At 37.4% G+C, this 72,089-nt stretch overlaps 1 protein-coding gene and 2 long non-coding RNA genes across 3 annotated transcripts; 2 read left to right on the forward strand and 1 right to left on the reverse strand.

The window, feature by feature from the left end:
• The first annotated feature begins 7,369 nt into the window (after positions 1-7,369).
• LOC138878636 (uncharacterized) lies at positions 7,370-9,189 on the forward strand. The gene is made up of 2 exons (XR_011402536.1): positions 7,370-8,120; positions 8,981-9,189. It is a non-coding gene; the product is annotated as an uncharacterized lncRNA (long non-coding RNA).
• A 5,033-nt stretch (positions 9,190-14,222) lies between these two features.
• LOC138889735 (uncharacterized) lies at positions 14,223-54,443 on the reverse strand. Its single transcript, XM_070173071.1, has 12 exons — positions 54,016-54,443; positions 52,135-52,437; positions 51,306-51,537; positions 17,366-17,959; positions 17,222-17,238; positions 16,862-16,921; positions 16,655-16,740; positions 16,414-16,562; positions 15,337-15,899; positions 14,993-15,291; positions 14,764-14,894; positions 14,223-14,699 (listed from the first exon to the last, which is right to left on the reverse strand). The coding sequence occupies exons 1-12, from the start codon at positions 54,441-54,443 to the stop codon at positions 14,223-14,225; spliced, it is 3,339 nt and encodes a 1,112-aa protein (XP_070029172.1).
• Positions 54,444-64,629: 10,186 nt separating this feature from the next.
• Positions 64,630-67,883, forward strand: LOC104234596 (uncharacterized). Its single transcript, XR_712991.2, has 3 exons — positions 64,630-65,135; positions 65,801-65,879; positions 67,699-67,883. It is a non-coding gene; the product is annotated as an uncharacterized lncRNA (long non-coding RNA).
• The last annotated feature ends 4,206 nt before the right edge of the window (positions 67,884-72,089 follow it).

The following is a 72,089-nucleotide window of genomic DNA, read 5'->3' on the forward strand; positions in this document are numbered from 1 at the left end:
TATAGAAAAATTATTATCAATCAAAATAGTACATTTAATATACCATTTGTGTGCAGTAATAATTTGCATCATACCTAAAAATAAATCAGATTTTTCATCAGAAATTTCTTTTCCTTTATCATTAGAAAAATCAGAAAATCCTTTAGTCGAAGATTCAGGTAGAGAATTATTTTTCTCAATTTGAGTAATACGGTGATCGCAAATTTTGGCACATCTTCCTTAGTTTTTTTTCCTTCTAATGGTGGTATTAGTACCTTGTTGTGCTCATTCCATTGGGGGAAGGATGACTAAGAAAGATATGCCATTTTTTGGTAATAAAATTTATTGCTTCTACCCATGAGCTTCTTTTCGCAATATTTCTTTGTCTATACTTAGAATTATTTATAAGCTACAATATATACATAATATACAATATATATACTACAAGAAAATATATAAGAGAATATATATACATAAGATACAATATAATATACTACAAGAAAATATATTATGCGAAAATATATACATAATATACAATATATATATACTACAAGACAATATATTATGCGAATATATATACATAATATACAATATATATACTAAAAGAAAATATATAAGAGAAAATATATACATAATATACAATATATATACTACAAGACAATATATTATGCGAATATATATACATAATATACAATATATATACTAAAAGAAAATATATAAGAGAAAATATATACATAATATACAATATATATACTACAAGACAATATATTATGCGAATATATATACATAATATACAATATATATACTAAAAGAAAATATATTGTGCGAATATATATACATAAGATACAATATATATACTACAAGAAAATATATAAGAGAATATATATACATAATATACAATATATATACTAAAAGAAAATATATAAGAGAAAATATATACATAATATACAATATATATACTACAAGAAAATATATTATGCTACAATATATACATAATATACAATATATATACTACAAGAAAATATATTTATAAGCTACAATATATACATAAGATACAATATATATACTACAAGAAAATATATAAGAGAATATATATACATAAGATACAATATAATATACTACAAGAAAATATATTATGCTACAATATATACATAATATACAATATATATACTACAAGAAAATATATTTATAAGCTACAATATATACATAAGATACAATATATATACTACAAGAAAATATATAAGAGAATATATATACATAAGATACAATATAATATACTACAAGAAAATATATTATGCTACAATATATACATAATATACAATATATATACTACAAGAAAATATATTTATAAGCTACAATATATACATAAGATACAATATATATACTACAAGAAAATATATAAGAGAATATATATACATAAGATACAATATAATATACTACAAGAAAATATATTATGCTACAATATATACATAATATACAATATATATACTACAAGAAAATATATTATGCGAATATATATACATAAGATACAATATATATACTACAAGAAAATATATAAGAGAATATATATACATAAGATACAATATAATATACTACAAGAAAATATATTATGCATGACAATTTAGTGTTTTACTATTGTTTTGTTATTTTCTTTTTCGTCAAGCACTTTAATAATTAGATATACATATATACTACATATATATTTTTAATATAGCCATGATACTACAAGAAATTGTCTTAAAAAAAAAAAAAAAGCCCGCTAGGCCCGCGAAGCCCACGAGCCCGGCACGTTAAGCACAGGACCATGTGGGCTTAGGCCCGTCACGGGCCGGTTCCACCCATTGAGCCCACGAAGACCGGGGACCGCCAGGCCCGGGACCACCAGAGCCTGGGACCACGAAGCCCGGGACCGCGAGGCCCGGCCCGTTAGGCCCACTAAGGCCCAGGCCCGGGACAAAATACAGCATTATTCAGGACAACTTGTTCTGAACAAGGGAGAAAAATGACAAAAAGAAAGCCTTCACAAAAGACTTACTTTGAAGTCACGCTCGGTATGGTTGGCTGAGTTGGTCGGATGACTGATTTGTCATATGGGGGACTTGAGATCGATTTCCCTCACCAGCAAATTCTTCAGTCATTAGAGTTCGTCTCATCGGACGTGTCTAACGCAATTTATATCTCTTGTGTGATTTGCGAGCTATTGTACAATAAAAAAATTACATAGTGCGCACCCAAAGAATTCCAACTGCGATTTCCTAGGAATTTTCCAAGAAAAACAAAAACAATGTCGTCACATGGCCACTTGACAAATAGTATCAACATGGATTGGGGCGAATTATTATTTTATCGGGAAACAATGGGCCAAAGTAGATAATTAATTGGTGGCCGAGTGACGCCAACTCTTGCCCAAGACCATATAACAACCTATCCCTCAACAAATATAGGACACTTCAACGGAAACGAAGCTATGATTTAAAATTTATAGATTCTCAATTTATCATGATCCCATGTTTATTTTAGTTAATTAGTTCATAATTAAATATTTATATATTTTTATGTATTTTCTAATATAAATACAAAGTTTAAACTGAATTCGTTCAAACCCACGACACCAAGCTTGGACGAAGAAATGAATTTTAAACTTAATTCAGCTCTAAACAATAGCTGGTCTTGAAATATGAATTAGCTCGAGAGTCTATGACTATTGTCGCGACCCAAAATCCACTAAGGGTCGTGATGACGCCGTACACCGTTGTTACGCAAGCCAACCATCAATACTTAATTAAATTCTCGTTTCGAAAATTTTGAATCATGATTTTTCTTGAATTTAAGAGTAAAAGATGGACTTTACAGAATAAATAATAATGTTTTTAACAATTTCAATACTGAATAACCCATAATCATCCCAAAACCTGGTGTCACAAGTGCATGAGCAGTTTCTAAGAAATAATATAAAATAATGACTATCCGGAGTACAAATTGGACAGAGAAGAAAATACAATGCAATACTCAGAAGGAGACTCTGCTAGCTGTGGGTCGTCTCGAGAGGTGCAACTCACCTAAATCTCTGTATAAACCATGCCGCTACGCCCAACTAGGCCACTAGACATACATGTACCTTTGCAACAAAAATGCACAGCAAGTTTAGTATGAGTACAAAAATAATGCGTACCCAATAAGTATCCCATCTAACCTCGAAGAAGTAGTGACGAGAGGTCGACTTCGACACTTACTAGTGGTCCAATAATAATGTATTAATAATGTGTAAAATCATGGATTTATTAGAAACGACAGTAAACTCAAGTAAATCAAGAAAACAAGTAAACAATCCTTTTTATATTAGGAAGTCTCCAAATTCATATTCCATTGTTTATCAATTTATCTCGGACCAAGGAGGCAATATCAATTTTTGTAAATCTCAAGCAAGAATTACAAGCATGCGCAAATCATGCCGAGGTCGTACGGCCATATCCAACATAAATATAAAATGTGCACTGCCGAGGGTCGAACGGCGCGAACCATAGATGCATCTATTACCCCGCTCGCGAATCATACGTGTGACGCGGTCAAATATAAATAATAGAGTTACCCCGCTCGCGAATCATACATGCGACGTAGTACTTATAGATACACACTTTCAAACAGTCAATTAATTAAGAATTCATCAGGAAATATTTATCCAAGCAAAAGCCAATTCTCTTTTAACGATTTAAGAAAATGAAGTTTAATCTTTTTTAAGAAATTCTTTTACTAATTCTATATGATTTAAGCAATTTAAGTTGTCCATAAGATTACAAATAGTTCAGGTATAACATGCTTTTGGGTCCTAGACTACCCGAACTTAAGCACAATAGTAGCTACACACGGACTCTCGTCACCTCGTGCGTACGTAGCCCCCACAAATAGAAGCACATAACCTATTATTTCACCTACGGGGACAATTCCTTCTTACAAGGTTAGAAAGGAGACTTACCTCGCTTCGAAGTTCCATAGCCGGCTCCCAAGCCTTTCAAACAACTCGACCGATGCCCAACGCTCCAAAACTCAATTTGCTTTATTAACATTCACAAGCTTTTAATCCTCCTCCGACATCCTAACATTGAGTAAAATGCTCATACGCCACCAACAAATTGATATCTACAATTACAATCCCAATTACAATCAAAATATGACTCAAAAATATTTATCAATATCCATCTATGGCTCACAAGTTGGCTACAAGCCTCCGGCTCAAATCGTCTAATAGGTTCACTCACTAGCACATTCAACTCTACTCTTATCATTTAATACTCATTTAAAGTCATCAATGATACTACATTAATTCTCCAACACCGCCAAATTACTATTTATCGTTTTCCTTAACCAACATTTTCAAAACATTCAATTTGGTGATTACTTAGTTGAACACTTCCAACTAAGCTAGAAAATGTTCCATAGGTTCATTGCATCCTTTAATTTCATTTCTAAGAACACTATTTATCTTTCCCTCATTTTCTCAAGAACATTATTCATGCTATGAACTAGGGATTATGAAATCAATTATCCGACCATAACAACTTGAAACAAATATTAGAATTACTCTCACCGACTCATAAGAAATGAGCTTGAGGCATTAGAATTACCTTCTTGAAGCTTTTCCTTAGAAATCCAATGTTTGAAAATTTTGGTGTTCTTGAACAACTGAGAAGATTTCTAGAGATTTCAAAGATTGAATGATGTTAATACTAGTGTTAATAGGATGTTATTAACTTAAAATATCCAAAAAAAAAAAACTCACCTTGTATTCTTAAGTAGGCCCCAAGGTCGAATTCACCATGAAAGAACCAATTCCTAGCTCAAGAAAGCCCCAAAAAATGGATGTTGCCCGACTGCCTTATATAGGCATAGGTGCTTCAGCGAGTTGTACCTTGCGCTGTGCAGGTTGTACCTCATATTACAAGTTTTTCCGGGCTGGACACCTTTTACTAAAACGCCATAACGCCTTGTAGAAATATACAAATGATGTATAGTTTAAAGAATTAGAAACTAGACTCGAAGAGCTTTCATTTGATAGGTTGTCCACTATATAACTCCTTATAGGTTTTGAGATATAAGCTTCCAAAGTTGGCTCCACGCATCAGAAATTTCTGACGAAACTGCTTTACTAGCCTTTGTTCAATCGATTATAACTTTCTGTACAAATATATAAATGGTGAATAGTTTATCTTTCTGGAAACTAGAATGCAAGGGATACAACTTTTATGTTTTATAAATTTTTAGATTCTTTATATATTGCAAGATATAAGCTCCCAAAGTCAGCTCTGCAATTGCACCAATGCTGTCCAAAAACAGCTTCTGCAGCAGCTCCTATTATCCGAAATCCATTCCGTTAACCTTCCGAAATCCACCCGAGGCCCTCGGGACCTTAACCAATTATACCAACATGTCCCAAAATATAATACGAACTTAATCGAGGCTTCAAACCACGTCAATCAACGTCAAAACTATGAATCGTGCATCAAATCGAATTATGAGTTTTTAAATCTTCCAACTTTTATATTTTGCGCCGAAACATATCAAATCAGTTCGGAATGACTTCAAATTTTGCACACAAGTCACATTCGACGTTACGGACCTACTCCAACTTCCAAAATTGGAATCCGACTCTGATATCAAAAAGTCCACTCTCAGACAAACTTCTCAAAAACCTTCAAATTTCTAATTTTCGCAAATAACTCCAAAATGACCTACGAACCTCTAAATCCACTTCTGATCGTGCTTCCAATACCAGAATCACCACACAGGGCTATTCCCAGACTCCGAATCCCCAATAGACATCGATAGGTTTGAAATGCACTTCAACCCAAATTTATGAAATTCTTCTAAAATGCTAACTTCCACAATAAGCGCTGAAACACTCCCGGTTCATTCAAAACCCGATCCGAACATACGCCCAAGTCCAAATTCATCATACGAACCTGCTAGAACCTTCAAATCCCGATTCCAAGGTCGTTTACTCAAAAATTCAATCTTAGTCAATTCTTTCAACTTAAAGCTTCCGAAATGAGAACTCACTTTCCAAATCAACTCCGAACTTCCCGGAATTCGATTCCGACTATGCGTAAAGTCATAGTACTTGAAGTGAAGCTTCTCATGGCCTCAAACTGCCGAACGATGCGCTAGAACTCAAAACGACCGGTAGACTCTTTACAACTATATAAGGAGACAAACAACCATAATTCCGCCAATATGAGATTAATGCTATTACTAATTAACTTCCATTGATGAAAAGATAAGATGGATCGTGAAAGAAACGTGTTTCCGATAATATTTCTTGAGTCAAGTTTAATTTTTTCAACTTTATTTATTTATTTATTGCATATCATTACTTCCTTAATTATTTTTTGGTGAAGCCCAAAAATTACTGATAATAAGGTACACTTACAATGTAAAGATGTCGTATCACATGTGGTATTTAGGAATAATATATCTTTTATAGAGTAAGTGTTTGCATGAAGATAAGTATGAAATTCACTTATGAAAATGCATGATAAAATATAAGTAGAAATGAATATATAGCTAGCGTTTGAACATATATTTCATTAAAATATGAAAAAAGAGTTTTTGAAGTTGCGTTTAAAAATAATATTTGAAAGTTGAAGTTGTGTATGAACATGCATTTTATTTGAAAAAAATGTTACAATTTTGGGAGTGAAAGAAAAAATTTCACCCAAAAACTATCATAAATCAATTTTTGGAATTTGAAAAAAAAAATCAACTTAAAAATAGTAGCGAAAATCTATGGCCAAACGGGAGGCATAAATAACTCCCTAAATTTGATACCAACTTTTGACATTTCAACTAATAGGCTTGCTCTTATTGGACACTTTAATATTACTTAATTTGTTCTTATTAAACAAATTGAAAGTACATACAGTACCACAAATGTTAATAGACTACAAGACAAGATATGTTGACCTAGACTTTATTACAAGTTGCAGCAGCAAGGAGCAAAACACAAACTAAAAATGTAACTAGTGGAAAGTGAATAGAGACTAGTTTTTTTTAAAGGGTTTTCACTCGATATTTAGTATTGATATTGAAATTCGACTAAATCCGGATTGGAACCTTTGGGAGGATTCATAGCAGATAATATGTACATATGCATAGATTGGAGCACACTGTTGATTAGAGTCATTCTGCTCCATAGGAAAGCATCTTACCCTGCCAACCACTCAATCTTTAAACAATTTTGGCAATCATTCCATCAAAGTAGCAAAAAAAGTTGGCCCATGAAATAAAGGACAACCGAGATAATTAAAGGGGAAGTCCGTATTCATAAAGCCTAATATTGTTTTCCTCATCCGGTTGATTCTAGTAGCAACAATATTAGGAGCTGTGATGAAGAAACTTTTATCATTATTCACTTTTTGGCCAGAAGCCTTTTCATATCCTCTCAACTGTTTCATAATAAGCTTGATGGATTTGTTGTTTCCCTCTGTGAAAATTAAAATGTCATCTGCATATGCAAGATGATCGCTACAACAAAATTGGCCTAAGGCAACACTTATTATAGGCAACGCTTCAAAAAAGTTACCAAAAGTAGCAATAGGAACGCTTTTGTAAGGGTAGCCTTTGATAAGAGCTTTTGGCAACGGAGTTTGGGCTACACCGGTAAAGCGTGCTCTTTATGTGCAAAGACTACACATTGCAAGTGTTGCCTAATGTTAAAATTTTTGAGAACCCTTATTCTGATATTAAGCAACACTTTACAAGCGTTATCCTTGTCCTTGGTACATTAAAAGTAATGCGGTGCAGACATGGTCTGAATAAAAAAATTAGCACAAAAATTTCCCACTTAAACTATTCCCTCTAAAATTTCCCACTTCCCCTCTAAAAATTTTCACTAAAAGTCTAAGTGATTCCAGTTGCCCCTATACTCTAGGGTTTGAAACCCACAACCTTCTTCACTTGATTTAAATTAAAAAAAAAACTGTCCATTGCACCCAATCTTCGTCAAAAAAGGGAAAGAAGAAAATAATTTCACCCAACTGGTGACGCTCTTCAGAAGCAGGAGATCTAATTTACTTTATTTGATTTCACCTAAGATATGAGTTACATAAGTCAGTTTCTCAAGACAACAAGAAAGGTTCCGCATTCAGGTTTTTTCTATTTCTTTTGAGACCATATACAAAATATTCTACTTTCATTCAATTTCTGGGTTTAATCGAAAAATTGTAGTATTTAGATTTGCTTCTGAATACAGAATAAATGAATTTCTCGGGGAATTTATGATATTGTCCCTTTTTATGAATTTGGAAAAAACCTGAGTTAAACGATTTGTAGATCTTTCAATGTCTCAGTTTTTGGATAGATCATTTGTGGGTAGTTTGTTTTGCTTGTTCTGAGAAATGAAGGAAGAGTAGGGGATTGCCAAGGGTATTTGAACTTTCAACTTAAATGATAAAGAGTTACAAAACTCATGGATTTAGCTATATCAAAGTTCTTTGATGAAACTCAATTTGATTGACTTGAATAAAACTAAAAGCTTTTGTTTTTATTGGAGAATTCAAATATTTTGAGACTACACAAATTGTTTAATTGGATCGGTGGCATTTAGCTAAATAATTACATGCTTGGATTTAATACAGTGAATCAATAGAAGTGTTATAAGAAATTATACAATTTTAGTTAGAGGAAGAACAATTTGAACAAAGTAGCAACAGATAAAATATCTTGACTTGTATGTAAAATGGGCATATACTATTATCGTATCAGAGTGACAAAAAAAGTCTAGGTAGTTTCATGGTCCTATATTACCACGAATGCAACATTTTGCCAAGTGCGCCTGGTGTGTGAATTGAATTTAAGTAACATGTTGTTCCTTTGTTGTATCGAATATGAGTTCTGATGATAATCTCCATTATTATTCATAATGTATGAAAATTACATGTGAAATCTTCTCCCTTAGTTTGCACTCTATTGGTTTCTCTTTAATATTTGATTTTTTTTCAATGTGTAGAAAAATTCTTGCGATGCAATTAAAAGTGGTGGCCAAAGTCGGTTTGATCCATTTGAAGTTAATGATGAAGACTTTTGGACGATGAAGACTTTTGAACAATACGAACAATACATTTGATTTTGTAAAGTTCATATTTAACACGCTACTTGAAGCAATTTGCTTTATTGGTTGTTTGTAGTATATGAAATGTATTCCTTTTTCGAAGTAAATTGCATGTATGTGTTTAAAACAATCTCTTTTTTTATTGATTAATGAAGTACTTGAGATCTTTATACTTAATAATAACCTCAAATATATGATAAAATATGTATTTATTAATAAATACAATTATAGGATATATACAAAAAATATAATTTTTTTTAAAAGCATAGTAACAAAGACCACGCTTTAGAAGTGCAGCTTTAGGAGCCACACTTGAGAAGCGTAGCCTATGAGGTAATGAAGACCCCGCTTTAAAAGTGTAGCCTTAGGAGATGAAAAGTGTGGCCATAGGCAAGTGTAGCCTTTGACTTATGAAAAGCGTAGCCTTAGGGCAAAGGTTACCTTGTTTAGGCCACCCTTGAAAAGTGTTGCCGTAGGTCGAAACGCGTGGTCTATGATCAAAAGCCACACTTTCTGTTAGTTTAGACCACACTTTTCGGGTGTGGTTAAAAGCCTAATTTGTTGTAGTGGATTAATAATAGTACCAGGGGTGTTCATACTGAAGGGGATGAATTTGTCATTATCATTAGGGGCGGCTCAATGATATTTGTAGCCTAAAGCCAAACTTCAATGAGGGGCCCTAAATTTTTGTTATAGAAGAAAACTCATAATGTTATTTGAAATTTATTTTTCTAGCTTTTTAAAATGTGAAATTTATTCTTCTAATAAGTGCAACAAGCGCCGCCACGTTGGACATGGCGGAAGCAATCGCAACTCCTGCTACACCAAGTTGAAGCGAGGAGACAATCAAATAATTAAGGGGCCAATGCCAAAAGGAATGAAATGACCAAACAACAAAAAAGAAGGAAAGCAACAGACCTTTGTAAAGTTAAAGACAAAAGCTTAGGATGTTGAGCACCAAAAGCTTGAGAACAAAGAGGTTCCATACCTAAAGCAAGACCAAAGAGTACTGAATAACCAGTAATATTAGCAAATGCAATAGCTAAAGAACCATTGATAAGAAGTCTGGAGAGTACTTTCGCGCTCGAGAGAAGGAGACAAATGATCTCCTTGTTTGAGGTCCTGACTGGATGTGAAAAATCCCTTCCCAGAACCATTGATAATTATATAATACCATACATTTGAGACCAACCTCCATATAATATCAATCCAGTTTTCAGAAAATCCAAACTTCCTCATTACGGCCATAAGAAATATCCAGGACATTCTATCATGGGCCTTTGACATATCGAGCTTAATAATCATATTCCCTCCTCTGTTGCCTTGGGCAAGTTCGTGAGCCAATAAGACATTCTCAGTTATTAGTTTTCCTTAGAGGTGTGTGCCTACTGCCACAATTTTGTTAGTAACTGTGTTTAATTAGGTCTAAGATTGTTGGTTTCCAGTAATAAATTACTAATTATTATTTTTATTTTTTTCTAAATGGTGTCGGCCTATGCATTGTATATACACATATTGTTATGTGGAACAACATTATTTACACGCACATATGGTGTCGGCTTTGTGAAAATCTTGTGTTTTTTTCTTAAAGGGGAGATTTTTGAAAAGAAGAGAATAGGACTATTTGGCTTTTATATTGTTGTGTCAAGACAGCCAATTTTATTTTTTTTGGTGGACCGTTTGGTTTAGGATTTTAGCGGTGATAACAAAGCTGGGGCCAAACTTGATTGATTTTGGGATTTTGAAAATTTCTTGGATATTACTTGAGATTTGAGAGGATTTAATTTTTAGTTAACATTTAATGTGATTAGTTAAGAAGGAGAGTAGCTCTATGACGTTTCACACATGTCTAATTGTATATCCGAGGATATTCTTTGCTGGTAATTAACACCTACCCTACTATATTAATTAATGAAAACTACTATTGGGCGTGGGTATGAAGATAAGTTAACTTTTTGTGTCTAATTAATTCTTAGAAAAAAAATTATCTTAATAAGCTTTGATTGAGATAAGTCTCAATCAACGATGGAAGATTTTGAACAAAGGTTTATGTAGAGCATCATAACATTAGCCCGTGGCTAAGGCAAGATTTTTACCAAGAAAATTCAAAAATTCAAAAAAAGTAAATACCTTAAAAACGTTATATATAGAGAGAGAATTTTCCACACCTAGTATTTGCAAATGTAATAAAATAATTTTAAACCCCTTTACCACTATACTAAAATCTTCTGTCCCCCTCTACCACTATACTAAAATCTTCTCTCATGCCACAAGGATTTTTTTTTTAAATTGCCTCCTAATTTAGGAGGATTTATAGTGTTTTCACACATCCCTTTAACGTGACTCGAACTCAGGACTTAATAATCGTGGGTAGAGGTAGGGGTGGACATAAAATCCGAAAAACCGAATTCCGAACCGGACCGAATTAATTCGGTATTTCGATTTCGGTTTTTTCGATATTTCGGTCTAATTCGGTATTGCATTTTTGGTATTTCGGTATTTCGAACGTTCCTCGGTATTAGAATTTTAAAATTTCGGTATACCGAATTTTTAAAGACATTTTTTAAAGTTGGACCTATATCTCACTGCCCAGCCCAGCACCCAAGCCCAAACGTTTTTAATTTAATTCCCAGCGCCTAAACCCATCGCCCCAGCCCAACTGCCCAAGCCTAACAACAGCATATTTCGTTGTCTTTGTTTCCAGGCTAGCACGCTATTTTAATATTTTTAGTGCCATCAACGTTCAGATGTCGTGGAATCAATTGGGTGTGAGGATGTCACTACAGTTTCCACGTTGAATCAATTGGGTTGTTGAATCTTTTTTACTGAAAATGAGAAGCTAAGATATCAGCTTCTTTAGCTCGTAAGACGGCGCGAAGAATTGAATAACCGCCAAACTCGAATAGGGATCAGCTCGGAAAATTACAGTTTACAGATAATATACAGTTAAGCAGCTTTTGTATGCAGCTGGTTTGAACGCTGGGGAAGCTAGTACGATGATATTATTAGAAGGCGCTTTATATTTTTTATGTATTTGTTGTAGTTTTAGTTGATTTTCAATTTGTAATGCAAGTTGTATAAAAATCAAAAGTTTCTGTTTTGAAGTTCTTTCTTCTCCTCTGTTTGATTCATAATTGATCAATAGTACTTTGTTCATATACTACTAATACGAGTGTGTGTGAACTAATCAACTAATAGAGAAAAGTTGCATCAACCCAGGAAGGTAGAAGCCATAGTATTAAATCGAAACCGTACCGAACCAAAGTAATAAATACCGAACCGTACTGAAATATTTTGGTACGGTATTTGGTATACACAATTGATAAATCGAATACCGAAATACCGAACCGAAATTCTTAAATACCGAACCGAAATACTGAACGTCCACCCCTAGGCAGATGTGCTTTACCAACTGAGCAAGCCTCACTTGTGTGTCACAAGGATTCAATAGTATATAACCAAAAAAATTAATTTTTTCCCTATTTGCACAACACAATTATTCGACGAAGGGGATTCCGTCGCATCCCTTTAGCTCCGCCATTAGTATTCATTATAGGTTAATCTAAATTATAGGAGGAAATTTGTCTGTCGATATTTTTCAGAGAAGGAAAAAAAAGTATAATACAAAATTCTTTTACTTTAAATAGCTTTTCGAGAAATGTTGAAGTAAAAATAAGAGAAAATGCATAAGTACCCCTAAATTGAAATGGAATGAATAGGGGTGTTAGTCGGTCGGTATGGTACAATATTTAAATATTTTGTTCAGTATTTTTCGGTATTCGGTTTCTTAAAATACTATACCAATACGGTACCTAATTATATTAGGTATGGTTCGGCTTTTCTTCTTTGGGTTTTTGTTTATCCGGTACGATAACTTTGGTTTGTTCAGTTTCAATATTAACTGGTGCATAAAGTCATAAACTATAATATTCTTAATTAAAATACTCAATATCAATATAAAACATTCTAAGCGCACATGACTATCGACGAAATCTTTGTCCAAAACCAGCAAGTATCAACCCGAGAAAAAAGGTATATAAGCGAATAAATTTAATTATTGAAAATGTCTTGTTACTTGGTTTGAGTTAATTTCTGAAGTTAGAGAATACAACAAGGACTAATCCAACAGATTCAATTCAATCCATAAGAAGAAACACCCTAAAACCGTAAAAGTATTACGTTAAGATGCTTGGCATCCCAGAGAATAAAAGTCAAATCTGCAGCTTACCTTGTTCCTCCCTTTTTCTAAAGAAATACATGGAATTTACTGCAAGTCACAACATGCATACTAAAGAAAAGTAGTATGTAACTTAATATGTTATAATCAATAATATGTGTATTGTGTAACTTGTTATATCTTTCAGTACGGTATCAATATTTCGGTATTATTTTTGTAAATACTAAATACGATTTTTTTTTAAAAAAAAACTTAAACCAAATAACAAAATATTGAATACCAAATATCAAAAGCTTCGATACAGTACGGTAATTCAGTATTTGTCAAGTTATGCACGACACTAGGAAGGTGTTGATGGTGGAATTACGGAAGCTAAGAGAGAATTTCCATGGTCGAAATACCCTAATCTTCAGAGAAAGAGAGAGAAAAATTGAGAGAAAATATCTGACCCTTTATTGAAATGTATAATCCGCCTCTTTTTAGAACAGTCCTAAGTATTTATATGCTTACATGAAATGGCTATACAATGAAATGTAAAAGAGGCTATCTTACTAAGACAAAAATTGTAGTCTAGTGTTACAAGGCTAAATGTACTAAAAGTATCAGCCATTAGGAAGGGCCCGTTGCAGAGACGGTTTGGGCTGTGTACATCTGTGTATGTCAACACCTCCCCCCGAAAGCTTGGGGGTGATAACACACCAAGCTTGCCAAGTAAAGAGTGATGAATAGGCCCAGGAATAGGTTTGGTCATAATATCAGCAAGTTGGGCAGAACTGGAAACAAAATGCAGAGATATTAGCCCAGAATTGAGACTCTCACGCACATAGTGACAATCAATTTCGATATGCTTGGTCCGTTCATGTCATACTGGATTCTTTGCAATGTGTAAAACATCTAGACTGTAACAATACATGGGAACAGGGGCAGAAACAAGTAAACCAAGATCATCAGTACCCTATCCAATCATGAAACCTCTGCAACCACCATTCTAAAAGCCATGTATTCAGCTTCAGCAAAAGACAATGAAATCGTGGGTTGCTTCTTGCTTTTCCAGTAGATTGGGGAATGTCCAAGTGTAATATAAAAGCCAGAAACAGACCTTTTTGACTTAGCACATGCAGCCCATTCGGAATCAGAGTACGCTATGATAGAGAAATTAGAAGAGGGAGACAGAAGGATCAATAAATCAGGTGCATTGTATAGATACCTTAACACATGAAGGGAAGCAAACACATGTGGAACTTGAGGAGCCTGAAGAAATTGACTTAGATGTTGGATGCCAAAAGATATATCTAGCCTTGTATGTTGGAGAAAGTTGAGTTTGCCAATAATTCTCCCATATGTGCTGGGATCAGTCAATAGGGTACCCATGTCAACATACAACTTGACAGAAGCACCAAGAAGAGTCATAACAAGGGAAACAATTCTGACACCGGAACTCTGCCAACAAGTCATTTGTGAATTTTTGTTGACTGATGATAAAGCCTTGAGGGCATTTAGTGACTTCCATACCAAGAAAATAATGGATTGTCCCCAAATCCTTAATCTTGAATTGTTGATCAAGGAATAGCTTAACACTGTCTAATTCAACATCATCCCCAGCTTGTAAAATATCATCAACATACACTGCTAGGACTGTAAGAGAAGTAGAGGTAGATTTGGTAAAAAGTGAATAGTCTTTCATGCTAGAAATATAACCCCTTGTAGACAAAGCCTCAGACAATTTAGAAAACCATTGTTTGGTTGCTTGAGGCCATATAGAGAATTTTTGAGCTTGCAAACCAAAGGAAATGAAGAAGAATCAGTAGGAGAAACGTGCAGCCCATTGGGAACCTTCATGTAGACTTCCTCATGGAGATCACCATGGAGTAAGACATTATTTACATCAAGTTGATAGACAGTCCAATTTCTCTTGACAGCAAGAGATATGCGATATTTGATATTAGTAAACTTGACAACTGGGGAGAATGTCTCATTGTAATTAATTACCTCCTTTTGAGTGTGACCTCTAATGACCAACCTTGCCTCGTACCTTTCGACAGAACCATCAGACTTCTATTAGATCTTGTATACCCACTTGCAAGGGATAGACTTTTTGTTAGGGGGAAGATGGACAATATCCCAGGTGTTATTAGCCTCTAATGCTTGAAATTCCTTTAGCATAGCCTCTTGCCAAGCAAGATGAGAAGCAACCTGTTGATAGTACTGAGGCTCATGCAAGTGCAAATCTGTGGTGGACATTTTAGAAGTAGTAGAGACAGGGGAAAAATAGACATAGTCTTCCAAGTGAGCAGGTGGATAGGACACTCTAAGGGACTTTCTAAGAGGAGGAATAGGTGGAGAATGAGAAGAAGCAGATGGGGTAGAAAATGATGGTAATGTAGATGGAACAATATTAGGAGAGAAAGGAGAAGAAGAAATGGGAGATGGAACAGCAGGAGGAGAGGAAATAAGAGGAGATGCAGAATAAGGAGAAACAGCAGGTGGTGGACTAGGTGCAGGAACATCAACAAAAATGGAAGGGGAAGAAAAAGAGGCATTAGAAGAATTATTGGAGTAGGGAAAGACATGCTCATGAAAAATAACATCTCTAAAGTAGAAGATAGACTGAGAGGACAGATTGAGCAATTTGTCCCCTTTCTTCCCACAAAGGTAGCCAAGAAAATGGAAGAAATTGCTCTAGACTAAAATTTGTCTCTACTATGCTTAGGAGAGGTAGCAAAACAAAGGCATCCAAAGGATCTAAGATGATCATAAGTAGGTGAATGTCCATTTAACTTCTCATAAAAGGATATGTTGTTAAGAACAGTAGAGGGAAACCTATTGATGAGGTAAGTGGCTGTAAGGACACAATCACCCCAAAATCTAGTAGGCAAGTTGGATTGAAATAATAAAGATGTGGAGGTTTCTAAAAGATGTTTGTGTTTCCTTTCCACAACACTATTTTGTTGTGGTGTGTGAAGAATAGTAGTTTGATGTAGGATTCTTTGGGAAGAAAACAAATACTGGGATTCTAGATTGGAACCTAGTTCAAAGGCATTATCAGACTTGAAGGTTGAACTGAAGTGTGGAAATGAGTTTGTGCCATAGAAGTGAAAGCCTTAAGAATAAACAAGGCATTGCTTTTGCTAGAAAGTAGGTGAGTCCAGGTTACCCTAGTATAGTCATCCACTAAAGTGAGGAAGTATCTAAAATCATTATAAGTAGCATTGTTATAAGGTCCCCAGATAACAATGTGGACCAACTGAAAAGGAGCAGTAGATTGAGTAGTACTATCAGAAAATGGCAGCCTTTGTTGTCCAGCTATAGGACAGATAAGGCATAAAAAGGATTGTTTAGGGGAAATTTGTGAGGAAATAAAAGGACAGATTTCATTATATTGAAAGGCATGTGACCCATTCTTTGATGCCAAAACAAATCTGTCTTATTAATATCAAGAGATGGATTGCATGAGGGACTAATGGGAAAGGGATTGACAGAACTGAAAACAGGAGAAACAATAGGAACAGAAGTTGAAACATTACATGAAACATAAAATGGAAAAGAAGAAACTAAAGGACAATCATCAAGATGAAGAAAGTACAATCAATTGTCAGCCTTACCAATTCCCAGTGTCATCTTCAGAGAAGAACCGTGTAAGAAGCAATGTGAAGTAGTGAGAACTGCAATACAATGAAGTTGTAAAAGAAGTTGATAGATTGAAATTAAGTTGAACTGAAAAGATGGAACAAGTAGAACATTGTGTAACACAATTTCAGACCTAATCTATAAAGAGCTAGTAGATACGACTTTCACTTTATAGCCATTTGGTAAAGTAATTATGTAAGGTCTATTTAGTGGTTGAAGATTGTGGAGAAGGTATTTGTGAGGTGTCATGTGGTTAGTAGCCCCTAAGTCTAGAATCCAAGTATCAATATTTAATTGTGAAGATACACAGGTATGAAATACACAGACTTAACTACAGAACTGCAAAACAAACCTGCAAAATGGGCGTATGCATGATTGTGCCCAGAATGAGAATCATTTGAGAATCCAGAAGAGATGTGTGATTATTTTAGGAGGGTAAGTGGGTGTTGATATTGTTCTGTAGTGAATCCATGATTCACATGTGAAAAATATTCCATAGATGAAGCTAATGGGGCAGAAGTAGGAACCTCAGCTTGAACACATGAGGCTGATCTCTTGTTCTTGGTGAACTTGAAATCAGCAAGAAATCCATGCATATTATAGCATTTTTCAATGGTATGACCTGGCTTTTTACAGTATGTGCATAACATGGATTGTCTAGATTTTTTTGATTCAAACTGTTTCTTCTGAATGAATGATCTCCGCCCATTAGAAGTTGGTGAATAGGTTGAAGGAGTAGAGGAGGTAGAGAAAGAAACAAAATCATTAGAAAAACTTAGAGCTGGAGAGGTTTTCTGTTGTCTCTCATCATGTTGTAGCATGGAATGAGCTTTACTAACTAATGAAAGTGGTGAAATCATAAGGATGTTGCTCTTGACAGTATTATATGACTCATTCAGTCCAGCCAAGAACCAAAATAGTTTCATTTCATCAAGAAATTTAGGTAGAGCACCACATGAACATGTAGGACCTACACAAGCAGCCTGAAGCTCATCCCAAAGGCTACGGAATTTGTTGAAATAAGAGGCTATGTCTAGGGTATCCAAGGAAATATTCCCAATTTCTCTTTGTATCTGAATGAATTTAGAACCATTAGACTAACCAAACCTCTTATTTATGTCCAACCAAATCTCTTTTGTAGTATAATAACCTAGAACACCTGTGGTAATATCTCTAGATAGGATATTAGTAATCCAAGCGACCACCATATCATTACACCTTCCCCAGTAGGGATATTAGGATGAATTATTAGAAGGTTTAGACTAACAACCCTCAATTAGTGCCAATTTATTTTTGGCAGAAAGAGAAACTAGAATTCTTTTACGCCAGGCAACAAATCCAGTATCATCGAAAGGAGGAGATACTAGGTGAGTGTCAGGGCTGTCTGAAGGTGTCACGACCCAAAATCCAACTAGTCGTGATGGAACCTAACCCAAACCCGCTAGGCAAGCCAGTTAACAACTATCCAATTCCAATGAAATTAATAAGACATTTAAGTAAAAGAAAGTATCTGAATCATATACGTTCCCCAAAGACTGGTAGTACAAATCATGAGCTTCTAAGATTAGAATTTACAAAGCTGATATAAAATCATTACATCATCTGTTCGAAATATACATAAACACATTTTTTTATAAATCTAAGGCTACCATGAATAAGAGGCAGCTACAATCGGAACGCAGATAAGTCTTCTATTCTAGCTCCCGTCGATCACAACAACATCAGCATCCAACATCTGCACGCAAAATGTAGAAGTGTAGTATGAGTACAACCGACCCCATGAACTCAATAAGTAACAAAACTAACTTTACGTTGAAAGTAGTGACGAGATGGGACATAGGTCAGAGTCCAACACCAATAGCCAACAACAGTTCATAACAACATAGTGAAAGAAATAAAAGAAGTACTCAGAGAAAAAATAATCAGCTTGTTCATAGTTCCAGAAAATAGGTATGTTTTTCAAGTAAATCAGTGAATATCCAAATCGATCTTTTACTGAAATCGCCAAAAATATGAGTAAGTTTGAAAACTGTAATTTTTCCCAAAAAGCTTTCGACAAGTAAATGTTTCATTTTCAACTGGCATGAGGAAAATACATCTCTATGCATGTATGTCAACATGTGTGAAAAGTCAAGAATGACGTGATACCGTATAACATGAGGAAAATGCATCTCTATGCCTGTATGTCATGTATGCATGTCAATGTAATGTATCTCAAAATGAACTCATGTACTCACACTCTCAGAGTACTCAATCGCACTGTCTCACACTTTCCACTTATCATGCTTAATCACTTGACATGCTCAGTCACTCAGTACTATATATGGTCAAACCAGTCCAAGGAAGATCCATCCCGAATATACACATAGCAACTACAAGTCAGTCACTCAGTACTATGTAAGGTCAATCTAGCCCGGGAAAGATCCATCCCCAAATATAAATGCTTCGGGCAAGATCCATGCCCAGGGAAGATCTATTCCTCAATATAAATCAGCAGTGCTCACTTGGGGTGTGTGCAAATTCTAGAGGGGCTCCTTCTTCTCGAATGCTATATCAAGCCAATCATGGCATAAATCAATGATACTCTTTGTGGCGTGCAACCCGATCCATATATATACAACTATAAGGCTTGTTGCGGCGTGCAACCCGATCTACATATATACATATATCACTCATAGCTCAGGCCCTCGGCTTCACCCAATCATCAATCTCTCCAGTATCTCGAGCTCACAATGCTATGAAACTAGCCCAAAATGATGATATGATGTGTCAATAAATAGCAACAAAGACTGAGATATGATATGAAATGAACGAACATGATTGAGTGTGAAATTGCAATTTAAAAAAAATAATTCAACAGCAATATGACATCAGTGGGTCCCACCAGAATAAGAATGTAGCCTAGACATGGTTTCTAATATGGATCATAGCTCAATAGCTCTAGTACATAGAGAGTTCATGGTTACAGATAAGATCAGGTAACTACAAAGTACCACAGAAATAACGGAGTCACGATTCACACGGTGTATGCCCACACGCCCGTCACCTAGCATGTGCATCACCTCAACACCAAAACACATAACACGTAATTCGGGGTTTCATACTCTCAGCACCAAGTTTAGAATTATTACTTATCTCGAACAAGCCAAATCCAATACCCCGCAAGCCAAATGATGCTCCAAAAATGCCATCTCGTGCGTACCGACCTCTGAACTTCTCAAAACTAGCCAAAAGCAACTCAAATATATCAAATAATGCCAAAGAAAACAAACCCAATTGATAAAGGTCAGACCCTTAATCAAAATCCAAAAATTATCCAAAAAGTCAAACCCCAGCCCGCGCCTCGAAACTCGACGAAACTCACAAAATCCAATAATTCATTTAATTACGAGTCCAACCATTTTAGTTTCACTCAAATCCGACTCCGAATTGATGTTCAAAACTAAAAAATGTACTTTATGAAATTTTAGACAAAACCTCCAATTTCACTTTGAAATCATGAATCAAATGCCAATAACGAAGATGGATTCATGAAATATAACCAAAATCGAGTATAGAACACTTACCCCAATCTATATAGTAAAAATCGCCTCCAAAAATTATCCAAATCCAAGCTCCCTAATTCAAAATATGACCAAATGAACAAACCTTCGATATTAAGTATTTTTGTCCAGCTATTTTGCCTCGTTTTGTATGCCAAACAATCCCGAAAATTGCTTTTGATACCTCCAATGGATTTCTTGTGAAATTTTGAGTCAAGTTAGGCTTTTTAATTACTCCATTTGATCTTATAATGAAGGAGATATGTTGGTTCAATATTTGGAAATAGTGCATATATTTAAATACGAAGTCAGTGCCAATTTCGTAATTAATCTGAAAAATCTGGCAACCCAATTCTTAGTAAAATGACTATAAAATCCTCATACAATGTCCAAATTTGATGATTCTTTATGGCTCCGTAATTATGATACGGATCTAATGCTTCAATCAAAACATAAATCGGAGCTCATTTGTTCAACATGGTACCATTTATGCTTGAAGAAACGACGTTGAAACATAAGAAAAACGAGCGCAACACAATCCAAACATATCCAAAACTCACCCGATCCCCTCGGGACCCCGTACGAACATACCAACAAGTCCCATAACATAACATGGACCTACTCAAGGCCTCAAATCACGCATAACAACATCGAAACAACGAAATTCACCTCAAATCAAACTTAATGAACTTCAAACTTTCGACTTCCAAAAACTCGTGCCGAGACATATCAAATCAAGTCGGAATTTACTCAAAATTTTCACACAAGTCGAAATACATCATAAGGATCTACTCGTGCCCGCAAACTACCGAGCGAAGTGCAAATTCTCAAAACGATTAGTCAGGTCATTACATTCTCCCCCTCTTAAACATACGTTCGTCCTCGAACGTGCCAAGAGTTATTCCTAAGCCGTCAAACCGCCGTATAACCTTACCATGCACATACCCGGGGCTGATCCCATGTCACTCTATTCCATATAGTCCCGACAACACAACATAACTGAAGATCATTACTTCAACCTTAGTCCGTAAACTACAGAATCTAATTTCCAACATCCGAAATTTACTACAGGACCCGAACGTCGCATCTACACACTGTATAAGTCTGAACAAGTTATATCAAGCCATAACCATGATCTAAGACACAATTATAGGATATACAACACAACTCAAATACTCATAGTGATAACTTTTGACCGCAATAGTTGCTCGATAACCAACTCGACACCGGTAACGAACCTCATATCAACAAAAATCTTGATCTAAACCTTTGTACATTGCCAATGTTGAAAGAAACATGTAGAAACTCGTAACCACTTATCAGATCAAAAAGTCATGGAACTCTCCCTCCTTCGACAAGAACTATAGCCAATTTCTAAGCCGACTTACAATATTATCCTCCATACATGCTGTAATCAAATCCAATAGTATCCATTATAGGTCCAATGACCTCATCTCATCTAAAACAACCACTATAGTGACATGCCACATCAATACAATCTAAAGAAACAACCCATGCAATTCGTGCACCAATAAACAACATTCCAAATGTTCTCAATCATGAAAAATGACTCAAACAAGAGAATCATCCCGCAAGTTCAACAAATACCACCACAACCAAAATGCTACGAACCCATCATACCTAGTATAACCAAGACGCACAAATCTAACACAAAGGATCATCTCCCGACATAACCCAACTACAATGCGTGTCCCTATCCAAACACTGGTCCATATGAAATACATCAATCCACAATGCTCAAAATTAACAACCACACGCAATTTCACACACGAAGTGCATGACCATAACCATAGAGAAGAAAATAAAATAATATACCACAATTCGAAAAGACAATAACTAAGGCGCAATCAACTATTCCACACCCCAATCACCATCACTCGAATTCCGCTATAAGGCACAACTAGAACCGCACCATGTGTGCATATAACCAACGAATCACAACCCTTAGTAGCATGGAAGAGTAACACATAGAACATATCCGATACGAATAAAATCAATTCTAACCGAATGGTACATCCCTCAACAATAGTAGTTCAGAGTCAACAAACCCGACACGGTGTAGAATACACATACTCATTGGGCCTACCAATGGGTCCCCAAATCAACTCCGGTAATCCCCGAATGGACAAATATCCCTTCAAAAGTCCACAACAACATAACCATAACTCATACTATCATCTGGCTATCCTTGGCCACATCTTCACAGTCCACAACCACGAAACAACCTGCTTCTGAGAACTCCCAGTCTCCAAATCCATAAAACACATGAAGCACCATCTGATCCCAACTCCACTCCCCGAATGTCTAACACAACTCTCATACACGATTATCCCACGAGGAATACTTATATAATTCTTCTGTGCCACATAGAAAAATATGAATATCAGCAATTGATCAACCAGGGGAGTACTGCAATACCAATGAAGCACCCATAAGTCAAAACACAATGCACCTTCTGAGATACGCACCCTTCTCAGGCAAAACCAACCAGTTATGGCATTCATCTAAAGATCAAAAATCGTCCATGTCGTCTATGAAATTATGACCTTCCCTTCAAAACTAAACTGTGACCTTGCACATGTAAACGTTAATCCCACATAACACACCGCATCTATCATGCCATCATATGAAAAATACGAGAACCTCATAATCAACTCTGATTCACAAGTAGAATATGTATCTGATCAGTTAGAAACCTTCCATTTGATCCCATCCAGTAAGAAATCACAATATTCAACATGCTCCTCTCGCTAGTAGGAAATATCCACCTTAAACCGTGATGGAAATCATCGAGAACTCTTTGGAAATCCATTTGCACATAGCCAAGATATCATAACCGAATCCCTTTAACTCAACCAAGCCACGCAGTCGCCAAAACCCAAGAGTACTACCACAAAACACCTGTAGAGACTCGCCACATCATAAGTACCCAAAGAACCGATCATAGCCATTACGGTGCTGATCCAACCTACTACTAAACTGTCATATTTCTCCGAGTTCTTTTTGAATTGCCTTCAAGTTGATACTTCTCTTCTTCATAATACCACAACCCTCAACCAAAACTCACCACCCGAGATCCAAGCATAAAACCACACCGCACTAAGGCCCATAAGCCATTGTATTCCTTCTTAAGCACCCCAAAAGTACCACAACTGAGAGACCTACTCTGAAGAGACCTTCTACGAATCTAAAGATGTTTTCTTCACTATCTTGATACTGAAATAATATACTCCATAATGATATAGAAATACCGTGAGTATCGACACCATCTAATGCAAGTGTCATACCCTAGCCATATACAAATCCAGAAAAATTATCAATTGCTACATATAAATCTTGAACCCATTAGAACATTCTCGAGAATCCTCCACTCTGCTCAACTCTCAATTGCACCACCCCCAACGAGCCGAACGATCTGTGCCCACTAGCACGACAACACCCAAAAAAGTAATCCACACCTCGAAGTAACTGAGTGAATCCTACTCCATGCGCACTACATCTTTTACGAATAACAACTCAATCATTTAATGTTTTCCATATACCCATAAAGTGTAATACATCATGCATCCAGAAATTCCCTTGCTTAATTCATCCTCAAAACCAACATCTGCAAGTCATAACCGATCCACAAGTATGCCTCGGACCGAAACCGATACAACACATAACCATGCAATCAAATCATCGATAGCAGACTCCCCCATTTGGTCCAAAGCTATAGATCAAAACACACAATAACTCAACATACTCTATTACTGCCATAATACTGGTGAGATTCAACTAAATTCTTCATGAGCTCATGTAACATAAACCATCTAATACTTCAAATTATCTGCAATCTCACATTCACCCTTGTAATAGTTAAGCCAACTTCCACAAGCGATCCAAACTCAAATCGCAACACATATAATTAATTGGTAAAAGAGAACTCTCTACAAAATAACATATGTATCACACAAACTCAGGACACCCCGTAGGAGATAACCCACCCGCTTTGCCTAAAACTGACATCTCTCTATACCCTTCCACAGTCAGAACTGTTATGCAATCACTTAATCTTTCTGATTCTGAACTTATCAACAAGACATGAGAATCTAATTCATTCCACAATTAACCAACATGAAAGGTCCTTTAACACACCCATAACTCGAGACTATACGTCAAATCAAGAAAGAAATCAAGCACCCAATATTCATTTTTTTTACATCTCAAGCAAGCTCTTTTCGTCATATTCAAACAATATGAACACTTCGCGCAGTTATATAACCATCCAACCACTCATCGAGCTACAAATTTCACTAATAGGGACACTACCGAACTTATAAGTCCAAAAGCACGTGCTCACACAACCGAAATCTACGTGCTAAAGCTACAGTCAAAACCCGACCTCAAGTCCTCTAGACTGGCCCGTCATTAGCACACCAAAATCACATCTCGCACCTCATCCATGGAATCACGAGCCGTCAATGCACAGCTAATACCGAGTGATCACTTGCACAAACGAAATCGTGGAAGGAATTCAAAGATTTACACTTCAAGCTGAATCAATGCCGCACGATAATGAAAGAAAGATGGGAGGTATATTCTACATGTCTTGTAGCCTTTCGAAGATAAGTATGGACATCATCATACCGATCCGCAAGACTCTATTAGACACTTGCTCATGACTTGTAGAACATATAAACCTAGGGCTCTAATACCAACTTGTTACGACCCAAAATCTGCCTAGTCGTGATGGCACCCAACCCAAACCTGCTAGGTAAGCCAGTTAACAACTATCCAATTCTAATGAAATTAATAAGACATTTAAGCAAAAGAAAATATTTGAATCTTATATGTTCCCCAAAGACTGGTAGTACAAATCATGAGCTTCTAAGATTAGAATTTACAAAGCTAGTATGAAATAATTATATCATCTGTTCAAAATGTATATAAACAGTTTTTTTTAATAAATCTAAGGCTACCATGAACAAGAGGCAGCTACAACCAGAACACAGGTACGTCTTCAATTCTAGCTCCCGTCGATCACAGCAACATCGGCATCCAACATCTTCACGTAAGGTGCAGAAGTGTAGTATGAGTACAACCAACCTCATGTACTCAATAAGTAACAAACCTAACCTTAGGTTGAAAGTAGCGACGAGCTGGGATATAGGTCGGAGTCCAATAAAAATAGACAATAATAGTTTATAACAACATAATGAAAGCAATAAAAGAAGTACCCAGAGACAAAATATTCAGCCCGTTCACAGTTCCAGAAAATAGGTCTTCTTTTCAAGTAAATTAGTGAAAATCCAAATCTTTTACTAAAAACGCCAAAAATATGAGTAAATTTGAAAACTCTAATTTTTTCCGAAAAGCTTTCGACAAGTAAATGTTTCATTTTCAAATGGCATGAGGAAAATACATCTTTATGCCTATATGTCAACATATGTGAAAAGTTAGGAATGTCGTGATATTGTACAACATAAGGAAAATGCATCTCTATGCATGTATGTCATGTATGCATGTCAATGTAATGTATCTCAAAATGAACTCATGTACTCACACTCTCAAAGTACTCAATCTCATTGTCTCACACTTTCCACTTATTATGCTCAATCACTCGACATGCTCAGCCACTCAGTATTGTATATGGCCAATCCAGCCCAGGGAAGATCCATCCCGAATATACACATAGTAATTGCTAGTGAGTCACTCAATAATATATAAAGCCCAATCCAGCTTGGGGAATATCCATCCCTCAATATAAATCAACCATAAGGCTCGTTGCGGCATGCAACTCGATCCACATAAATACATACATCACTCACAGCTCAGGCCCTCGGCCTCACTCAATCATCAAGATCTCTAGTATCTCGGGCTAACAATACTATATAATTGGCTCAAAATTATAATTTAATGTGTCAATAAATAGCAACAAAGACTGAGATATGATTTGAAATGAATGAACATGACCGAGAATGAAATTTCAATTTAAACAAATAATTCAACAGCAATATGACGTCGGTGGGTCCCAACAAAATAAGCATGCAACCTAGACATGGTTTCTAAAATGGATCACAGCTCAATAGCCCTAGTACGTAGAGAGTTCATGGTTACAGATAAGATCAAGTAATAACACAGTACCACAGAAATAACGGAGTCGCGATTCACACGGTGTACGCCCGCACGCCGTCACCTAGTATGTGCGTCACCTCAACGCCAAAACACATAACACATAATTCGAAGTTTCATACCCTCAGCACCAAGTTCAGAAGTGTTACTTACCTCGAACAAGCCAAATCTAATACCCAACAAGCCAAATGATGCTCCAAAAATGCCATTCTACACGTACCGACCTACGAACTGCTCGAAACTAGCCAAAAGAAACTCAAATACATCAAATAATGCCAAAGGAAACAAACCCAATTGATAAAGGTCGAATCTTTAATCAAAATCCAAAAATCGACCAAAAAGTCAAACCCTGGACCGCGCCTCAGAACTCGACAAAACTCACAAAATTCGATAATTCATTTAATTACGAGTCCAACCATTTTAGTTTCACTCAAATCCGACTCCGAATCGATGTTCAAAACTAAAAAATGTACTTTATGAAATTTTAGACAAAACCCCCAAATTTCACTTTGAAATCATGAATCAATTGCCAATAACGAAGATGGATTCATGAAATATAACTAAAATCGAGTATAGAACACTTATCCCAATCCATATCGTAAAAATTACCTTCAAAAATTGTCCAAATCCGAGCTCCCCAACTCAAAATATGACCAAATGGACAAACCTTCAATATTAAATATTTTTGTTAGCTGTTCTGCCTCGTTTTGTGTGTAAAACGATAACGAAACTTGCTTTTGATGCCTCCAATGGATTCATTGTAAAATTTCAGTCAAGTTAGGCTTTTTAATCCCCATTTGACCTTTTAATGAAGGAGATATGTTGGTTTCAATATTTCAAAATAGTGCAGATTTTTAAATACAAAGTCCGTGGCAATTTCGTCATTAATCTGAAAAATTTGGCAATCCAATTTTTAGTAAAATGACCATAAAATCTTCATACGATGTTCAAATTCGATGATTCTTTTTTATATGGCTCCGTAATTACGATACAAACCTAATCATTCAATCAAAACATAAATCGGAGCTTATTTGTTCAATGTGTTACTATTTATGCTTGAAGAGATGACGTCGAAACATAAGAAAAATGAGCGCAGCATAACCCAAACCTATCCGAAACTCACCCGAGCCCCTCGCGACCCCATACGAACATACCAACAAGTTCTATAACACAGACCAACCGAGGCCTCAAATCACGCATAACATCGAAACGACGAAACACACCTCAAATCAAACTTAATAAACTTTCGACTTCCAAAAACTCTCGCCGAAATATATCAAATCAACTCGTGCCCGCAAACTATCGAGCGAAGTGCAAATGCTTAAAATGACTGGTCGGGTCGTTACAGAAGGATGGACATAAAGAGGACGTGAGGGATCTATAATGAATATAGTGAAACCATCAGACTGACTAGAGGAATTCACATGTTCGTCACCCATTATGCATCCAAAAGTTCTCAATCACAGTAAAAGAATCACCACAAATTGAAGTATGCAATTATGAATTAGAGAAGAGAGTACTGTCCTTTTTCGCTACCCGAAAAAGACAAGGCCTTCAGAGTGGACTAAATTCCGGAGGAGAAGGAGGAATACCAATTGAAATCAGAGAAACACTACCAGCGAACCGTCATAAGACCCTCGAAAACCATAGCTGAGGTTGAATTTTGTCCCAGTCGAAGAAAACCCCCAAATCAGAACTAGGGTTTCGATAAAACCTAAAATTGTAATCGACGAGCTTTACGGGTACGATTGATGAAAGTAAGCAAGGATAGGAACTCGTATCCTGCTCTAATGCCATGTTGATGGTGGAATTTGCGGAAGCTAAGAGGGAATTTTCATGGTGAAAATACCCTAATCTTCAGAGAAAGAAAGAGAAAATATCTGATCCTTTATTGAAATGAATAATCCGTCTCTTTTTAGAACAATCCTAATTATTTATATGCTTACATGAAATGGCTATACAATGAAATGTAAAAGATGCTATCTTACTAAAACCAAAATTGTAGTCTAGTGTTACAAGGCTAAATGTACTAAAAGTAACAGCCATTGGGTTGGGCCTGTTGTTGAGACAGCTTGGGCTGTGTACATATGTGTATGTCAACAGAAGGAGTATAATCTAAAGGCCTAGCGTTAGACACAATAGTACCCATAAAGGCCATAATTACAGGTTAAACAATATAGTTACAACTTACAATATATCTTTGCCAAGTCTGATGATTCTACCAAAATTTCGCAGTAAATGGTGGCCATGTAACATGACTCCCTTGGCCTCAGTACTGTTACTTCAATTCATTTCTGCATCAAAAGTTTATGTAGAGCATCGTGTTAGTCAGTGGCGAAAGCAAGATAATTATCAGAAGCAGCTGCATAGTTCTATTTCACAATAGCACAGTTTTCTTGGATGGTCCTGGGCAGCCTCATTTCTGGTTTGGAAAATTGTAGCCATTAGAAAACCTTTTTAAATACACTAATAACTCCTTGTAAAATGGTTATACTTTTTCTCCCAAAGGTGGAGCTACATAGGCTTAAGGATGTCAGTTAAATACCTTTCGCTTGAAAATTATATTCTGTATATAGGTCAAATATTACTTTGTATACATTAATATTGAATGTTGAACACTCTTGAACATTCTTAACGAGATTGCTCGCTATCTGAGTCTGTAAAAGAGCATTGCATATGTTACTGATTAACAATATTCATTATTAAAATAGGTTAAAATTTGCTCTTGTACTATTCATAATTGAACAACGTCTTTACAATTTATTATACTTTGGATATAATCTTACTCCGTAGTGAATAAATTTCATTTTTATACTTGGGATTCTTTTTCTTGTTTTCTCCCTCTCTCCTTCCTGGAACTATCATCTGTCAAATATAGTTTCTAAAACAATATGATTTGCTTTAAAAGGTTATATACGACTGATCTTTGTTATAAAATGAAGATTTCCTTTTTTGAAATGAATAGTTAAATAACTAAATTCTTGATAAACGAAATAGTATCAGCTCTTCAGATGATATAGGCTAATATATGATTACGGAATAGTCTTCTAATTAAACTTTAAACTGTTCTAGACAAAACTAATAATTAGCTCATGCTAGAGTATCTATATGTAATCTTTGCTGTAAATATTGAATATGGCATAATTGCTCTTCCAGATTAGCAAAAGTGATTAACAATTCATACTTTCCTTCTGTTTCTCACTCTACCGGGCTAATTGCTCTTCCAGATTAAACTCCTATAATGTCTTCGAGATCAAGTAATTGTTATATAATCGTTTATACATAAGATTACCATATTCAAGATCCCGGTATAGATACTACGGATAATGATTATTTCAAAGAAGATATTGGAACATAAATTTGGAAGAGAGGATGGAGGTAGGAGTTCAATTTAATTTACTCAAAGATCTTAGGTTCAAACTTTAAAAATGATAAATCGTTTTATAGGAACCGTTTCCTTGTACTAAACCTTTCTATAACAGCATCGTTTGTTCCGATATTTTTTGGCTGCTATAGTGAAGTGTTGTTATAGAAAATATATATTATAACATAACATAAAAATTTGGTTCCAAGAAAAACTTGGCTTTTATAATGAAAGGCTGTTATATACGGATGCAATTATAGAGAAGTCTGACTGTAGTAGAACGTATGCAACGCGAATAAGATTTAATAGGATTTGGTTTAAGATATCAAGTGGCTAAAGAAAAATACAGTAATACAATACCATACGGTTGAAAGACCACAAGACAAGAGGTACATTTTGACCCAAAGACTTGTTGCTAGTTGCAACAATAAGAACTACTTATAACAAAACAAAGTGTATAGAATTATATTAGGCTATTCATAGTTTTCCCTTTATTCTCAAAACTAGACTCACACCAGCACAAGTACATAGTCTCTCAGGCCTAACTTTAGTCATGACATTTAGGACATTTGCTGCAAATCTGGTATTTACATGAGCAAATTTTGCAAGCTTTGCCAATGATTTTGCCTCCAGGTTTTGCACCTTTTCGTATCCAACCCGGTATCTTACGGGTGATACCTGCACCCGTCTTCTGATCAGTAATGCTGTTTGAATTCATTGCTGCACCAAATTAGGTTATGTAGAGTAATGTATTAGTTATAGGTTAACCAATAAAGGAGGAAATTAAGATGTGATAGTATTAATTCTCAGCGCTGCAGACATAAATAAACTAGGATGAACGTGTTCCTCATCTAAGAGCTTAAGTTTTAAATAAAATGATCACACAGATGGCAGGGTATGTGGCTGCTTTAGTTTACCGAGGACATCACCCTTTATAATTAGAGGAGGTGGAGGTCGAGAATCAGGATAGAAGGTTAGTAGGTAGTCATGCATTTCCCTAGTCAGCAACAACAACAAACCAAGTGTAATCATGTATCTCCCTTGTCCTTACCAGTAATATTAGTGTTAGTCTTATATTTCCTTATTTTCAAATTATTATCACTACCTGCTGGTTCTTTCGTTTCGATTAGCTTGTTATCTTGCTGATGTTACTATTTATTGCTACTGGTTTTTCATTTTTTCCTGAGCTAAGGGTCTATTGGAAATAACTCATTTACCTTCTCAAGATAAGGGTTATATCTGTATACTCCTTGCTTGATCCAACTTATATGATTATACTGAGTTTATTATTATTGTTATTAATCATACAATTGGCAGAAACAAGGTTTCGGGTATTCAAGTCTTATCACCATCCAAAATTAAAACTACGTTTACATGTAAGAATGCATGTTTCAGACATATAAATAATTAAATTGAAGTGTCCCTGCTCTAGCAATATAGTTTAAACTATTATACTGGAGTAATAGATAGAGGAAGTAAATAAACCTTGGGTTATTGTAGCAGGCGCCTTAGACATCTCCCTTGCATCAGCTTGTGAGGATATTACGATTAGCAAAATAGCCAAAGAAAGGAAAAGAAAAAGGTTAGTTTTCGAAAACATTTTGATGAGCTATTTGGAGTTTCAAGTTTTTTGATGTAAAAGGAAAACAATGTTTCTCCCCTATTTATAGAACTTAATAATGTCTCGTGCAACGTTCAGAACAACTTGTTCTGAACAAGGGAGAAAAATGACACAAAGAAAGCCTTCACAAAAGACTTACTTTGAAGTCACGCCCGCCATGGTTTTAGTTGGTTGGGTGGTGATTTCCCACGTAAGAGATTTGAGATCGATTCCTCTCACCAGCAATTGCTCAGTCAGAGCTCATCGTACCGGACATGTCTAATGTGGTTTATATCTCCTATGTGATTTACTGGGGGTTTCCTACGGCTGCCGATTTCCTAGGAATTTTTCAAAAAAAAACAAAAACAAAAACAAGGTCATCACATGGCCACTTGCCAAAGAGATCAACTTGGGGCGAATTGTTTTAACGGGAAACAATGGGCCAAATGTTGGTGGCCGACTGACTCCAACCCTTGCCGAAGACCATATAACAACCCATCCCTCGACAAATGTGGGACACCTTAACATCAGAGGCGAGGCGGAACTAGAAATTAAAATTTATAGATTCTTAATTTAACACGAACTCATAGTTTATCTTAGTTACTGGGTTCGTAATTAAATATTTATACATATTTTATATTTTTTAATATAAATACAAGATTTAAGTGGAGTTCGTCCGAACCTGCGGCTAATGCTCTACCTCAGCCCCTGCTTAACACCCCGCACGCTCGGACAAAGAAATGAATTTTGAACTAAATTCAGCTCTAAAAAAATTGTTAGTCTTGAAATATGAATTATCCTGAAAGTCTATGATCGTATAAGGAGACAAACAACCATAATTCCGCCCATATGAGAATAATGCTATTGCTAACTTCCATAACGTGTCTTGAGTAAAGTTTAATTTTTTTCAACTTTATTTTTTTTATTGCATATCATTACTTCCTTAATTATTTTTGGTAAAGTCCAAAATTTACCAATAATAAGGTACACTAACAAGAAATAATTATTAAAAAAATACACTTGACTTCATACCATAACAAAAAATGGCCTATATTTTTTATGTTTACCCGATATAGCCCAATTTTTATAGAATTTGAAGAAAAGATTTCAATCACTAAACTAGTTCTTTTTTTCCCTACACGCCCAAAATGCTCTCTCTCCATGTGCCTCTCCATTCTCTACCGGCCATCATCTTCTATCCTCTATATTTTTTAGATCTATTTCCCATAGTCATCTTTTATCTTCTATAATTTTTAAATCTATCTTTCATCCTATAGATTGAGGATGAAGAATATGAAATTAGTTGTTCGTTTGAAAGGATTGAGGAAGAAAACATTTGACCCATTAATGATTTTTAGTAATTTTGATTGATAAATCTCGAGTCTCTTACTGTGAGAATTTGGTATCGAAATATAAGTCCCAAAAATCATAATGCCGCCACTGACGAAGCTAAAATTTTTAGATCTGGAAGTTTTCATTGTAAATTGGTGATATCAAAAGGAGTTCAAAATTTAAATTTGAAGTGATTTGAGCAAGATTTGAGTTAAATTTCAGAAAAAACGCAAGAAAAAAGACGAGGTCAGTTTTTTGTATAATTATGTATAATCTTGTATAATACTATATATGAATGTATAAACACTTCTTATACACTATTATACACTTTTATACATCTTTATACAAACGTCTGTAGACGAATTTTTTCCACGATTTTCAGTTGCAATTCTTGTTCAAAATCAGTCCAAATCTCCATTAAATGACTTTAAATTATATATACAATCTCCTTATACTATTTCTAACAATTCTAGATAATACTCACTCCAAATTTCTCACAAAATCAAATTCGGAATCTAAACCCACATATTTAAGCTTGTTAAAAATCTAATTTTCACCACCCAAATGGATTTGGTTTGTTGAACTAGTATTTGAGTTACAGTTACTGATTCGAAAATTAACTTAAAAGCTTGAGAAATCTTTTATAAAAATTAAATAGTAATTTTGAGAACCTATTGGAGTTGGATGTTGAATCTTAGCCTATTATTTTTGGGCTAGTTGGTTGTAAATTAAAATATGAGCTATAAAATTGAAAAGTAGGGATTCCCAATTATTCTTATGTGAAAACTTCCCCACTAACAATGTAATGATCTCGTATCACATGTTGTATTTAGGAATAATATATCTTTTATAATTTATAGTATAAGTGTTTGCATAAAGATAAGTATGAAATTCACTTGTGAAAATGCATGATAAACATAAGCAGAAATGAATACATAGTTGAACATATATTTAATTAAAACTTGAAAAAAAAAATTTGAAGTTATGTTAAAAAATAATATTTGGAAGTTGAAATTGTATTTGGATGTACATTTTATTTGAGAAAAAGATAAAGTTTTTTGAGTGGAAGAAAATTTTTACCCAAAAGCTGTCATAAATCAATTTTTAGGAACTTGAAAAAAATTTCAACACAAAAATAATAGCTAGAATCTATGACCAAACGGGAGCCTACGAAACTACCTAAATTTGATACCAACTTTTGACATTTCAACTAATAGGCTTGCTCTTATTGGACACTTTAATATTACTTAATTTGTTCTTATTCAACAAATAAAAGTACATACAGTACCACAATATTAATAGACTACAAGACAAGACGTCGACCTAGACTTTATTGCAAGTTGAAACAGCAAGGACAAAACAAAACAAAAGACAAACTAAAAATGTAACTAGTGGAAAGTGAATAGAGGCTAGTTTTTTTTTCCACTTGATATTTAGTATCCCAATTGAAATTTGACTAAATCCGGAATTAGGATTGTCATATACTCCATTTGAATTTACGTAAATCTATTTTCCTTTTTAATACGTACCAAAAAAAAAAGATTTGTTTCCATATTTGGAAATAGTTTACTTTTATATTCAATGATTTATAATGAGACAAAATATATGTGTCTTATTTTACACCACAAATTCAAAAGTTTTTTTTTTTAAATATCATGCCCAGTTAAATAAGTTCACATAAATTTAAACGGAAGGAGTATAATCTAAAGGCAAGCATTAGACACAACATTAACCATAAAGGCCATAATTACAGGTTGAACATTAGTTACAATATAGAAATATTATCACTTTTAGGCCGCGCCAGAAACTATTTATATTTGGTAGCCGAAAAAGTGTATAAAATTTGTATAATTTTTGTATATAATAATAGGAATGAATATTATTATATTGATCAGACATTCAAAGGATTTGAAAATTAGCAGATGTTGATCTAAGAAAATAATATGAATGGATATATAACTAGGGTTATTTTATTCATATAACTAGGGTTGTTTTATTCATATAACTAGTGCCTTAGACTTCAGGTTAGTATATGTTCTATGTACATGAATCTTATTCAAGACTATTGAAGTTAGTTATTGTCTATTCGTATAAAGTGTTTGACCATTTTACTTAAATCATTACTGCAATATGTCTTTTGTAACGACTAGTAATACATATGTACTGTATGTCTTTTTTAAAAAAAAAAAAAAATAATGCAATTGATTGAGTATAGCTTTGATCTTGTTTCACCTGATGTTTTGTTTCTTGAAGGCATGATCCTGCCCCCTTTAACCCCTTATAGTTAAGGTGTTTGATCAGTTTTCCTTAGAGGTGCGTGCCTACTGCCACAATTTTGTTAGTAACTGTGTTTAATTAGGTCTAAGACTGTTGGTTTCCAGTAATAAATTACTAGTATTTATTTTTCATTTTTTTAAAATGGTGTCGGCCTATGCATTGTATATACACATATTGTTATGTGGAACAACATTATTTACACTCACATATGGTGTCGGCTTTTTGAAAATCTTGTGTTTTTTCTTAAAGGGGAGATTTTTGAAAAGAAGAGAATAGGACTATTTGTGTAACGACACGACTTATCGTTTCGAGAATCAGCATCCCGTTCAGCGGTTTAAGGTCTCGAGCAGCTTCGTAATATGTATTATAACTTGTGTGGGTGGTCGAGTTTGATTTTCGGATGATTTGGGATCAATTTCGAAGAAATACTTGTTTTAGAAGCTTAAGTGGAAAGATGCCACGACCCAGAATTTCCACCTTTGGGACAGTGATGACGTCTAACATTTCATTTTCTAGGCAAGCCAACGTTAGAGAATCTTTAAACCAATCTTTAAGTCAAACCAATTAAACCGAAATGAAACTAAAACAAAGTACGAAGTGGCATAATAATCAACAATATCTAAGTACAACCCAGATCTGGAGTTACAAGTACACGAGCTTCTAGAGGTTCTACTGTCACGACCCGGAATTCCCACCCTCAAGAGTCGTGATGGCGCCTACTCATAGAAGCTAGGCAAGCCACGAACTTAGAAACCATTTCGTTTTAATACATGTTTAGCCAGTTAAATTATTAATGATTAAGCATTTAAATGACAGCGTAAGATAAAATTTACCGGAAGTCTTAAATAAATATGAACCAAAATATCTAGAAACCAGTACATACTTCTATCCAGAGCCTGGTGTCACAACATCCACGGACTACTAGGAGTACTGCATACAACAGTTTGAAAGAAAGATGATATTGTTTGTCTCGAATACATGAGATAACAGAATACAAAATAGGATAGAGGAGACGCCGGGTCTGCGGATGTCTGCAAGGCTACCTCGGTGTCTCGGTGGACTAAAGGTTGGCTCCCGAGCTACTACTACTGACCAAATGATGCTCAGGTATCTGCACATAAGTGCAGAGTATAGCATCAGCACAACCGACCTCATGTGCTGGTAAGTGTTTAGCCTAACCTCGGCGAGGTAGTGACGAGGCTAGAACCAGACTCCAGATAAACCTGTGCAGTTATACAATATATGACAGAAAAATAAACAAGTAATACACAGTTTAAAAGGGAAGAGGTACATGCTTTGGGGAAACAAATCAACCTAGTATAACCCAATAGATATAAGAAAGAACAGTACAATATCTACAATAATACAATAACACTACTGTTGCGACGCACAACCCGATCCCTTATCATTTAACACTGTTGCGGTGTGCAACCCGATCCATACATATATATATAGCTGTTACGGCGTGCAACCCAATCCAATATAATAATTGTTGCGGCGCGCAACCCGATCCAATACAATATCTGTTGCGGCGTGCAACCCGATCCAATATAGTATCTGTTGCGGCGTGCAACCTGATCCATATAATATATCTGTTACGGCGTGCAACCCGATCCATATATATATATATATATAAAACAATAAAAATGTTGTGGCGCGCAACCCGTACCAACTATACAGCTCACAGTGATCATAACAGCAGTCCCGACAAGGGATTTAACCATAAATTACACAATCCCGGCAAGGGAACTCAACAGTACAAGTACATACATCCCAACAAGGGAGAATTAGCTATAACCAATCTCAACTCATCTCCTAATTATCTCCATTACCACCATTTCTAACTCATAAGTAACTTTTACGAAAATAAACTAAGTCTTTGCTCAATACCACAGATTTACTCACTATTGCAATCACAGTATCATACAAGAATACAACAAGTATCAATTTAAGACTCACGGTCATGCTCTACACCAACGTATAGATACTCGTCACCATGCCTATACGTCGTACTCAACAAGAAACAGGTAGCAAATATGACTGAACTCCTAATCCCTCAAGCTAAGGTTAGACCGAACACTTACCTCAACTTCCACGGCCAACTCCATCCTCAATTACCGCTTTTTCTCTTGAATATGGCTCCAAATCAATTGTATCTATACATAAATGACTTTATAACATCAATAAATGCTAAACAATTCGAATCAGATGCCTAGTTACAGCTTTCCAGTCATTCTTCCCAAAAACCCAAAAATCGACCCCGGGCTCGCTTGGTCAAAACACGAGGTTCGGACCAAAACCCGATCACTCATTCACCCACGAGCCCGAATATATAATTTGTTTTCAAATCCGACCCCAAAACGAGGTCTAAATCCCAATAAATCAAAAAGCTCTAACTCTACCCAAATCCCCAATTTCTACCCTTAATTACATGTTTTAGGCCTAGAAATCTAGTGGGTGTTGAAGAAAAATGAAGAAAACAAGTTAAAGGTTACTTACCCAAGAGATTATGGTGAAGAGAAACTTCATAAATCGCCTAATAGCTTTGGAGAAGAAGAGGTTTGTGAAACTTTTATAAAATCCCGAAAGTGTTCTGTTTTTGGCTTTTAAAAATCACTGGGAGAAAATGTACATCGCGTTCGCGACAGACCCTTCGCATTCGTGATGGGTCAGGCTAGATAAGCCTTCACGTTCGCGTGAATGGGCTCGCATTTGCGGAGAAATATCCCCTCGAGCCTTCGCGTTCGCATCCAATCGGTCGTGTTTGCGTAGGGTAATTGCCTCACCCCTGCCCAGGCCACTTGGCCTTCGCGTTCGCTTGGCCAGGTCCGCGTTCGTGAAGGTATAAACCCCTATTGCGCCGCTTTTGCGTCCTGGGATACATGTTCACATCCTGGGATATGCGTTCGCGTAGAAGGATTTCCCTTCGTCAAAATTTACACTTCGCATTCGCGTGGGTACTCCCGCGAACGCGAAGAAGGAGGCATCAGAAATCCAACAGCTGAAAAACCTGTAACATTTTCTAAGTCCGAAACCTTCTGAAACACATCTGAATCACACCCGAGCCCTCGGGGCTCCTAACCAAACACACGTACTAACTCAACAACTTCATACGAACTTATCCGTGCGATCAAATCGCCAAAATAACATCATAAACAACGAATTAAACCTCAAAATCAAGGAAATATTTCAAAACTTCTTAAAACTCAACTTTTGCAAATTAGGTACGAAACACGTCAAACGACATTCGTTTTTCACCAAATTTTATAGAAATGTCTTAAATCATATATAAGACCTGTACCGGGTGCCGGAACCAAAATACGGGCCCGATACCATCATGTTCTAATCAAATTTCATTTAAAATTTCCTTAAACAATTTTAGAAAATAATTTCACTTAAAAATTCATTTCTCGGGCTTGGGACCTCGGAATTCGATTTCGGGCATACGCCTAAGTCCCATATTTTCCTACGGACCCTCCGAGACTATCGGATCACGGGTCTGGGTATGTTTACGCAAAATATTGACAAAGTCAAATTTACTCATTTTATAATCAAAACTTAGCATTTTTCGCAGATTTTCATATTTAAGCTTTCTGGCTACGCGCCCAGACTGCACACGCTAATCGAGGTGATGATAAATAAGGTTTTGCAAGACCTCGGAGACACAGAATTCAATTAAAAGCAGGTGATGACCCTTTAGGTCTTCACATTCTTCACCTCTAAAATAACTATTTGTCCTCGAATGGGCAGAAGAAGGAAGTACCTGAGTCGAGGAAACGATGGGGATAACGGCTACGCATATCGGACTCGGACTCCCAGGTCGATGCCTCAAGAGGCTGACCTCTCCACTGGACACGAACAGAAGGAAAACTCTTTGACCTCAACTGACGAAACTGCCGGTCTAGAATGGCTACCGGCTCCTCCTCGTATGACAAGTCCTTGTCCAACTGGACAGTGCTGAAATCTAACACGTGAGATGGATCACCGTTGTACTTCCGAAGCATGGACACATGAAACACTAGATGCACGGCTGATAAGCTTGGCTGCAATGCAAGTCTATAAGCCACCTCTCCTACTCGATCAAGAATCTCAAACGGACCAATGAACCTAGGGCTAAGCTTGCCCCTCTTCCCAAACCTCATCACGCCCTTCATAGGTGACACTCGGAGCAATACCCGCTCACCAACCATAAAAGCCACATCTCGAACCTTGCGGTCTGCATAACTCTTTTACCTGGACTGAGCTGTACGAAGCCTATCCTGAATGATCCTGACCTTGTCCAAGGCCTCCTGAACCAGATCTGTACCCAACAACCGAGCCTCTCCCAGCTCATACCATCCAACCGGAGACCGACATCGCCTACCATATAAAGCCTCATAAGAAGCCATCTGAATTCTCAACTGGCAGCTGTTGTTGTAGGCAAACTCTACTAAAGGCAATGTCACGACCCAAAAATCTCTCCGAATGAGTCGTGATGACACTTAGTCTCTAAACTAGGTATGCCTAACATCAACTGCAATAACATTGATATTTATTAACTTCAAATGAAATTTCTCTAAACAATTTACAATTTCCAAAACCGGTAGTACAAGTCATAAGCTTTTCTAAGAGTAGTTATACAAAATAAATACATCACTGTTCCGAACAAAAGGAACATATAGAAATAAGTACAAGTGAAGGTGACTCGAGGATGCGAACCTCCACCACAACGAACAACTACTATCGATCAAATACCCGGATCAGTACACAAAAATATATAGAAGTGTAGTATCAGCACAACCGACCCCATATGTTGGTAAGTGCCTAGCCTAACCTCGGCGAAGTAGTGACGAGGTTAGGACCAGACTACCAAATAAACCTATGCAATATAGCATACAAAATAATAGGAAGCAGATAACAATGATGGCAACAATGATCAACCAGTGATATAAATAGCAGGCAACAAGAACACCATAAATGTTTCTCAACAAATAATAAATACAAGTGCAATCAATTAATCGAGTCCTTCAAATATAAATCCTTCGCCTATAAATCCTTCAAGTAATAATCTCTAAGATAATATTCTTTTCAATAAATATATTTCGAATATATTTCTTTCAAATAAGTACCTTCTAAGCAAGCATCTTTCGAATATAATTCATTCGAGTAAAGGTCACCTTGTGACACCTCATTTCATAATCATAAACAATATAGGTCTCAGCCCACTTTCATATTTTCACGGTACCTCGTGCCCACATATTTCTGTCTCATATTGCACAACAATATCCTCATATTACTCAGTTCATAGGTTCCATAACCCAACATAATTAATGTTCAAGGAGCCTCATTCACTTAACATAAAGTAGAGTACAACTTCCAACCCAATAGGAAATCAACAAGAAAAGATGAAGTTATTTTTAGAAATCATTTGATAAAGAAAATACCCTTTTCAATTAAAGTACAATGTCGAATGAATTATTACCTTTAGTACGAGAAATCAATAAATAAAAACATAGAAGAAATTTCTTTTTTTAAGTAAAGTACAACCTCAAACGGTTTAAGAAAAATTTAGCTGAGAAATCAATTGAGTTAAAAATGTAACAGTTGTTGAAATTTGAAGAATTTAATATATGTAAAACAAATAGGGCGAGGTATTGTCAACACTATGGATTCTCACACAAAGGATCACAACCATAAAGGAATCTAAACCATTAAAACACTTGAATTGATAACAACAATTACAATGGAGACAAAATAATCATGGAAGGAGTACAACTCATCACAGAGATAACAACCGGGGATCTCCCAGGATACCGTCCTGTAGTCCCCAAATATAAATATCCAGTGGATCTCCCGGGTGTAGTCCCATAGTCCAACTCATAATGCGCGAGGATCTACCGGAATCCCGATCTGTAGTCCCAAATGTAAATACCTAATACTGGGAGAATCTACCGGGTGCATTCCCGTAGTTCAATATAACTGTGCAGGGGGATCTCCCGGGAATCTACCCGTAGTCCGAAAGTAAATGTGTAGGGGGATCTCCCGGGAATCTAACCCGTAGTCCCAAAGTAAACAAATAAGGGAGAGCTACCGGAATCCCACATCCGTAGTCCCAAAATAAATACACAACGCAACCAATAGAATCAACAGTTACATCACAACAGAAGGATCGAACATCACCGCAATACATATAACAACAACAAATGACAATAATACAAGGTAAGACAAGTAAATCAACTCACGGGCTGTAAATCACGAGAAAAATGGTAGAACCAGCTCAAAGGAATAACCACAGAAAAGAATAATGGCATAAAGGAAACAGTTCAATAGCGGGAAAATTAACACGTAGCAACAATCCCACAATATACAAGTCAATAATAAGGAAATCAACACGAGTCAAGTAGTTATGAAAATATAACATAACAATAGCAGAGGCAAAACTCTTCAGTTAAGTCAAGTAGGAGTCACATTAAACAAAGTATAAGGCTCACGGGCATGCTTGACACCAATGTATTGATACTCGTCACCATGCCTATACGTCGTACTCGAAAAATAACACATAACAATTATGACACAACTCCTAATCCCTCAAGCTAAGGTTAGACCAAACACTTACTTCGCTTTGCAACCAATTCAAAATCCCAACAAGCCTTTGCGAATTCGTGCCCGAAATTCTCAAATCTAGTCATAAACAATTCGATTCAGTCAATAAATATTATAGGAATTAATTCCATATGAATTTCTACATTTTTTATTAAAAATCTGAAATTTAACTCAAAATCGCCAGTGGGGCCCATGTCTCAAAATCCGATAAAACTTACAAAATCCAACAACCCATTCAACCACGAGTCTAACCATACCAATTTTACCAAAATCCGACATCAACTCGACCCTCAAATCTTCAAATTAAACCAAGAGGGTTTTCAAGATTTTACCAACTAAAATCACCAATTAAATGTTAAAAACAACGATGGATTCGAGTAATCTAATAAAAATTGAGTTAAGAACATTTATCCCGATGTTTTCCTTGAAAATATCTCAAAAAATCACCTCACCCGAGCTCCCTTGGTCCAAAAATGTTAAAAATGGCCGAAACCTCGAAATAAAGCTTCTGCCCCAGGTATATACTCTTTGCGATCGCGGAAAATGCTTTGCGATCGCGAAGCACAACTTTTCTTAGCCCAAAATTTGCCCTTAGCGATCGCGTACAATGCTTTGCGATCGCGAAGAACAATTTCCCAGCTCTTCCAGATAGCCTCCAGTGTAATGGTCATAACGTTTTGCACACAACTCCAAATGACAAATGGTTTGATGTTCTGAATACTAGACACCAAGGACTATAATTTCATATCTTGCTCATTTCCTGACTCCTTATATATTGCGAGATACAAGCTTCCAAAGTCAGCCCTATGTATTAGAGATTTCTAAACCCTTCCCGGACCGCCTATAGTGTAACCACCAAAACTTTTTGTACGCAACTTAAAATTCCAATTAATTTATATTTTTGAAAACTAGAAATAAAGGACTACAACTTTTATTATTGAATCATCTCTAAATTCCTTATAGATTGTGAGATATAAGCTTCCAAAGTGGGATAAGTGAAGCAGAATATTTACTCTATGCGATCGCGAAGTTTCATTCGCGATCGCGAAGCACTGGTATTTTTTTCACATTTTACTCATTGCGATCGCGTCCAATTCCCTGCAATCGCATAGAACACTGCTGTAGCCAAAAACCAGCAGCTGAAAATAGCTTAGAAATGGTCCGGAACCACCCCAAAACTCACCCGAGGCCCCATGGGACCTCAACCAAACATGCCAACCAATCCTAAAACATCATTCAAACTTGTTCCAATCTTCGGAACGCTCAAAACAACATCAAAACACAAATTTTACATCGGATTCGAGCCTAAGAATTCCAAAACTCTCAAATTACATTTTCGATCAAAAGGTCTATCAAACCTCGTCCGAATGACCCGAAATTTTGCACACATGTCACATTCAACACTAAGAAGCTACTCCAACTTGCATAATTCCATTCTAGCCCTCGGATCAAAATCTCACTATTGAACCGGAAACTTCAAAAATTCAACTTTCGGCATTTCAAGCCTAAATTAGCTACAGACCTCCAAAACACAATTTGAACCCGCTCCTAAACCCGAAATCATCCAACGAAGCTACGGAACCATCAGAATTCCATTTCGAGGCCATCCTCACATTGTTCCAACTACGGTCAAATTTCCAGAAGTTAAGCTCTCATTTAGGGACCAAGTGTCCTAAAACTCTCTGAAACTCCAAATAATTCCTCCCAGCAACTCACAATTGTCGAAACAAACACGGGAAATGCAGTTAATAGGGGATCGAGGCGTAAATTCTTAAAATGACAGGTCGGGTCATTACATTCTCCACCTCTTAAACAAACGTTCGTCCTCGAATGTACTAAGAATTATTCTGAGGTTGCCAAATTGATGATTTTACTTTTACACTTATACTCTCGATTGATCTCATGTTACCGCATTCGACATAACCCAACAACACCATCTTAGTTGAAATTATTGCATTTATCCATATTTGTAAACTTTAGGACCAAATTTCTTACTCTCCAAACATTTTCAAAATGGTCCGAATTTTCACATCAACACACGGTATTATTCTCATGCCAACACACATCAACTTTTAATAGCGCTTGCATTCTCCCCCACTTGGGGTTATTCGTCCTCAAATACACAACGTAACTCATCTCTTTCTTCGCATATCTCTGTGTCTCAAATTTTTCTGACTCCCAAATTTTTCAGAAATTTTGGCAGATTCTCCCTTGTAATTGGGACTATCCACCTATCAGAGTAACACCAAAACAACAATACATCCGCAGCTCAACAAAACACCACAATGTATATATCAAAAATACTAATCTCCGCATTACAAGCATTACTTTATCATAATGACATCTGGACATAAAACAGATCATATATATTCCCATAACCACGTCTCTGGTCTTAATCGTTGTTCATCATCGATTACAAAATCGCTAATTAACTTCATGTTAACAAATTCTTGTTTCAAGCTTTCACTTTACTAACAACGTAGCATGAAGACCTCATAATTACATACCCAAATTAACGATTCACAATTAACGCCACCTGGGCACTCACCTTGTAGGCTAAACTCAATAGTTACAATACAAATTTGGCAAATTATACAGAGAGATATTCATACGAGAATTCTGAAATAAGTCTCATAGGCATGACTCCCTATAAGTACAATAGTACAAATTTTTAATTTCACAAAGGGAGAATTTAAACATAAACTTTTCACGACAAGGACCTCGTCCTTATATAACATCCACCGCAGCTTGTAGCCCGGTTTAAACATTTTATATTTTATAAAAATGTGAGGATCTCGTCCTCAATGCTGAATCACAAGTATTTTGCACATTTGTGCCAACTAAAATTTTCTATTTCCTTTCTTCCTCAATTCAAATAATTTCCGTTAAACAAAATCACAATATACAATGATCCCTCATACTGGTAGGACATATAATTTACAATTGAAATCAATTATTTAGAAATTACATCAAACTCATCGAATTGATTAACAAAAGTCACTTTTAGCCTGTCAACTATTTTTAGTGACCAACACATAATGATAGACATAGCTATCTCCAAATAATCTCCCAACAGAAGTATTCACATAAGTAAGTTTAAGATTACGAAGCTCACTCATAGAGCATATTAGGACTACTTACCTCGATACTCAGAACCGAATCAAGTTACGGAAATTGTTACTTTATAATAACTCGAGATCGTACTTGTAATGATACCATCTGGTGTAGCGACCTCAGCTATACCATAGAAAATATATCAATGGGTCGGGCCTCCACCTCTTAGGCGCTATCTACCCGCTTGCCCTCCATCCCTAACTGGTAGTATAAGTAGAGTAGTAATTGTAATGGAGTATGTGGCATGTCTGCTCTGGTGGAATAGATTTCTCCCAAGTCTGGGACAATTTCTCATGACGTTCCTAGTATCACCATATTCATAACAACCAATCTGCGGTCCAACTTCTCTTACTGAGTCTGTGCCGGATATTTAGGATAACCATTGTAGGAATCCCATACCAGTGGTGCATTAAAAGATGACTACCCCACGTGAGTGTCCTGATTAACTGGAGCATTATGAGTATTCTGAAATTCTTTCCATGTTTCTACTGATACTGAAATGTAGAATTATTAAAGACGCGGGAACACCAAAAGTCCCATCATCATCCCATTAAAATCTCAGCTCTCAATCATATACAAGTTTCGACAAACCTTTCAAAACCACATATATACAGATCAAGCCAAAACTAATATAACATATGACCCCGCAATCTGATCGTTGATAGTGGACTCCCCTAACTTGGTGCGAAATCATAGGACACATTTCCGACGATCCATAATACTAACCCTCACTGCTCGTACGACACTAGTCATAAGACATCTAAAGCCATTTACTTGGCATTTGTCATCCTCATGACAGTTAAACTCACTTCCTCCAGTGTCTCGGCTTGCTATTAAATACCATTTGCTAAATAGAAATCCCATACGAAACACATAACCTCTAATACGACCAATTATTTTTAGATCTACATCCGCATGTGATGATTAGACAACCAATTAAACCTTTTTAAGATTGTACTCATCAACCAGATGTCAAGATCTGATGCACCCCCATGCGCACAACTGAAAGATCTATTTGCACTTCTATATCCTCGATTCTAATCGACACATGGTAACAATGGTTGAGCAACCCTGACTCTCTTATAACCCTTTTACGATATCACAAACCATTGGCATAGTGCTTAATTACATATATGAGTGGATGCAAAAGAACATAATATATATGCTTCAAGCTGAATAAATGCCGCACGATAAGGAATGAACTAAGTGGAAATTTTTCCTACTAGTTCTGTAGCCTCTCGAAGATAAGTACAGATGTCTCTGTACCGATCCGCAAGACACTACTAAACTCGCTTATGACTTGTAGCACCTATGAACCTAATGCTCTGATACCAACTCATCACGACCCAAAAATCCCTCCGAAGGAGTCGTGATGGCACCTAGTCTCTAAACTAGGTAAGCCTAACATCAACTGCAATAACATTGATATTTATTAACTTCAAATGAAATTTTCCTAAAAAATTTACAATTCCCAAAACCGGTAGTACAAGTCATAAGCTTTTCTAAGAGTAGTTATACAAAATAAATACATCATTGTTCCGAAAAGGAACATATGGAAATAAGTACAATTAAAGGTGACTCGGAAGACCGCGAACACTGCAGTAGGTTTACCTTGAGTCTCCACCGCAACGAACAGCTACTATCGATCAAATACCCGGAGCTGTACACAAAAATGTACAGAAGTGTAGTATCAGCACAACCGACCCCATGTGCTGGTAAGTGCCTAGCCTAACCTCGGTGAAGTAGTGACGAGGCTAGGACCAAACTACCAAATAAACCTGTGCAATATAGCATACAAAATAATAGAAAGTAGATAACAATGATGACAACAATGATCAACCAGTGATATAAATAGCAGGCAACAAGAACACCATAAATGCTTCTCAACAAATAATAAATACAAGTGCAATCAATTAATCGAGTCCTTTAAATATAAATCTTTCGCCTATAAATCCTTCAAGTAATAATCTCTAAGATAATATGCTTTTCAATAAATATATTTCGAATATATTTCCTTCAAATAAGTACCTTCTAAGTAAGCATCTTTTGAATATAATTCTTTCGAGTAAAGGTAACCTTGTGACACCTCATTTCATAATTATAAATAATATACGTCTCAACCCACTTTCATATTTTCATGGCACCTCGTGCACATATATTTTTGTCTCATATTGCACAACAATATCCTCATATTACTCAGTTCATAGGTTCCATAACCCAATACAATTAAGAATATTCAAGGAGCCTCATTCATTTAACATAAAGTAGACTACAGCTCCCAACCCAAATAGGAAATCAACAAGAAAAGATGAAGTTATTTTTAGAAATCATTTGATAAAGAAAATGCCCTTTTCAATTAAAGTACAATATCGAATGAATTATTACCTTTAGTACGATAAATCAATAAATCAAAACATAGAAGAAATTCCTTTTTTTAAGTAAAGTACAACCTCAAACGGTTTAAGAAAAATTTAGCTGAGAAATCAATTGAGTTAAAAATGTAACAATTGTTGAAATTTGAAGTATTGAATATATGTAAAACAAATAGGGCGAGGTATTGTCAACACTATGGATTCTCACACAAAGGATCACAGCCGTAAAGGAATCTAAACCATTAAAACACTTGAATTGATAACAACAATTAAAATGAAGACAAAATAATCATGGAAGGAGTACAACTTAGCACAAAGATAACAACCGGGGATCTTCCAGGATACCGTACTGTAGTCCCCAAATATAAATATCCAGTGGATCTCCCGGGTGCAGTCCCATAGTCCAACTCATAATGCGCGAGGATCTACCGGAATTTCGATCCGTAGTCCCAAATATAAATACCCAGTACTAGGGGGAATCTACCGGGTGCATTCCCGTGGTTCTATATAACTGTGCAGGGGGATCTCCTGGGAATCTAACCCGTAGTCCCAAAGTAAATGTGCATGGGGATCTCCCAGGAATCTAACCCGTAATCCCAAAGTAAATGTGCAGGGGGATCTCCTGGGAATCTAACCCGTAGTCCCAAAGTAAACAAACAAGGGGGAGCTACCGGAATCCCACATCCATAGTCCCAAAATAAATACACAACGCAACCAACAGAATCAACAGTTACATCACAACAGAAGGATCGAACATCACCGCAATGCATATAACAACAACAAATGACAATAATACAAGGTAAGACAAGTAAATCAACTCACGGGCTGTAAATCACGAGAAAAATGGTAGAACCAGCTCAAAGGAATAACCACAGAAAAGAATAATGGCATAAAGGAAACAGTTCAATAGCGGGAAAATTAACACGTAGCAACGATCCCACAATATACAAGTCAATAATATGGAAATCAACACGAGTCAAGTAGTTATGAAAATATAACATAACAATAGGAGAGGCAAAACTCTTCAGTTAAGTCAAATAGGAGTCACATTAATCAAAGTATAAGACTCACGAGCATGCTTGACACCAACTTATAGATACATGTCACCATGCCTATACGTCGTACTCAACAAATAACACATAATAATTATGACACAACTCCTAATCCCTTAAGCTAAGGTTATACCAAATACTTACCTCGCTTTGCAACCAATTCAAAATTCCAACAAGCCTTTGCCTCACGATTTCGTGCCCGAAATTCTCAAATCTAGTCATAAACAATTTGATTCGGTCAATAAAAATTATAGGAATTAATTCCATATGAATTTCTACATTTTCCATTAAAAATCCAAAATTTAACTCAAAATCTCCCATGGGACCCACGTCTCAAAATCTGATAAAACTCACAAAATCCGACAACCAATTCAACCACGAGTCTAACCATACCAATTTTACCAAAATCCGACATCAACTCGACCCTCAAATCTTCAAATTAAACTAAGAGGGTTTTCAATATTTTACCAACTAAAATCACCAATTAAATGTTAAAAACAACGATGGATTCGAGTAATCTAACCAAAATTGAGTTAAGAACACTTACCCCGATGTTTTATTTGAAAATCTCTAGAACAATCGCCTCACCTGAGCTCCCTTGGTCCAAAAGTGTTAAAAATGGCCGAAACTCGAAATAAAGCTTCTGCCCAGGTATATACTCTTCGCGATCGCGAAGCACAACTTTTCTCAACCCAAAATTTGCCTTCGCGATCGCGTACAATGCTTTGCGATCGCGAAGAACAATTTCCCAGCTCTTCCAGACAGCCTCCAGTGTGATGGTCATAATGTTTTGCACACAACTCCAAATGACAAATGGTTTGATGTTCTGAAAACTAACACCAAGGGCTATAATTTCATATGTTGCTCATTTCCTGATTGCTTATATTTTGCGAGATACAAGCTTCCAAAGTCAGCCCTGTGTATTAGAGATTTCTAAACCCTTCCCGGACAGCCTATAGTGTAACCAACATAACATTTTGTACAGAACATAAAATTCCAATTAATGTACATTTCTAAAAACTAGACACAAAGGTCTACAACTTTCATTTTTAGATCATCTCCAAATTCCTTATAGATTGTGAGATATAAGCTTCCAAAGTGGGATCAATGCAGCAGAATATTTACTCTATGCGATCGCGAAGTTTCATCCGCGATCGCGAAGCACTGGCATTTTATTCACTTTTTACTCATCCCGATCGCGTCCAATTCCCCGGATCGCATAGAACACTACTGTAGCCAAAAACCAACAGCTGAAAATAGCTTAGAAATGGTCCGGAACCACCCCAAAACTCACCCGAGGCCCCACGGGACCTCAACCAAACATGCCAACTAATCCTAAAACATCATTCAAACTTGTTCCAATCTTCGGAATGCTCAAAACAACATCAAAACACACATTTTACATCGTATTCAAGCCTAAGAATTCCAAAAACTCTCAAATTATGTTTTCGATCAAAAGGTCTATCAAACCACATTCGAATGACCTGAAATTTTGCACACACGTCACATTCAACACTACGAAGCTACTCCAACTTCCGAAATTCCATTCCAGCCCTCAGATCAAAATCTCACTATTGAACAGGAAACTTCAAAAATTCAACTTTCGGCATTTCAAGCCTAAATTAGCTACGGACCTCCAAAACACAATCTAAACAAGCTCTTAAACCCGAAATCACCCAACGAAGCTAACGGAACCATCAGAATTCCATTCCGAGGCCGTCTTCACACTGTTCCGACTATGGTCAAATTTCCAGAAGTTAAGCTCTCATCTAGGGACCAAGTGTCCCAAAACTCTGTGAAACTCCAAATAATTCCTCCCAGCAACTCGCAATTGCAGAAACAAATACGGGGAATGCAGTTAATAGGGGATCGAGGCATAAATTCTTATAATGATAGGTCGGGTCATTACAGGCAAAAACTGATCCCACGAACCTCCAAAGTCAATGACACAAGCTCGAAGCATATCCTCCAAAATCTGAATAGTCCACTCGGACTGCCCATCCATTTGAGGATGAAATGCTATACTCAACTCAACCTGGGTGCCCAACTCTCACTGAACTGCTTTCCAGAAACGTGAGGTAAACTGCGTACCTCGGTCCAAAATGATAGATACATGCACACCATGAAGACGAACAATCTCCCGGATATAGATCTCAGCCAACCTTTCGGATGAATAGGAGACTGCTATAGGAATAAAATGTGCTGACTTGGTCAGCCTATCAACAATGACCCATACTGCGTCGAACCTCCTCTAAGTCTGCGAGAGCCCAACAACAAAATCAATAGTGATCCGCTCCCACTTCCACTCGGGAAGCTCAATCCTCTGAAATAAACCAGCAAGCCTTTGATGCTCGTACTTAACATGCTGACAATTCAAACACCGAGCCACATATGCAACGATGACGTTCTTCATTCTACGCCACCAATAATGCTACCGCAAATCCTGATACATCTTCGTGGCACCCGGATGAATAGAGTACCAGGAGCTATGTGCCTCCTCTAAGATCAACTCTAGAAGCCCATCCACATTAGACACACAAACTCGATCCCGCAATCTCAAAACTCCATTATCATCTAAGGTAACCTGCTTGGCACCTCCGTGTTGCACCGTGTCTCTAAGGACACACAAATAGGGATCATTATACTACCAATCACGGATACGCTCCAATAAAGAAGAACGGGTGACTGTGCAAGCTAATACCCGACTAGGCTCAGAAATATCCAACCTCACAAAACGATTGGCCAAAGCCTGAACATCCAAGGCAAGCGGTCTCTCACCGACCGGAATATAAGCTAGACTGTCCATACTGGCTGACTTCCTACTCAAAGCGTCGGCCACCACATTAACCTTTCCCGAATGATATAAGATAGCGATATCATAATCTTTCAACAACTCCAACCACCTCCCCTGCCTCAAATTCAACTCCTTATACTTGAACAAATACTGAAGACTCTTGTGATCCGTGAACACCTCACATGCCACACAATACAGATAATGCCTCCAAATCTTTAATGCGTGAACAATGGTTGCCAACTCCAAATCATGAACCGGATAGTTCTTCTCATGAATCTTCAACTGCTGCGAAGCGTAGGTAATGACCTTGCCATCCTGCATCAACACTGCACCAAGCCCAATATGGGAAACATCACAATAAACTGTATAAGGCCCTGAGCCTGTGGGCAAAACCAACACTGGTGCCGTAGTCATAGCTGTCTTGAGCTTCTGAAAACTCGCCTTACACTCGTACGACCATCTAAACTGGGCACCCTTCTGGGTCAACCTGGTCATCAGGGTTGTAATAGATGAAAACACTTCCACGAACCGATAATAGTAGTCTGCCAATCCCAAGAAACTCCGAATCTCTATAGCTGATGCTAGTCTAGGCCAGTTCTTGACTACCTCAATCTTCTTCGGATCAACCTAAATACCCTCTGCTGACACAATATGACCTAGGAATGCAGCTGAACTCAACCAGAACTCACACTTTGAGAACTTAGCATATAACTGACTATCCTTTAGAATCTGAAGAACCACTCTGAGATGCTGCTCGTGCTCCTCCCCGCTACGGGAATATATCAAAATATCATCAATGAAGACTATCATGAACGAGTATAAATAAGGCCTGAACACTCGATTTATAAAATCCATAAAAGCTGTCGGGGCATTTGTCAACCCGAATGACATAACCAGGAACTCATAATGCCTGTACCGAGTGCGGAAAGCTGTCTTAGGGACATCGGATGCCCTAATCCTTAACTGATGGTAGCCAGATCTCATGTCGATCTTTGAAAATACCTTGGCACCCTGAAGCTGATCGAATAAATCACCAATCCATGGTAATGGATACTTATTCTTGATTTTAACCTTGTTCAACTACCGGTAATCAATACACATTCTCATCGACCCATCCTTTTCCTTAACAAACAACACCGGCGCACCCCACAGCGAAACACTGGATCTAATGAAACCCTTTTCAAGGAAGTCTTGCAACTGCTCCTTCAACTCTTTCAACTTTGGCGGGGCCATGCGATACGGCAGGATAGAAATAGGCCGAGTGCCCGGAGCCAAATCAATGCAGAAGTCAATATCCCTGTCGGCTGGCATTCCCGGCATGTCTGAAGGGAATACCTCAAGAAACTCGCGAACGACAGGCACAGAATCAATAGAGGGAACCTCAGCACTAGAATCGCGAACATACGCCAAATAGGTCAAACACCCCTTCTCGACCATATGCTGAGCCTTCACATACAAGATAACACTGCGGGTAGAATGACCAGGAGTCCTTCTCCACTCTAAATTAGGCATACCCAATAAAGCTAAGGTCACAGTCTTAGCATGACAATCCAAGATAGCGTGGTAAGGTGACAACCAGTCCATCCCCAATATAACATCGAAGTCGACCATGTCTAAAAGAAACAAATCTATATGAGTCTTGAGACCCCCAATCACCACGATACAGGAACAATGGACTCAATCAACCATGATAGAATTACCTACCGGTGTAGACACATAAACAGGAATACCCAACGAATCACTAGGCATGGCCAGATACGGTGCAAAATAAGATGACACATACGAATATGTAGACCCTGGATCAAATAACACTGAAACATCTCTATCGCAAACCAGAACAGTACCTGTGATCACCGCATATGAAGCCTCAGCCTCGGGCTTGGTTGGAAGAGCATAACATCGGGGTTGGGCCCCACCACCCTGGATTACCTCTCTGGGATGGCCTGCAGCTAGCTGGCCTCCACCTCTGGTGGTCTGAGCTCTACCTCTAAATCCTCTACATCCACCTCTAGCACCTCTACCCCTGCCTTTGGCTGGCTGGGCGGTCTGTGGAACATCTGGTGCCTAAATCATAGTACAGGAACCCTGCTGTTGCGACTGAGTGCCCACCAACCTCGGACAAGCCCTCCGGATATGACCATACTCACCACACTCATAACATCCACCTGAATGTTATGGCTGAGGAAATTGAGACTGACCCTGGCGACCTGAATGACCACCTCAGAAACTCTGAAACGGCGGTGCACTGATGGGAGCTGGTGGTGCACTGTAAGGCTACTGATCAAAATAGTGCGTCTGAGAACCACGAGCACCCGACGTACCATGAGAGACCTGGAGAGTTGACTGAAAGGGCCTAGGAGGATGGCCTCTACCATTTGAATCCCTACCTCCAAACGAGGTACCACTGAATCTGCCTAAATGATGGGGTCTCTTATCCGACCCATGACCACCTCCCTATGACAGAACCATCTCAACTCTACGGGCCACATTAGCCACCTCTTAAAAAGTGATCTCACTCCCAGCCTCCCTAGCCATCTGAAGACGAATCGGCTGGATAAGGCCGTCAATGAACCTACTAACCTTTTCTCTCTTGGTAGGAAGTATGACAAGAGCATGGTGAGCTAAGTCGATGAACCTGGTGTCATACTGGGTAACCATCATGGAACCCTGCTGGAGGCACTCATACTGCCTTCGATAGGCCTTTCTCTGAGTAATGGGGAGAAAATTCTCAAGAAACAACACAGTAAACTGCTCTCAAGTCAAAGATGGCGAACTGACTGGTCTATCTAAGCAATAATCCCTTTACCAAGTCTTGGCGGATCCAGACAGGCGAAATATAGCAAAATCGACTCCATTGGTCTCAACAATACCTATGTTCCTGAGAACCTCGTGGCAACTGTCTAGATAATCCTAGGGATCCTCAGTAGGTGCACCGCTGAATGTAGAAGTAAAGAGCTTGGTGAACCTATCTAGCCTCCACAAAGCATCAACAAACATGGCTGCTCCATCGCCGGTCTGAGCTACTACACCTGACTGGACTGTTCCAACTGGCTGAACCACTAAAGTCTGAATCTGAGGAGACACCTGCTCCGGAGTGCGAGTAGCAGGAGTCTGAGCCCTTCCTCCAGCCTGAGAGACAGCTGGTTCTATAAGAAGCAAACCTGCTCGGGTGACATTCTCCATGAGGCCCACCAATCGGACCAGCGCGTCCTGAAGAACGAAGGTAGCAATAAACCCCTCTGGCACCTGAGCTGGGCCCACCAGAACCGCTGGGGCCGGAACCTCCTCGTCAAAATCAACCTGAGGCTTAGCCGCTAGTGCTGCTGCTCGGGGCTGAGCTCTGCCCCTACCTCGGCCTCTAGCACAACCTCGACCTCGCCCTTTGCCCCTCATGGGAGCTACTGCTGGGGTTCGAGCTGCTGAGCGGTAGATGAGGAAGCGTGTGTTCTCGCCATATGCTAAAGAACAGAGTAGAAATTCAATTAGCATTTGAGAAACAAAACCGCACGACAAGAAAGAACAAATGTGAAGTTTTTTCCTAGCTCTGTAGCCTCTGGGATAAATACAGACGTCTCCGTACCGATCCCTCAGACTTTACTGAGCTTGTCTATGAATTATAAGACCTATGTAACCTAGAGCTCTGATACCAACTTGTCACGACTCGAAATTCCCATCCTCGGGAGTCGTGATGGCGCCTACTCGTAGAGGCTAGGCGAGCTACGAACTTAGAAACCATTAACACATTCGTTTTAATACATGTTTATCTAGATAAATGATTAATGATTAAGCATTTAAATGACAACGTAAGATAAAATTTAGCGGAAGTCTTAAATAAATATGAAACCAAAATATCTAGAAACCAGCACATACTTCTATCTAGAACCTGGTGTCACAACATCCACGGACTACTAGGAGTGCTACATACAACAGTTTGAAAGAAAGATGATACAGTTTGTCTCGAATATATGAGATAACAGAATAGAAAATAGGATAGAGGAGACGTCGCGCCTGCGGACGTCTGCAAGGCTACCTTGGTGTCTCGGTGGACTGAAGGTTGGCTCCCGAGCTACTGCTGCTGACCAAACGGTGCTCTGATATCTGCACATAAGTGCAAAGTGTAGCATCAGCACAACCGACCCCATGTGCTGGTAAGTGTCTGGCCTAACCCCGACGAGGTAGTGATGAGGCTAGAACTAGACTCCAGATAAACCTGTGCAGTTATACAATATATGGAAGAAAAATAAACAAGTAATAGACAGTTTCAAACGGAAGAGGTACATGCTTCGGGGAAAATAAACTAAGTTTTTGCTCAATACCACAGATTTACTCACTATTGCAATCACAGTATCATTCAAGAATAAAATAAGTATCAATTTAAGACTCACAGTCATGCTCGACACCAACGTATAGATACTCGTCTCCATGCCTATACGTCGTACTCAACAAGAAACAGGTAGCAAATATGACTCAACTCCTAATCCCTCAAGCTAAGATTAGACTGAACACTTACCTCAACTTCCACGACCAACTCAATCCTCAATTACCACTTTTCCTCTCGAATTTGGCTCCAAATCAATTGTATCTATACATAAATGACTTTATAACATCAATAAATGCTAAACAATTCGAATCAGATGCCTAATTATAGCTTTCCAGTCATTCTTCTCAAAAACCAAAAATCGACCCCGGGCTCGCATGGTCAAAACACGAGGTTCGGACCAAAACCCGATCACCCATTCACCCATGAGCCCGAATATGTAATTTGTTTTCAAATCCGACCCCAAAACGAAGCTTAAATCCCAATAAATCAAAAAGCCCCAACTCTACCCAAACCCCCAATTTCTACCCTTAATTACATGTTTTAGGCCTAGATATCTAGTGGGTGTTGATGGAAAATGAAGAAAACAAATTAAAGGTTACTTACCCAAGAGATTATGGTGAAGAGAAGCTTCAAAAATCGCCCAAGAGCTTTGGAGAAGAAGAGGTTTGTGAATTTTTTATACCCGAAAGTGTTTGTTTTTGGCTTTTAAAAATCACTGGGCGAAAATGTACATCACGTTCGCGATGGGTCAGGATGGATAAGCCTTTGCATTCGCGTGAATGGGCTCGCGTTTGCGGAGAAAGATCCCCTCGAGCCTTCGCGTTCGCATCCAACCGGTCGCGTTCGCGTAGGGTAATTGCCCCACCCCTGCCCAGGCCACTTGGCCTTCGCGTTCGCGTGGCCAGGTCCGCATTCGCGAAGGTATAAACCACCATTGCCTTGTGTTCGCATCCTGGGATATGCGTTCGCGTAGAAGGATTTCCCTTCGTCAAAATTTACACATCGCGTTCGTGTGGGTACTCCCACGAACGCGAAGAAGGAGGCATCAGAAATCCAACAGCTGAAAAACCTGCAACATTTTCTATGTCCGAAACCTTCCGAAACACATTCGAATCACACCTGAGCCCTCGGGGCTCTTAAACAAACACACATACTAACTCAACAACTTCATACAAACTTATCCGTGCGATCAAATCACCAAAATAACATCATAAACAACGAATTAAACCTCAAAATTAAGGAAATATTTCAAAACTTCTTAAACCTCAACTTTTGCAAATTAGGTCCAAAACACGTCAAACGACATCCGTTTTTCACCAAATTTTACAGAAATGTCTTAAATCATATATAAGACATATACAGGATGCCGGAACCAAAATACGGGTCCGATACCATCATGTTCTAATCAAATTTCATTTCAAATTTCCTTAAACAATTTCAGAAAATAATTTTACTTAAAAATTCATTTCTCGGACTTGGGACCTCGAAATTCGATTCGGGGCATACGCCCAAGTCCCATATTTTCCTATGCACCCTCTGGGACCGTCGGATCACGGGTCCAGGTCTGTTTAGCCAAAATGTTGACTGAAGTCAAATTTACTCATTTTATAATCAAAACTTAGCATTTATTTTGCAGATTTTCATATTTAAGCTTTCCGGTTACGCGCCCGGACTGTGCACGCAAATTGAGGTAATGATAAATGAGGTTTTCAAGGCCTTAGAGAAACAGAATTTAATTAAAAGCAGGTGATGACCCTTTGGGTCGTCACATCTACATATAGGGTTTGAAATAAGTACAACTGTCTCGAATGAAAAGAACCATAAATAGGAAAAATGGAAGGGAACTTCAAGGTCTGCGGACACCAGCAGATATACCTCAAGTCTCCAAATAAGCTGATCCTAGATGATACGCCTCACAGATAGCTGGGACCAGTACCAAAATCTGCACAAGAACTGCAGAGTGTAGTATAAGTACAACCGACCCAATATACTCCGTAAGAGTCGAGCCTAACATCGACAAGGTAGTGACGAGACTATGACAAGAAGCCTATGTAATTAAACATGTTCATACGAAGATATACGTACAACATAACAACAAATAAATAATTAACAGGTACTATTAGGAGGGGACATGCAAAAGGGGTACAAAATACAGTACTATAATAGGAAATGACAACATAAAGCAGTAAATAAACCTTCAACCAAAGAGATAGATAACATAATGAATAGAAACTGCATGGCATTACCTTTGTGCTTTTACTCTCAGCCTCACCATGAAATAGTAATAATGGCATGGCATCACCATTCGTGCTTTTACTCTCAATCTCTCCATAAAATGATAAATACGGAACGGCATCACACTTTGTGCTTTTACTCTCAATTTCATTATAAAACAATAGATATGGCACAACATCACCTTTTGTACTTTAACTCTCAAACACGGTACGACATCACCCTTCGCGCTTTATGTGATGACCCAAAAGGTCATCTATATTTAGAGATCAATTCTATGTTTTGAGGCCTTTAAATCCATATTTTATTCCTCCTCGATTTGCATGCACAGTCCGGGCGTGTTTTTGGAAAGCTTTTATGTTGAAAGTTGATAAAAATAAGGAATTTTGCTTAAAAACTCCATTTGAGTTGACTTCGGTCAATATTTTTAGTAAACATAGCCAGACTCATATTTTGATAGTCTCAATGGGTCCGTATCGAAATATGGGACCTGGGCGTATGCCCCGAATCGAATTTCGACGTCCATAGCTCGAGATATGAATTTTTGTTGAAAATTGAAAGACTAAAAATCTAATGGTTTTAAGAATTTGATTAATGTTTTATCTTGTTGGTATCGGGTCCGTACTTTAGTTTTGAAGCCCGGTACAGGTTCATTATGATATTTAAGACTTGCCTGTGAAATTTTGTGAGAAACGGAGTTGGTTTGACGTGATTCCGACGTCCGATTGTGAAAATAGAGGTTTTAAAACTTTCTTAAAAATTTCATTTAATTTGGTGCAAAATTCGTAGTTATAGGTGTTATTTTGGCGATTTGATCGCACGAGCAAGTTTGTATGATGTGTTAGGACTTTTGTGCATGTTTGGTTTGGAGCCCCGAGGGCTCGGGTGAGTTTCGGATAGGCTACGAGATGTTTAGAACTTAGAAAATCTATTTTTTTCTTAAGCTGATATGTTGTGTGTCCTTCATCGCGTTTGCGGAGGTACTCTCGCGAATGCAAAAGGTGAAATGAAGGGTAGGGTATTTTCCTCTTCGCGAACGTGAAGGCTTGGTCGCGAATGCGAAGCGTTGGGGGCATTACCCTTCGCGAACGCGACCAATCTCTCACGAACGCATAGCGTAAGGGGCCTGGGGAGGGGACAACCGTTATTCTACGCAAATGCGAGCACTGGCTTGCGAACGCATAGAAATTTTGGCCGCTGCCATTCGCGATCGCGGCAGGCCCTTCACGAACGCGAAGAAGGCCTGACACCTGAGACTTAAAACAGACCAGAAACGGGATTTTCTCAAAATTTCAAAACTCTTTCATTAGAACTTGACCTAGGAGCTATTTTGAAGGGGGAATTCAACACCAAATCATAGGTTTGTACTCTTTAACTCATTTTCTTCCATTTATAACATCACCCATTGAATTCCTAGCCCTAATCTTTGTTCTTTCATGGTAGAAAACTAGGGATTTAGGAAGAATTGGGGATTTTTGTAAATTGGGGATTTAGACCTCGATTTGAGGTCGGATTCCAAAACTAATTGTATATCCAGGGTCGGGGGTGAATGGGTAAATGGATTTTGGTTTGAACCTCAGGTTTTGACCAAGTGGGCCTGGTGGAAAATTGATGTTATTGAGTTAATTGTGGCTAGATACGAGTGGTTCGGAGGTGGATAATAGAGGAAAAACGATAATTGGGTATTGAGTGGCCCTCAAAGCGAGGTAAGTGTCATTGTTAACCTTGGCTTGAGGGATTAGGTCTTATTTGTCTATTTGCTACGTGTTTGAATGTTGAGTACAACGTATAGGTGAGGTGACGAGTACCTATGCGTTGTTGTTGAGTCATAGCATGCTAGTGAGTCTTATTCATAAAGTTGTAGCTTTCCGTGATCATATTATCCATGCTTAGACTAGTTGATTGTTATGTTGATCATTCTTATCATATGTATGAATTTTGGCATTGATTGAGTATTGACTCAAAGTTGAGGTTGATATTGTGGAACCTAATGTTGAAGTAAGACTTGTTGTTGTCATTTCTATCTCCCTATTATTATTGTTCCTTGTTTTGGTGAGAGAGAGTGTTAATGCACGAAGGGTGATGTTGTGCCATGTTTTGAGAGATTTAATGCACGAAGGGTAATGTCGTGTCAATTATTACTTGATTTATATGGTGAGGTCGAGAGTAAAAGCATGAAGGATGATGTCGTGCCGTTTCTATTGATTATATGGTGAGGTTAAGAGTAAAAGCACGAAGGGTGATGCCGTGCATTTTCCGTTACTATGTTTACTTGTTTTTACTGGTTCAAGGTTTATTAGCTGCTCAAGTTTCTTTACTGCTGTGATTCTTCATCTTGTAATCCCCTCAGCATGTCCCCCTCCCGATATTACCTATCTACCTTTTATTTGCCATTATTTTGTACATATTCTGTTAAACTGCACAGGGTTATTATATATGGGTCTTGTCCTAGCTTCGTCACTACTTCGCCGAGGTTAGACTCACTACTTACCAGTATATGGGGTCGGTTGTACTGATACTACACTGCATTTCTGTGCAGATTTTCGTACTGGCTTGAGTTGACCTCAAGTTTAGCAGCTGGACTTGATCGACAGGAGACCAAGGTAGATCTGATGGTGTCCGCAGACCCTGAAATCTCTTCCTAGACTTGTTACTTTACTGTTTCTTTCTTTCAGAGCAGTGTATCATCTTTCAGACTTTATTTGTAGTAAATCATAGTAGCTCGTGAGTTATGACTCCAAATCATAAATGTTTCAGTTATCTTGGGTTTTATAGTATTTTGCAAACTCTATTTAGCTTTTGTTTAGCTTAATTAAGTTCTGTCGTTAAATTGGCTAAAGTTGATTTTGTGAATTCTCTAACGTTGACTTGACTAGAAAGTGAAATGTTAGACGCCATCACGATCCCGAAGGTGAAAATTCCGGGTTGTGACAAGTTGGTATCAGAGCACTAGGTTGCCTAGGTCTCACAATTCACGAGCAAACTTAGTAGAGTTTAGAGGATCGGTACGAAGACATCTGTATTTATCTTCCGAAGGCTTTGGAGTTAGGAACAGTTTCACTTCACTGTCGTGTGATTTTATTCTATCGTTGCTAATTGAACTTTTATATTCTGTTCTCTTGCAGATGGCGAGAACACGCACCGCGTCTTCAGCTGAGCAGTAGCCAGATCCCCCAGTGGAAGCTCCTACGAGGGGTCGAGGCTGAGGTTGTGCCAGAGGACGAGATAGGGGTAGGGCTCAGCCCAGAGCTCAAGCAGCAACACCAGTAGTAGAGCCTCAGGTGGAGTTTGATGATGAGGTTACAGCCCAGAGTCTTCCTGCCGGACCAGCTCAGGTCCTAGAGGGGTTCATAGCAACCCTAGTGCTTCAAGATGCTTTGGTTCATCTAGTGGGCCTTATGGTGAGTGTTGCTCAGACTGGCACAGTTCCTGTGGCACCAGCTGTCTCTCGGGCTGGGGGAGGAGTCCAGACTCCCGCTACTCACACTCTGGAGCAGAGGGCTCCCAAGTTTTAGACTCCAACAGCTCAGCCAGTTGGGGTTGTTCCGCCGGGTGTTGCAGCACAAACTGGTGACGGATTAGCTATGTCTTCTAAGGCTTTGTAGAGATTGGATAAGTTTACCAAGCTTTTCTCTGTTCACTATGGCGGTACATCTTCAGAGGATCCCCAGGACTACCTGGACAGTTGTCATGAGGTGTTATAGAACATTGGGATAGTGGAGACCAATGGGGTCGACTTTGCTGTATTTCATCTGTCGGGTTCCGCCAAGAAATAGTGGAGGGATTATATGTTGGCCAGACCAGCTGGGTCACCGGCTCTTACTTGGGACCAGTTCTCTCAGCTATTTCTTGAGAAGTATCTTCCTATCACTCAAAGAGAGGACTACCAAAGGCAGTTTGAGTGTCTGCAGTAGGGTTCTATGACTGTCACTCAGTACGAGACTCGATTTATGGATCTGGCCCGTCATGTTATTCTTCTACTTCCTACTGAGAGAGAGAGAGGGTCAGGAGGTTTATTGAGGGACTTACTCAGCCTATCAGATTACAGATGGCTAAGGAGACTGGGAGGGAGATTTCATTTCAGGCTGCAGCCAATATTGCCAAGCGAGTCGAGATAGTTCTAGCTTAGGGGAGTGGTCAGGGATATGACAAGAGACCTCGTCATTCTGGCAGATGTAGTGGTGCCTCGTTTGGAGGCAGGGCTACTTTTGGTAGAGGCCATCCTCCCAGGCCATTTCATTCAGCACTCCAGGCTTCTCACGATGCTTCAGGTGGCTGTGGCCCTCAAATGTAGTATTTCGATAAGCTAGCATACAGTGCACCACCAGCTCCTATCAGTGCACCTCTGCTCCAAAGTTTTCAGGGTGGTTACTCAGGCCACCAAGGCTAGTTTCAGGGTCATCAGCCACAACAATCGAGGTCTTGTTATACTTGTGGTGATCTGAGACACATTGCTAGGTTTGCCCTCGAGCATCGAGCAGTTCTCAGTATTAGGGTTCTCATGCCATGGTCCCGGCACTAGGTGTTTCACCACCCGCTCAGCCAACTAGAGGTAGGGGTCAGACAGCTAGAGGTGGAGGTTGAGGCATTAGAGGTGGAGGTTAGGCTGCTAGAGGTGGAGGCCAGCCAGCCAGGGCCCATCCTCGAGATGTAGTTTAGAGTGGTGCGGCCCAACCCCAATGCTATGCTTTTCCAGGCCTGAGGCTTAGTTATCTGATGTGGTTATCACAGGTACGGTTTCAATTTTCACTAGGAATGCCTCAATATTATTTGATCCGGGTTCTACTTATTCGTATGTGTCATCCTATTTTGTTTAATATTTGGTTGTGCATCATCATTCTTTGAGTGCTCTAGTATATGTGTCCACACCTGTGGGGGATTCTATCATTGTAGATCATGTCTATCGTTCGTGTATGGTTATTATTGGGGGTCTTGAGACTCATGTAGATCTCCTACTTCTCGATATGATTGATTTTGATGTCATTTTGGGGATGGATTGGTTGTCACCTTATCATGCTATATTGGGTTGTCATGCCAAGACAGTGACCTTAGCCTTGCCGGGGTTGCCTTGATTAGAATGGAGAGGGACTCCTAGTTATTTTACTAGCAAGGTTATTTCTTATATGAAGGCTCGACATATAGTCGAGAAGGGTTGTCTAGCTTATTTGGCTTATGTTCACGATTCTACTGCGGAGGTTCCTTCCATGGATTCCTTTCCAGCTGTTCGAGAGTTTCCGGAAGTATTTCCTACAGACCTGCCGGGGATGTCACTCAACAGGGATATTGACTTATGTATTTATTTGGTAGGCACTCAGCCCATTTCTATTCCGCTATACCGCATGGCCCCGCCAGAGTTGAAATAGTTGAAGGAGTAGTTGCAAGATTTGATTGACAAGGGCTTTATTAGATCCAGCGTATCGCCTTTGGGTGCGCCCGTGTTGTTTGTAAAGAAGAAGGATGGATCGATGAGGATGTGTATAGATTATCGGCAACTGAACAAAGTCACTATTATGAACAAGTATCCATTGTCAAGGATTGATGACTTATTCGATCAGCTTCAGGGTGCCAAAGTGTTTTCAAAGATCGATCTGAGGTCTGGCTACCATCAGTCGAGGATTAGGGCATCCGATGTCCCTAAGACAGCTTTTCGGACTTGATATGGGCATTATGAGTTCCTGGTGATGTCATTTGGCTTAACAAATGCCCCATCAACATTTATGGATTTGATGAACCAGGTGTTCAAGCCTTACTTGGATTCCTTTGTGATTGTGTTTATTGATGATATCTTGATCTACTCCCGTAGCCGAGAGGAGCACGAGCATCATCTTTGGATCGTACTTCAGATGCTGAGAGATAGCCAGTTGTATGCTAAGTTTTCAAAATGCGAGTTTTGGTTGGACTCAGTCGCTTTCTTGGGGCATGTTGTATCAACTGAGGGTATTGAGGTGGATCCTAATTAGGCCAACAGAGGGTATCAACAGAAGATTGAGGCCATTCAGAATTGGCCTAGGCCTACTTCAGCCACAGAGATCCGTAGTTTCTTGGGATTAGCTGGTTATTACCGTCGGTTTGTGGGGAGGGGGGGTTTCATCTATAGAAGCCTCGTTGACCAGGTTGACCCAGAAGGGTGCCCCATCCAGATGGTCAGACGAGTGTTAGGGGAGCTTTCAGAAGCTCAAGACAGCTTTGACTACGACGCCGATATTGGTGTTGCCCATAGGTTCATGGCCTTATACAGTATATTGTGATGCATCTCGTATTGGACTTGGTATCGTATTGATGCAGGGTGGCAAGGTTATTGCATATGCTTCACGTCATCTAAAGGTTCACGAGAAGAATTATCCAGTTCATGACTTGGAGTTGGCAGCCATGGTTCACGCGCTGAAGATTTGGAGGCACTATCTATATGTCATGTCGTATAAGGTGTTCACGGATCATAAGAGTTTGCAGTATTTGTTCAAGCAAAAGGAGCTCAATTTGAGGCAGTGGAGGTGGTTGGAGCTATTGAAAAACTATGATATCATCATCTTGTATTATCCTGAGAAGGCCAATGTGGTGGCCGATGCTTTGAGTAGGAAGTCAGCTAGTATAGGCAGTCTTGCGTACATTCCAATCGGTGAAAGACCACTTGCACTAGATGTTCAGGCCTTAGCCAATCAGTTCGTGAGGTTGGATGTTTCAGAGACCAGTCGGTGAGACAAGAAAATGGACTTTTAGTTGCGACCTTTTGTGGCGACGATAAAAAGTCTCGACTAAAAGTAAGGATTTAGTGGCGAGTAGCTTAGTTGTTACTGAAAGTTACAGTATTAGTAGCGACAAGTCTAGTCGCTACAGAATGTTCCATGATCAGCGGCGGCTTTTATGGAGTCGCTACTAGTACATGCCATTTTAGGTGAAAATTTTCGACTCCCGCGACAAACAAAAATTTGGGCCAAAAACCTTTAGTGACGACCCATTTGATCGCCACTAATCCAATTATGGAGCGACTAAGTCGCCGCTAGTGTCAGCATTTAAAAATAAAAAATTAATAAAGTAAATAAAAAATTCAAGGAATAAATAAAGAATCTTAGTTCAGTACAACCCAAAACCCTTATCTCCCCTGAAGCCTATCGTCTCCCTAAATCCAAATCCACATCCTCCTTGTTTCTCTAAAATTGAAGCCCGTCGTCTTCAAAATCACAACTGCTTCGTTTCTCCAAAACTGAAACCCAGTCGCCAGTCGGGGGAGATTTGTTTGAAACCCCATCACCAATGGAAGGTTTTGCCCAATTGAAGCTGAAATGGAAGGAGATATAGAACATAGTGTCCTCGATGATGGCGTCGTTAAGTTACCCTTTCTCTCTATCAGTATCAGCGCTTCTCTTCTCTTCTTTTTTTCTTGTGAAAAAGCCCTAATTAGCAATGGATTTAAAACCTTTTATTTTGTAAGGGATTGGATGAGACGAAGAAACGATTAAAGAAGATGGAATATGAATCTTCTGCTCTCCGTAAGATGCAAGCCAAAGTTGCGAAAGACATGAGTTCTGTTCAAGGTCCTCTTTTTACCTTTTTATCCTTGATTTCTGCTTGATATGTTACTTTTAGTGGGTGTATGTTTGATATTCTGGCAATTTTTGTAAAAAAAATTATGATCTTTGGGTTGTTGGATCTAAATAAGGATTTCTCTCTTTTGTGTTAAACCCCTAAAAAGTATGCCTACTGCACACCTTATTTGAAACTACTAAAATGTTACTTTAATTTGCATAGAGTTTACTATAGTAACTGATTAAAAGTATTACCAAAGATTTGATGAAGTTCATGAGCTTGTCGTCGGAAATAAAAGATCCAATTTTCAGTACAGAGTTTGTTGGTGGTTGTAATTTTTTCAGCCCCTCCTAGTTGACCTAATTAAATATCCTATTCTAGTCGATGAACACGGACAAAGAGAGGGGGCTAGAAATTTTTATTTTTATCTCCTTTCTGGAGTAGCTTAGTAGAATCATACGGACAAAAATTGGTGGAATTATATGGAGGATTCATACAGCAAAGCCAATCGTAAGTAGTTTGGGGTTGATACCTAATTGATTTGTTTGATTCTGTTTGGAGGATTAAATTAATTGCTATCTTCGTTTGCCAAAAACAAGGATAACAAATTTCATATTATATATGAATACACAAAGATTATTATTGATTATGAGTGGATCTGATTAATTGTCAGGAATTGGATGGGATGAAGAAACGATTAAAGGAAATGGAAGATGAAGTTGCTGCTCCCCGTGAGATCCAAGCCAAAGTTGGTAAGTTGTTGGGGATATTTATTTTCTTGTGTTGTAGTTTTCTGCTCTTCTTTTTAGTTCCTACCATTCCCTACATCATAATATGTAGTCCTTCCTTTTGTCTCAAACTAATTGTGCTAACTTGAGTTTGGTAGTTATTGTGAAATTTGATTGCAAAGCACTTGGTTTTATCTTTTAAAACTAGAAAATTTCCTCGTATGTAGAAACTATTAACGAGATATTACTACATTATAGTCTTTTATGGTCGAATTAAGCCGTAGAACCATGAAAGACTGCCGAACAAATTTATTATGCAGTCCAGTGAGCTTGTTGGACTTCAAGACCTTGTATGCGAAAAAAGAGCTCTGCCTTAATTATGCTTTGCGCGTGAAAGTTTCATAAAACTACTTTGCTGCAGATTAAGGTTCTGGTTCTAGGAGAAAATTGAAGCTGAAAATAAGTTTCTTAGTCTAACTAGAGCCATATTTCCCACTTTAAAGTTAATGGTGTAATTCGAGATAAGCATTGTGTAAAGGACAAAATTGCGAGTTGTATTTCCCTCTCAGGGCAAATGGATCGCAGTGTTGGCAGCTTGCGATTTAGTTGCTGTAGAGGACAAATTTGCGAGTTGTAGTTTCTGTTAATTCTCGTTTATTTATATGTTCCTTGTTTCCACTTCCTCCTAGAAGTCAGAGTTGCATAGTTAATCATTGAGATCCTTATTGACAAAAAAATATACAATTTGCATATTCTTTATTAACAAATAATGAGAACTAGGCACGTAATTGTAATACTTCTTTAATGATCCAATTGTAAGCTTGAAAAATCAAGAGTAAGATCTTGGCGTATGAGTTTGATGGCATTTGCTGAACACCTTCCACTGTAATATTTTTAATCTATCATTTTTTATGGTGAATGATTGATTGATACTCTGTTTATGCTGCACCTTACTATTGATTTCAATTGATCACATAGTATTTTGAAGGATTTGTGGATTGGCTTAGTCGAGTTTGAGGAAGTGTTGTAACTTGTTATTAAATTTTGTTTTATCAAAGTCTTTGTTGGTCAAATTGTCCCTTTGCTTAGTCAGTTAGGGAAGTGTGGATTACATTATTGTTGTTTATTTCTTTTTTCTCGGAGTTGATCGAATTACAACTAGTATAATTGATGTTTTTGCATATCTGTAACACATCATTGTTTATAGTTCATTTGAATTTAAGCTTCTTGCCCAGTGGGTGTAGGCAACTTTATGATTTATTTCTGCTATGAGTGTAAGAAAATAAAAAATAACTCTAGCTATCTGAAACTTTATTTCTTGCTGCATTTATTTTGTACATAGCTACTTCATGACATATTTTATACAACGACCTTTACGCAAGAGTACCTGAGCATTGAATGAGAGTGTGGTAACTTTACTTTTATGAAATTGATTATCTTAGAGTGTGTCGCATTGTCTAAGAGAAAGTTTAGAAAAATGCTTATGTGCTGAAGCTATGAAAAATCGTATAAATAGCATGCAACACACAAATGATAATACCTTACAAATTACACTAGTAATATGTCTGAATATGGACAACTTGTAGAAATCATTACCTTATTGTCGAGGAATACTATTTTTTTTTTATTTCTTTAAGTAATTTGATTAGGGTGGATCTGCTCATTGACTATATTATATAGAGATGTTAAATGTTTTATCATAAACTTTGCTTGGTCATAATGTCCTTCACATTCTTATTAAATGTGTTTCATAATCATTTACTCTAATGTTATCTCGGACACCTTCTAACATTAAATTATGAGAATTGTCAAAGTAATAATGTGTTTTTCCCCTTCATAACAGGAACAAGGCTCTCAAACTATCACAAATAGCATCGACCAAGAAGGAGTTTGAAGCGCTTGGTGTTTTATTTTCTAGTCATTATTATATGAGTACAATGACAATATGAACAATAAAGTATTGTATGGTATAGTTTTATATTAACTTTTTAGTAATGAAAGTATTTATAATATTTAGCTTGAGAAATATTTTTGGTGTTTGTTGAATAATGTGGATGCTTTCGGTGTTTTAGGCAATTGATAGAATTATATTTGTATATTAGTTCTAGAAAGTTAGGCCGCATTTGAAATCTATTACTTAGAATATTTGGCTATTATAATTTGAATGGAAAAGGAGTTTCACTGAACCTTGTGACAAACATTGTTTGTTTTTGTAGCGACTAAGATTGCCACTATACATCAGGATTGTGGTGATTAAAGATGAAACTAGAAGGTATACTGATTTATTGGCGACTGTAAGCTAAAGGTTATTCTTCAGCAACGACTTATGTAACATCTGTTTTTGGCACTCTTTTGTGGCATATTTATTTGCTTTTAGTGGCGGGTATAGTCACGACAATATGTAATCTTTTTGTGGCGACCTTAGTTGTTGCCACAAGTGACATTTAGTTACGGTTGTAGTTGCAGCAACCTAATGGTCGCCATTAAAGGTGTGAAGGAGTTTGAAGCGCTTGGTGCTTTATTTTCTAGTCATTATTATATGATTACAATGACAATATGAACAACAAAGTATTTGTATAATATAGTTTTTTATTAACGTTTTAGCAATGAAAGTATTTATAATATTTAGCTTGAAAAATATTTTTGGTGTTTGTTGAATAATGTGGATGCTTTCGGTGTTTTAGGCAATTGATAGAATTATATTTGTATATTAGTTCTAGAAAGTTAGGCCGCATTTAAAATCTATTACTTAGAATTTTTGGCTATTGTAATTTGAATGGAAAAGGAGTTTCAGTGGCGACTAAACCTTGTGACAAACACTGTTTGTTTTTGTAACGACTAAGATTGCCACTATACATCAGGATTGTGGCGATTAAAGATGCCACTAGAAGGTATACTGATTTATTGGCGATTGTAAGCTAAAGGTTATTCTTCAGCAACGACTTATGTAACATCTGTTTTTGGCAGACTCTTTTGTGGCATATTTATTTGCTTTTAGTGGCGGGTATAGTCGCGATAATATGTAATCTTTTTGTGGCGACCTCAATAATCGCCACAAGTGACATTTAGTTATGGTTGTAGTTGCAGCAACCTTATGGTCGCCACTAAGGTATTACAAATAGCATCGACCAAGAAGGAGTTTGAAGCGCTTGGTGTTTTATTTTCTAGTCATTATTATATGAGTACAATGACAATATGAACAATAAAGTATTGTATAGTATAGTTTTTTATTAACTTTTTAGTAATGAAAGTATTTATAATATTTAGCTTGAGAAATATTTTTGGTGTTTGTTGAATAATGTGGATGCTTTCAGTGTTTTAGGCAATTGATAGAATTATATTTGTATATTAGTTCTAGAAAGTTAGGCCGCATTTGGAATCTATTACTTAGAATTTTTGGCTATTGTAATTTGAATGGAAAAGGAGTTTCAGTGGCAACTGAACCTTATGAGAAACAGTGTTTGTTTTTTGTAGCGACTAAGATTGCCACTATACATCAGGATTGTGGCGATTAAAGATGCCACTAGAAGGTATACTGATTAATTGACGACTGTAAGCTAAAGGTTATTCTTCAGCAGCGACTTATGTAACATCTGTTTTTGGCACTCTTTTGTGGCATATTTATTTGCTTTTTGTGGCGGGTATAGTCGCGACAATATGTAATCTTTTTGTGGCGACCTCAATTGTCGCCACAAGTGACATTTAGTTATGGTTGTTGTTGCAACAACCTTATGGTCGCCATTAAATATATGAAGGAGTTTGAAGCGCTTGGTGTTTTATTTTCTAGTCATTATTATATGAGTACAATGACAATATGAACAATAAAGTATTGTATAGTATAATTTTTTATTAACTTTTTAGTAATGAAAGTATTTATAATATTTAGCTTGAGAAATATTTTTTGTTGAATAATGTGGATGCTTTCGGTGTTTTAGGCAATTGATAGAATTTTATTTGTATATTAGTTCTAGAAAGTTAGGCCGCATTTGAAATCTATTACTTAGAAATTTTGGCTATTGTAATTTGAATAGAAAAGGAGTTTCGGTGGCGACTGAACCTTTTGACAACCTCTGTTTTTTTTTGTAGCGACTAAGATTTCCACTATACATCAGGATTGTGGCAATTAAAGATACCACTAGAAGGTATACTGATTTATTGGCGACTCTAAGCTAAAGGTTATTCTTCAGCAGCGACTTATGTAAAATCTATTTTTGGCAGACTCTTTTGTGGCATATTTATTTAGTTTTAGTGGCGGGTATAGTCGCGACAATATGTAATCTTTTTGTGGCAACCTCAATTGTTGCCCCAAGTGACATTTAGTTACGATTGTAGTTACAGCAACCTTATGGTCGCCACTTAATGTATGAAGGATTTTGAAGCGCTTGGTGTTTTATTTTCTAGTCATTATTATATGAGTACAATGACAATATGAACAATAAAGTATTGTATAGTATAATTTTTTATTAACTTTTTAGTAATGAAAGTATTTATTATATTTAGCTTGAGAAATATTTTTTGTTGAATAATGTGGATGCTTTCGGTGTTTTAGGCAATTGATAGAATTATATTTGTATATTAGTTCTAGAAAGTTAGGCCACATTTGAAACCTATTACTTAGAATTTTTGGCTATTGTAATTTGAATGGAAAAGGAGTTTCAGTGGCGACTGAACCTTCTGACAAACACTGTTTGTTTTTGTAGCGACTAAGATTTCCACTATACATCAGGATTGTGGCGATTAAAGATGCCACTAGAAAGTATACTGATTTATTGGCGACTGTAAGCTAAAGATTATTCTTCAGCAACGACTTATGTAACATCTGTTTGTGGAGACTCTTTTGTGGCATATTTATTTGGTTTTAGTTGCGGGTATAGTCGCGACAATATGTAATCTTTTTGTGGCGACCTCAATTGTCGCCACTAGTGACATTTAGTTACGGTTGTAGTTGCAACAACCTTATGGTCGCCATTAAATGTATGAAGGAGTTTGAAGCGCTTGGTGTTTTATTTTCTAGTCATTATTATATGAGTACAATGACAATATGAACAATATAGTATTGTATTGTATAGTTTTTTATTAACTTTTTAGTAATGAAAGTATTTATAATATTTAGCTTGAGAAATATTTTTGGTAGTTGTTGAATAATGTGGATGCTTTCAGTGTTTTAGGCAATTGATTGAATTATATTTGTATATTAGTTATAGAAAGTTAGGCCGCATTTGAAATCTATTACTTAGAATTTTTGGCTATTGTAATATGAATGGAAAAGGAGTTTCAATGGCGACTGAACCTTGTGACAACCACTGTTTGTTTTTGTAGCGACTAAGATTTACACTATACATCAGGATTGTGGCGATTAAAGATGCCACTAGAAGGTAAACTGATTTATTGGCGACTGTAAGCTAAAGGTTATTCTTCAACAACGACTTATGTAACATCTGTTTTTGGCAGACTCTTTTGTTTCATATTTATTTTGTTTTAGTGGCAGGTGTAGTCGCGACAATATGTAATCTTTTTGTGGCGACCTCAATTGTCGCCACAAGTGACATTTAGTTACGGTTGTAGTTGCAGCAACCTTATGGTCCCCACTAAATGTATGAAGGAGTTTGAAGCGCTTGGTGTTTTATTTTCTAGTCATTATTATATTAGTACAATGACAATATGAACAATAAAGTATTGTATAGTATAGTTTTTATTATCTTTTTAGTAATGAAAGTATATGTAATATTTAGCTTGAGAAATATTTTTTGTTAAATAATGTGGATGCTTTCAGTGTTTTAGGCAATTGATAGAATTATTTAATTCTAGAAAGTTAGGCCGTATTTAAAATCTATTACTTAGAATTTTTGGCTATTGTAATTTGAATGGAAAAGGAGTTTCAGTGGCGACTAAACCTTGTGACAAACATTGTTTGTTTTTGTAGCGACTAAGATTTCCACTATACATCAGGATTGTGGTGATTAAAGATGCCACTAGAAGATATACTGATTTATTGGCGACTGTAAGCTAAAGGTCATTCTTCAGCAACGACTTATGTAACATCTGTTTTTGGGAGACTCTTTTGTGGCATATTTAATTGGTTTTAGTGGCGGGTATAGTCGCGACAATATGTAATCTTTTTGTGGCGACTTCAGTTGTCGCCACAAGTGACATTTAGTTACGATTGTAGTTGCAACAACCTTATGGTTGCCATTAAATGTATGAAGGAGTTTGAAGCGCTTGGTGTTTTATTTT

This window comes from Nicotiana sylvestris, chromosome 1 (assembly GCF_000393655.2).
Source record: "Nicotiana sylvestris chromosome 1, ASM39365v2, whole genome shotgun sequence".
NCBI classification, from domain to species: domain Eukaryota; kingdom Viridiplantae; phylum Streptophyta; class Magnoliopsida; order Solanales; family Solanaceae; genus Nicotiana; species Nicotiana sylvestris.

Excerpts from the sequence above, each read along its gene's own strand:
- LOC138889735 (XM_070173071.1), bottom strand. The coding sequence starts at position 54,443 with ATGAGGGGCAAAGGGCGAGGTCGAGGTTGTGCTAGAGGCCGAGGTAGG. Across the intron at positions 51,538-52,134 it reads AGAATGTGTATTGATTACCG|GTTGACCCAGAAGGGTGCCC; the intron begins GTAGTTGAACAA and ends CCTGATGACCAG. Across the intron at positions 17,960-51,305 it reads TTCATGAGAAGAACTATCCG|ATACAAAGAGAAATTGGGAA; the intron begins GTTCATGATTTG and ends AAATTCATTCAG.